This window comes from Miniopterus natalensis, chromosome 11 (genome assembly GCF_054644295.1).
Source record: "Miniopterus natalensis isolate mMinNat1 chromosome 11, mMinNat1.hap1, whole genome shotgun sequence".
In the NCBI taxonomy this organism is placed as follows: Eukaryota; Metazoa; Chordata; class Mammalia; order Chiroptera; family Miniopteridae; genus Miniopterus; species Miniopterus natalensis.
This window is the reverse complement of record NC_142091.1, coordinates 65,452,982-65,524,679: the sequence shown is the minus strand read 5'-3', so window position 1 is coordinate 65,524,679 and position 71,698 is coordinate 65,452,982. Positions and strand designations below refer to the sequence as shown.

General features: G+C 46.9%; 2 protein-coding genes across 2 annotated transcripts; both read right to left on the bottom strand.

Annotated features, from left to right (window-relative positions):
• Positions 1-14,922: 14,922 nt before the first annotated feature.
• C11H11orf96 (chromosome 11 C11orf96 homolog) lies at positions 14,923-15,349 on the bottom strand. The gene has a single exon (XM_016197676.2). The coding sequence runs from the start codon at positions 15,347-15,349 to the stop codon at positions 14,978-14,980; it is 372 nt and encodes a 123-aa protein (XP_016053162.1). The 3' UTR covers positions 14,923-14,977.
• A 19,723-nt stretch (positions 15,350-35,072) lies between these two features.
• On the bottom strand, positions 35,073-66,966 carry ALKBH3 (alkB homolog 3, alpha-ketoglutarate dependent dioxygenase). Its single transcript, XM_016197656.2, has 10 exons — positions 66,884-66,966; positions 65,061-65,210; positions 64,604-64,707; positions 63,079-63,113; positions 60,403-60,450; positions 59,384-59,487; positions 57,772-57,860; positions 50,310-50,519; positions 36,375-36,473; positions 35,073-35,432 (listed from the first exon to the last, which is right to left on the bottom strand). Exons 2-10 carry the CDS (start codon positions 65,137-65,139, stop codon positions 35,340-35,342), a joined length of 861 nt encoding a protein of 286 aa, XP_016053142.1. The 5' UTR covers positions 65,140-65,210; positions 66,884-66,966; the 3' UTR covers positions 35,073-35,339.
• Between the last annotated feature and the right edge of the window lie 4,732 nt (positions 66,967-71,698).

The window sequence follows — 71,698 nt, the reverse complement described above, 5'->3', positions numbered from 1 at the left end:
TGGCAGTTCTCTATTCCTTGTCTGCATTCTACTAAGGATATGAAGGAAATTACTGTTTTAAATATTTGGAATAATTCCTTTCTGTATCATTATGACACCAATTTGATACACAGTTGGGCTCATTTCATTTGTTTTATTTTACTTTCAATTTTAGGGATTAGTTATTAAATTTAATTCTGTTTTATAATTATGTAAGAGATTTACATGATTCCAAAGTCAAATCTATAAAATAAGGTTATTCAAAGATGACTAACTTCTACTCATATCTCTGTTCCCTCCCTCCCACTGTGTCCCTATATGTAATCTCTTTTTTCCTCTCCATGTGGATGTGTCATGGTTCACTCAACCAGCTTCCCATTGATGGGTTTGGGTCGTCTCCAGTTTTTTCTATTATAAATAGTACTGCAATGAATAACCTAGTGCTTTTGTCTTTTTTGTCTTTTTTTTATTTTGCTTGAAGGATATTACTCCAATGTTCTTAAAGGATATTCTCACTGGGGATATAATTCTAGGTTGACGGTTACTTCCTTTCATCCCATTAAATATGTAATTAAAATATCTTCTGCTATTATTACTGTTACAAGTCAACTCAGTCTGACTGTGGCTCCTTTGAAAATAATCTGTCTTTTCTCCTTGGCTGTTTTTAATAAACTTTTCTCTTTTTCAATGGTTTTCTATAATTTCACTATGATATGTCTAGCAAGGATTTCTTTTTATTTATCTTGCTTGAGATTATTTGGACTTTTTGGATCTGTAGATTGGTATCTTCCATCATTTCTAAAAAAATCCCCAGCCATTCTCTCTTCAAATATTGTCTCTCTTTCTCTCTTTTCTATCCTTGTGGGTAGATCTTCTAACTCTACACTTTATATCTCTTATCAGTACTTCTATATTTCTCATCTTTCCTTGCTGATTTACTGATATTTTATTCTCACTTACTTGGGTTCACATGACCTTCTCCTTTTCATTGAGATCCATCATTTACTGGAACTATTGGTAAACCTGACACAGAAATTCCGTTCTTGTGCCCTAGCGTATATCCTCTAATCTGCTGGGTTTAGCCATGTCATCTGCTATTACCAGGTGGGTCCAGACTTCCTGGGAGACATGAGACTGCCTTCCCCAAAAGGTTTTTTCTGGTCACCAACAGGACTGAGCAGTGAGCCAAGCACAGCTGTCAGTTCGAGATGGGTTAGAAGACCACTCCTGGTATTGGTGTGAATCACCAGAAACACTTTATCCATATAAAACTCAAAATTGAGTATTAGGAATATCAACAACTTTATTTTCCTGAGAACTAGTTACTAACCAGAGTCCATCTGCATGGGTTTCCAGAAGCCCAGAGCTACTTCCATGGGGCTGGGAATCTGAACACCGACGTGAAGGGCAGGTGGGGACGCAAGTCACAAAGGTAGAAAGAGCCTGGGTTCTAGATCTGCTCTCTGCCTGGAATGGGATTTTGGAAATAGGTCCTTTCCTTCTCTGAACCATTAAGAGTACCCTTGTTCTTTATAGCTCAGGACACTCTTGTAAGACTAAGGGGACAAGTCAATGAAAGAGTGGATGAGAAAGTAAAGGGCTGTAGTCATTCATATAGTCAACAAGTATTTACTGAGTGCCTACTCTGTGTAGGTTGGCCCAGGAGATACAATGGCAACAAAAGCAGACATGATATCAGAGTCTATCAGGGTAGATAGAGATGAACTGAATGACAAAATGAAGAGATTGCAATTTCAGTGCTAAGAAGTAGAGGGCCAGTGATCAAAGTCCTGGACCAGCAGGCAGGAGCACTGGTGAGGCATACAACCCAGAGCCATTGGCAGAGCGAAGCGTTGCCTGGCTGAGGGAAGGCAGTGGTAGCGGGATTTGTAGGAGGCCGCTTAGAGGTTGGAAGGGTGAGGCTAGAAGAGAACAGTTCAGGTCAACAGCTGACACTCAGGAAGCTGGGTGTGGAGGACTATTCATGGGTCTGGACTTTCACATGTTGCACTTTGCCATCTGCATGACATCCCTCAGGCTGGTTCCCCTGGGTGTCTCTCCACCCTCAACCTACCGAAACCCTTTCCATTGTATACCCATCAGTTTATCTGTCTCACTCTCATGACATGCATAGGGTGACAACATGGCACAGTGGTCAGAATGCAGGCTCCGGATATTGCCTGGGTGACCTTGGGCAAGATGATTTATCTCTATCAGCCTCAGTTTCCTCTTCTGTGAAGTAAGAAAAAAATATTACTTATCTCACAGGATCAGTATAATGAATTAATCATGTCAAAATTTTAGAATAGAACCAGGCACATACTGAGTGGGGAATAAATATTAGCTATTAATATTACTAGTGTTCTAAACACTTTGAGCATAATGGCTCCTTCACTTTTTGCAAAACCCTACAACAGTTACTATTATTACTGACACTTTTATAGATAAGAGTTCTGTCGTTCATTTGAAAATATGTTAGGTCCTGTGCTGTGACCTGGGATTGACAATCAGCAAAACAAACACAGGCCCTGGTCTTAGATGCAGGAAGAATAGTTACAATGCTGCTGGGCTCCCGCTGACCAAGTCTGGGGCAGTTTGAGCCTCCATTTAAATAATGATAGTAACAATCATAAGGTGTTGACTAAAACAGGAATCCTTGACTCCATACTGATATAAATAAACAAATGCCCAAATTAAGTAAATGAGGGGATTCTTTGTTATGTTAGAGTGCCAGCTAATGAGCTCTGGCTGGGTGGCTCATTTGGGTGGAGTGTCGTCCTGAACATCAAAAGGTTGCGGGTTTGATTCCCGGTCAGGGCACATACTTCGTTTGCAGGTTCGATCCCTGGTCAGGGTGCGTACAGGAGGCAACTGATCGGTTTCTCTCTCACATCGATGTCAAGAAGTGATTCAGGCAAGAATTATCAATAGATGCTAAAACCAAGGGGTGAAAGGCAGACACCACCTTAACCAAAAGATTAAAGTCAACATCCCCAGTGATGGGACAAACCGAGTCACATGCCTCCTGATACGATGCACTGAGAGGGACACAAGGGTGCTTCTGTGGTATTCCTGCGAAAGAAGCAAACCCTGAATTTAATCACGAAGAAACAACAGACAAACTCTAACTGAGGCACATTCTACAGAGTAACTAGTGTGTACTTTTCATAGATGTTAAGATTCTGAAAGACGAAGGTAGACGGAGGGACTCTTCCAGATAAGAAACCTACGGACTAAGTGCAACATGGGATGCTGGTCAGGATCCTGGACCAGAAAAAAAAATTACATATGTGTGTGTATATGACATTACTCAGACAATTGGAAAAATAAGAATGTAGGTTACATCATAATATAATGTTTATATTAATTTCCGGAATTTGACAAGTGCACTGTGGAAATTAAAGACAATGTCCTTGTTTTTAGGAATACGCTCTAAGGGGTACTGAGGAGTAAAGGAGCTTCTTATTTGCAAGCATCTCTCAGATGGTCCAGACTATGATAATAATATGAATAAGGTGTGTGTAAGTGTGTATGTATATGGACAAATAGATAAATCAACAGTTAAAATAATAAAGCAAATGATGCAAAATGCAAACACTTGGGGAACCTGGGTTAAAGACATACAGAGGTTCTTTGTACTACTTTTGCACCTCTTCCCCCCTAAATCTGAAATTATTTAAAAATTAAAAGCTACCCCAAAAAATCAAGAGAAGCTCAGCCTGTGCCCGTGCCTGCTTGGGAGGGAGGCCGGGAGCGGGGCGGGGGCCGGCTGCTGGATCTGCGTGTGGAGCCAGCCTGCCCGGTGGCCGCGTCTCTGCAGTCATTCCAGGCTGCTGGGAAAGGGTGCTGACAGGGAGAAACACTCCTTCTGGCCCCTTCCCAGGGCAGGAGGAAACAGCGAAAGCTCTGTAAGGCTGAGGAGCTGGTCCCCGAGGACAGCGCCAGGAAGCGGAGGTGTGGGCAGGAGGTGGGATCCTGGCAGGATCTGTGGGTCAGCAGAGCTTGCTGGGGACCAGGGATCCACCGTCCCTGGGCTCTGTCCCACGGCAGGGAAAGGGGAAGGAGGGACTGGAAAGGACTGGAAAGAAGGGGAACCTAACATCCTCACAGAGCTTGGAGATAACCTGTTGTTATTCCCATTTTAGAGATGAAGATATAGAGGTTTAGAGAGGTAAGGACAGAGATTCTGTTTCGGGAATAGATATGCTAACTGATTTTTATGCTGAAAGCAACTTTAAAAGCTGGTTAAAATATGAATTTAAAATAAAATTAGTCAGTGATCTGGCAAGAAATTATGGAACACTCAGAAGCCCCAAAATAAGGGAAATCAGGAACCCAGAGAGGTGGGCAGGGAAGGAGGCTGCCTTCTACCTTGAGGCATTGCCAAATCATATGAACCTTGACCTTGGTTCTCATGGGCTGACAGAGATGAGAAACTCAGAGTCAACCCACAGAGCCCACCCCAGGTGGCAGGTTAATGGATCACCCAGCTCCGCAGGAAGCTGGATCTCCAGTGACACCCCCCACCCCACCCCCGCTGCCCCCGCCAGGTTAGAGAGAAACCAGGAGCAAAACCCCCTTCTCACCATCCCCACTGAAACCTACAAAGAAACCTTAGCACTGAATTCAGGGGGAAGCCTTTTCCCTGAGAACCCATAACCCCAAATGGGCTGTCAGTGGGTTTTGAAGCCTGAATTCACATTCTCTGGTTAAACTAAAACAGCTCAAGCTGAAGTGTTAGATTAAAATATCCCCTCAGAGATTTTGGTATGAATGTAGAAGCAGGAAGCAGCTAATTCCCCTTTTTTTCTTGGATGTTCAAAAAGAGAAAAGGAAAACAGGGGGAAAAATAATAATGCAGACTATTATATAAGCCACAGACTCAAAAATACATAAAGACTAGCAAAAGCAAAGATTTCACACAAAAGCCATGACAGGGAAGTACAGGAATGGTGTGATGGGGGCTGGGGAAGAGCTGGGGAGCCAGCCAGCCCAGGAGCGGCCAATTTCAGAACACTCCAGCAAAAACGCTTTACCTTTAGCTGAGGGCTCACACTAGGTAAAGGGTTTCTCTGCCTTGGCACTACTGACATTTTGGGTACAGAATTCTTTGTTGTAGAGGCTGATGTGTTGTAGGATGTTAGCAGTATCCCTGCCTTCTACCCACTGGATACCAGTAGCATCAAACCCCATTACAGATTGTAGCAACCAAAAATGTCTCCAGATGTTGCTAAATGTCCCCCGAGGGGTAAAATTGCCATGGAATAGATGAACAATCTGGCCAAACATTGTTCTAAGAATTAACAAATCTTAATAAAATAATTACCCCCTTGAGGAAAACCACAAAGCAGAAATATAACAACTCAGTGCAGAAACAACAGAACAATGGGAGGAGGTAAGGTGAGAAACGGGAGCACTGAGGGGCAGGAAGAAGCAAAATGATTTCAGAAATGAGAATGCAGTTGGAAGAAGGACTTAGATGTGGCCCAACAGGGATGGAGGGTGCAAATAATGACAGTAAAGAGAGTGAGACTAAGTGAAGGTTTTAAATTAGCGACAAAATGATAGATACAGAAAAAAGACAAAGACATATACAAAACTGGAGTCTCTAGACAAGAGGAACAAAACAATGAAATACAATACATATTTAAGAATAAAATTGAAGGAAACTTTCTTGAAACAAAAGATTAGAATCTAATGTAAAGGGTACTACGCATGCCGGAGAAAGATGACCTAGAATACTCAGTTCTAAGACTCTCCTAATAAAAATATCAAATTTTGAAGATAAAGGAAATAACCTTTGAGCAGCCAGGCCAAAAATAAAAAGTCAAGTCACTCATAAAGGAATAAAATCAAGCTAGCTCCAGCAATATTCAATGCCAAACAGTGGCATAACACTCCGAGGTATTTAAGGAAAAAAGTGTAAGCCAAGGATTTTATATGCTGTCAAGATGTTCCGCATGTATAAAAGCTACAAACACTTTTAGACATGCAAGAATTAGGGGAGTATTATTCCCATGAACCCTTCTTGAGAAAACTACCAGAGGACAAATTTCAGACTACCCAGAGGTGACCAGGGAAACCACAGCAAAAGGAGGGCCAGGAACAAGCATTGAATATAGTTAAACATAGAGCAAAGATTAAAGGAGCTGTTGGACATCTGAATGTAAATTTGCACAGGGGTCCAAAAAAATGTATATGCACACTTTGAGCAATTATAAAGGCAGCGTTTATGAAAATACATTTCATTTTCAAAATTGAGCTATCAGCTGTTAAAGTATGTCTACATTTTGGGGGGGCACCTTATACATGGATGTGCTAAAACCCTTCTCCACTGGGGACACACCGAAGTCCATCCACTTACAGCCCCGTGATCTCTGAGTGATGTCCAGGCTTCTCCCCCTGGGTCAGATGTGGGTCCTGGGGGCCAGATAACTTGTAAGCTAAAGGACAGTTTGTCCCCCACCCCAGATCAGCAGACAAAGGTGAAACAGAGAAAGCCACAGGAGAAAAACCATCCCCATTCAGAAGAGAGTATGTCCCAGGGCAGGAATGGAGAGGCCTGTGTTCTGGCTCTGGAGGTTATGGCTGCTCCAGTTTCGCCTCTGGAAGATTCTCCCTTGTCTACTGTCTTCATCTGAAGTGGACGTCAGAAAATTTGTCTTGCTTGAGGGCTGTTCGGGGGCTTTATGGTTTCTTTGGAAAAACAATTCCTTGGAAGACTCCTCAGGGACCAAACTCTATCTGCTTGAGGCTATCTCACGAAACAGTGATCACGCTGCTGTTTTCTCACATAACTCTAAGCCTGCTTCGCTCGCTTCCTTGAGCTGGCCACACCTCTCCCGACGGGACTGTAATGGCAGCCGTTTTGAGACCTGCTGAAATAACAGGCTTAAGAGAGAAGCAACACCCATCGCCTGATCCTTGCCTTGGGGCCGGATCCCTTGTATGAGTGTTTTGCTCAATGGACCGTCTTTGAGAAAGGCTCTGAGCCACAGCCACCTGATCTCCTGTGTTTGGGTGACAGAAGCAGATGGCTGCTCCCTCCGTCTCTGGATCCTCGCTGTTCCCTTTCACCTTTGCTGGAAATCTGGCCGATACCTGCAGCGGTCACCTCTTTTCTTTAAATATCACTACAATTTAACACGGAGCAGCCACTACTCACTAACCTTCTAGCTCTTACCAATTTCTCTTTGAGTTACAAAGCCTTGGAAGGCACAAGATCTGCCTTTCAGGCTATTGAAGGGGACAGTGTCACCTGTTACTTGGCCCAGAGTCCCCACCTGACTAGCTACAATATCAGTGTTCCTCCTGCCTGCCCACTAGGTTTACCCACTCTCAGTGCCCCTTCTGCTATTCATTAGGGTAGGAGTTGTTGGCTGTGTGCGTGTGTGTGTCCCACAGTGCATAGCGCAGGGCTCACCAGGTCCTGGGCCCTCACACAGGCCACTCATTGATGGTACAAAGCAGACTTAGTGTGCCCAGCTGCTTTTTATGGCGTTGCATTCTACTGCAGACCAAAGGACAGCTCATTAAAAACCTCAGAACACATACAGCAGCCATGAAATGGGTGTTATAAGGCATGATCTGAGGGTAGCAGGCTTATAGAGTCCGGCCTCTCCTGGAATATCTCACACATTCTGGGAAATGAGGGAAGGGGGAGCTCTGTCAGGTCCTCCCCAGAAGATCAGAGGGAAGGCCAGGGGCTACCTACAGTCCAGCCTGCTGGTCTAGAGGGGTCAGGAGGTGGGCCGTGGGCAGTGACACTTTGGCTAGTGTCCCAAGCCCACAGCAGGGTGGCCTGAGGTGGTTATTTTGGGTTTGGAAGGAATTGTTCTGCACAGAACAGCTCAGCCCAGAGTTTCTGGGATCCTCCCCAAGGCTGGGAAAGAGGGGTGGGGTGGAGGCACTGCGGTCTCAGAGAAGACTGCCTGCCTGTGTGCCTCCATCTCCCCATCTGCACAGGAAGGAGCTGGATGTCTGGTCTGTATGAACGCTGCCTCTCTGCACAGCCGCCAGGGCCAGGGCCCCAAGGCACTAAGGTGCTCTGAGATATCCCGGGTCTTCTACAAACTTCAGAGCATAAAGGTAAGAAAAGCCATCGAGGAAGAAGAGGGGGAGCGATTTGCTCGAAGCCACACGGCAAGGGAGGAACAGAGCGGGGACTGGGGTCTGGCACGTCCCAGTTCCAGAGCCTTACAGTACCACCCTAAGAGTAAGGACTCAGGGCTCCCACAGGACCTTAGTCAGTCCTCAGTAAGAGACTAAGGACTCTTACTGGTCCACTTCCCTCTTCCCCTCCCCACCGCTGGAGCACGTCTGGGCCGGGAGTCTCATGTCCCCACCCCAGTAGGGAGAAGGGGCTCTCTGTGTCGTGAGCGTGAGAAACCCGCTCTGGGTCAGACGGTAGAGAGCAGGCTCCACGCTGCAGCAGGCGAGACGGGACTCTACAGTGAGGCTGCTGCAGGCAGGCCCAGCAGGAATGCGGCGGCGACAGGGAGACAGGAGCCCGCATGCCACAGCCACCCACAGGCAGCGCGATGTCATCAGGCCCCGAGGCATTGCCGTCACGCCTGCTCAATGGCAGGCCACAGGTATGCCCCTGGCCTATCTTTGGGGAAGAACAAGCGTGACCCGCGTGGCATGCGTGCGTGAGCGCTCACTCCTACGCAGAGAGCTTCGCTGACTGGGAGGCGACTGACAGCGGCCTGACCCTGTGCCCGGGAAGGTGCGGAAAACTGACTCCAGGGGCCCACGTGCAGCCTCCACCGCGGGCTGCCCAGCTGGCTGTCAGCGACCGGTGTCATCCTCCTCCCCGCAGCAGATCACACCCGGCCCTCTCCGGGGAAGTCCATCCCGAGCTCCATCCAGCTACCCTTCCAGGTCCCAGGGCAGGATATCTGGGGAAAGAAGCCCTCTCCAGGGCCGCATATGGTTCTGCACAGTCCAGTGACATAGAAACCACAGGACAAGTCGTCTGTCCCCCACCACCACCCCAGCTGCACCCCCCACACCTCAACACGATGCTGGATGGGGTGGGAGAAACACACAATGCTCCCATGTGGCAAGGGGAGAGGGGACACGCTCAGAAGTCCCTGGCGCACAGCAATAGGCCAATCGGGCTGCCCTCAATGGAGCCTGCTTGCTCCGGCTGGCTAATCCGGCCAACCCGATTCTGAAGGACTCTCCTTTCCAAATCATCTCTGGGACCACACCTGACACAAATCTGAAAGGTCTGGCCTCCTTGGGGGCTGCCTTGGGGCTCAAACAACCTAACCACTGGCCAATTCCCGCTTTCTTTGGCAATTTCTGGTCTAGGGCCTTCTAGCTAGTTTCAGATGCCAAAATGTTTTCCCAGCAGAGCTCTGAAGCTATTTCATTACTCTGTTTCCTGTTCTGGTCCAGCCTTCTCTTTAATTTTGGCCATCATGGGAGGAATCTAAAGCAGTGAGTCTGAAGGGGAAGACTCCCTTCATCTAACCTTGCTCTGGGACTGGGTTGTGTGCTGGGCTTCCTGGGTAGCCTTCGAGAAAGGCTCTGACCCACAAGCTGATCTCCTACTGTGTGGGTGACAAAGGGGGGCAGCTTTCACCTCTGTGAGGCCCCACATTTCTGGATACTCTCTATTCATTTCCAACTTTTGTGACTTCTTGTAATAATTTGCTAAAAGCCACAAAGAGCAGCAGCCACATACACTAATATTCCGGCTCTTTGTGGCCACTCCCCCTAGAGCTATGGGCTCGGTCAATATGTGATCAGCCTCCCCAAGTGTGCTAACAATGGCTTTACCAAATGCTCTTCCAAGATGTAACAAGATCTCCACATTTCCAGCCTGCAATATCTGGACCCTCCCAAGGCGACACGGAGCAAAACCACTAAGCCAATGCCTCGCACTGTGGGGATATTAGCGCCCCACTGCCAGTACTAATTGTTGTGTATTTATGGTAACAAAAGACAGCTTTAATAAGGAGATCCAATAATGATTCAGTGTCTTGGAGAAGATAGAACGTGTTTCTTTCCTGTGAAAAAATAGTGATTCCAGATTGGCAGGCTGCTCGGTTCCACAGGGTCATTCAGGAGCCTGGGGTCCTTCCACCTTGTTTCTCTGCCACCCCCTAAGCCAGTGGCCTTGTCAGCTTGATCACCCCTGGGTTGCAGGCACATCCACGTTCCCACTGTGGGAAAGGGAACGAGAGGATGGGGGTGGCGGGGGGGGGTACACCTTAAGGCCGAGGCCTGGGAGAAACACGCTTTTCCTCCCAATATATGCCACTGTCAAAAATTTAATCACATCAAGAGACCTAAGTAGGACAGCATCTGGGACACAGAGTTTGGCTGGGTGTCCTGGAGGAAAGGGAAAGTCAATGTCGGTGAACCATGAGCACTCTCTACCATGGCCTGGAAACTGAATGGGTAGGCGGTTGTTATGAGTCACATGGCCTTGAGCATAGGCCTAGAGGACGACTGTCCACACAGGGGCCCCTCGCCTCACCCCACACACAGGCCATGACATGCTTATTTCCAGTCCAGAACACGGGACCAGCAGAGCAGCAGGACACATCTATTTGGTAGCTTTGCCATGTCCCCACAGTCTTCTCTAAAACGATGCCCACCATCCTCCCCTGCGCCAGTGGGGGCCTGAGGGAGCTGCACGGCAGCACCAGGAACCTGCTGGGAACAGAAGGGTGTGCCAGCCAGGGTTTTCCAAGAAGCAGATTCCATGAAGGGAGTAAACATGCAAGGATTTCGTAAGGAGACATGCCTGTATGAAATGAAATAGAGAGGGAGCCAGCAGGCTATGATGCAAGAGGCCCTGAGAGGAGAGTGGGCGAGGTGTCCGTGGGTGTCCTGTAGTCTAAGAAAGCTTCTGCAGAGTCATTAGGAAATCCTTGAGCCAAAGTCCACCAACAAAGAAATCTCATGTCTCCTGGGAATAGTTCTGCCTTAGTTTCCCAGCCATGCACATAGCCATTGGTGGGGAGCAGCCCCTGGGGGACCATGGGATGGATTTCAAAGCCAGAGCTGCTCTGCTCTAATCAATTACACCCCTGTGACAGGAAGTCTGCAAGGCCCATTCTCACAGCTACCGTAGGGGGTTACAGTAAGAAGTTGGGGTTTGTATCCTAGAAAGAACACAGGCTTCGGGGGAAAGAAATACTGGGTTGCAACCCAGCTCACCACTGACTAGCTGTGTGGCATCAGGCAAGAACCTTAACCCCTCTGATCTTCAGTTTTCTCACCAGTAAAACACCTGGGAAAGGTTATTAGGATGGAAGCAGAGTACCCATGGGAGGTGCTCCCTCGGTGGTGGCCTTTCTCCCCTCCACATTTTGCCAGAGCCCAGATGTGCTCCTTGGGGGAGGATGCCCATGTCCACAGCTGACTCCATTCCCTGGAATCACAGACAGCCCTTCCCTCTCAACCCCACACCAAGTGGGCCCAGAATTGGAACACAGTGGGCCGCAGAGGCCAAGCTGGCTTTCAAAACAGTCCAAGAAACACCCTGATAAATATCTCCTCCTGGGCCAAAGAGAAATATTTAGAAGAGGCTGCCAGCCAGAGCTGGGATGGCCACTTGCTACCTCCTCTGGGATCCAGCTTGTTTGAAAACTGGTCACCCAAGCTATGCCTATGGGCTGCAGCCTAGACAGGGAAGGAAAGGGAGGAGGCGTCTCCTGGGACAGGCCTGTAAATCCCGACAGCTGGGCCGGCTCCACCCACCCCGGCACACGCCAGCTCTGCGGCTCCTGGAGAGGCACGGGGACCGGAGTTTCTCTCCCCTCCAGTGCCCATTCTCCAGAGCACTTCTACCTCACCTTACCTCCTTCCTACTCTCTAGGGGCCCTTTTCTCTCTCTCCAAAGGTGGCCCTTATTTCTGCTTATCTCTTGACATTTTCTGGCTCCTGACTCTTTCTGTATCCCCCACCTCTCCATGTCTCCAAGCTTCCCTGTCTCCCCGAGGGCCTCAGTCCTCATCTTTCTGGTTCTCATGCTCTCTTGCTCCCTCAGCCCGTCTCCCCCTCTTTCCTCCTCTCCCCCCATTTGGCCTCCTTGGAGCTCTATCCTGCCTTGGAATGCCTTCAAGCCACAGGGAGGAGCTGAGCCCCAGCAGTTCCATGGCGCCTCGGGAGAGCCCCCTCCCACCTCCTCTCCTTCCTCCTCTGTGCAGGGCAGAGATGCCCAGAAGCAGAGAGCACCCCAGACCAGCCTGCTGCTCTGATACTGCGGCATCCCAACCCCTCCCTCGCCCAGCCCCCCTCTGACCAAATCACTGCCTCACCGCAGCTTCTTCCTATTTCCAGCCCTGAGAACTAATTGCCAGTTACAGGCAAAACAAAGACACTGGGACAAGTTGGACATCACTTTTACACCAAAAAGTAAGGAATTAGCTTATTAAACGCGGAACATCTATTAAATAGAATAATTTAAAGACAAACCAGGAAGTCGGCAAGATGAGCATCGATTCTCCTCCCTGCCCCCATACTCACTTTAACCCAACCGACATTTCCGGAGCACCGGCTGGGTGCTAGGCTCTGCGAGCAGCTGAGCAGGAGCCGGAGTGATGGGATGTGGTCCCCACAACCCCCAGATACTGGCAGGGTGACCCAAGGAGGCCTTCAGCAGGAGAAGGGGCCGAAGGTGGGTGGCAGAAGGAGGCTTTCTAACAGGAAGACGGTGACTGTGGTGCCCAGAGGGGAGACACCCAAGCGAGGATCTCGGGCCTACAGGGTGTGACACCCCCCAGGAGGGTTTGGGGCACTAGCCCCTGAAGAGTAGAAACAGGAGCTACTGCAAAAGATATGAGATGGGGGTGCGGGAAAGGTTGAGGGAAGATAGTGGGGGTGAGGGGATTCAGAGCCTCAGCCACCCTCCTCCCACCCCAAGGTGCTCAAATGAGCTGGGCCGAGGCAGCTGCAGACACTGGAATCAAAGCCTCGCCCACGGCTGCCTCGCAGGGCTGAGGCGTTTGTTTGCAAGTAAGGGCCATCTGTCACGAGCCCTCACCACAGCGGAACTGACGGTCACTGGGGACTGCAAGGGCCAGTGTGTTCCCTGGGGCTAGGACAGTGCCTCAGACCTCAGTCCCCGAGGCCTTGTGCCTGTCCTCTCTCTGAGCCAGTGAGGAGGACATTCAGGCCCCGTGGGTTCTATTTTTGTTTCTTTCTTTTTTAAAGATCTAACTGCTTTATTTGACAATTCATGAACTGGGCAGCATCCCATCTAGTAAATAGAAAGGTGCTTCTATTTCTGTTTCTTTCATTTCCTCTGCTCTCCAGTGTTCTGCAGAGCTGAGAGCTGCCAGAGGTGCCTGTGAAGAGTAAAGTCGGTTCAGACCCCCTGCGGGGCTGAGTCCAGCCCCACCAGCAGAGGGCACCCAAGCACAGACACAGGGCAACCCGGAGAGGGGAGCAGGGAAAGCTCTCAAGCTCTCAGCCTGGAAGGGTGGGTCAGCTCTGAAGTAACCCCGGAGGAGTGGGATGGTAGGGGCTCCAAGTGGGGACCCCGCCCTCCTCAGCCGGGTGCTGTTTATTACCCCACCACCACCCTTGGCCACTGGCGCTGCTACACTAACCCCGAGGGCTTAGGGCGGAGCCAGGGAGGCGGGCGGCTGCTGTAAAGTACTGGAAAGACAGGCCCTGTGATGCTGGGAGCACTGGACGTGGAGTCAGGAGAGCTGGCTGCCACTGGTAACACTCACCACGGTGCGTGACCTTTGCTTCCCTGCTTGCTTAGGTTTGGTTTCTCATCTGTAAACAAAAGGGGTGGGGAGACCGGTGGCACCCAAGCCCCCTTCAGGCTCTGACATAAGACATAACCCCACCCTCCCCGGGAACCCTGAAGAGGGCAAAGCGAGGGGCTGCACAGAGGAACCAAAGGACTGCAAACGACGGCTCTGCTCCCTGGCAGGGTCCCTGGCGCTCCTCTGAGTCACACCCACACTCTGCCCAGCTCCGGCGGGCTCCCAGCCCCCCTAGAGTCTTCCACTGGTGGCTCAGCCGGCTCCCCACCCGCCACCACCAGGGAAGGGCAGCAGGTCCTCGGCGATGGGCGGGGGGCTGTGACCCTGACCCCAGCCCTCCTGAAAAGTCAACTGCACCGGGAAGGGCTCTCCATCCTCACAGGCCGACCTCCGCCTCCCCAGCGGCTTCAGCTCCACCCCAGACGCGGCGATGGGGAGCAGACCAGGGAGGCAGGGGCTCTCTGGGCTGGGTGTCCATCCCCTGGGAGGCGCAGTGGACCCGGGCACCAGGAGCGCGAGCACGCTCCGGTGCCCGAGGCTTGTGGAGTTACCTCCACCCTGGGGTCCCCGGCCTCCCGCTCAGCCACATCCTTCCCTCACTTCCCCAGTCTTAGGAGCCTGGGCGCCGAAGGTTCAAGAAGTCAAGAGCCTGGAGAAATGCACTGTGCAAATATATCGACTTTATTTGTCTCCTATCAGGATCCTCACAGACATATCCAGGTAAAAAGACCGTTAAATAGACGCCGTCAGCCATCGCGATGCAAAAATAAATATCAATCCTCCGGCCGCAGCGGCAGCTGCGCTGCGCCCCAAGTCCCCCCAGCTGCGCCTGACCATTATAAAAGTGTTCAGCGACAGTGTGTTGGCGTGAGTGTGGACGGGTGTGCGCTGGGGCGCGGTGTGCGAGTCGGAGCTGCAAGCCCTCGCGCAGGGGCGGGGAGCCCTGGCGGCGCGGGCGCCTCGGTGCGGCGCGCCCCCCGCACGCTCACAGCAGAGTTCGTACTGGGCAGAGTTTAAAAATAAACATTTACAAGGGCAAAGAAAGCGGCCCCCTTCCTGGCGTCCCCGGGCGCGCTCGGGCCCGGGGCGAGCGCAACGCGGGGCGCGACGACCAGTTCTCAGCTCGGCAGGAGCCCAGGCGCGCGAGGGGCGGTCGCCCCGGGCCCTCGGGGTCCCCGGCGCGGGCCCCGCCCGGGTCCGCACGCTCGTCCCCGGCGGGCCCCGGAGGCGCGCGAGTCCCGCTGCCAGCGGCGCCCTCACAGGGCCGAGTCGGAGTCGCTGGAGTCCAGGCTGTTCCTGAGTTTGCAGCTGCTGAGCTGCTCCCTCTGCAGCGACAGGCTCTGCGTGCTGCGGCGCAGGCACTCCAGGCTCTGCAGGAACGACTTCCTGGCCTTCTCCTCCTCCAGGGGGGACACCCCCTCCTCCTCCACCTCCTGGATCTCGTCGAAGGTCACCGGCTGCGTCTTGAAGCGGGACTGGCGCGGCCGCCGCAGCCGGCCCTTGCCCTTGGTCAGCTTGGCGGGCCGCACGGGCTGCGGGAACTCGTCGGCCAGGCACACGAAGTGCGGCATCACCGCCTGGTAGCTGGAGCAGATGCCCATCAGCTCGCCGGGCTTGGCGGCTGCCATGGCGCTGCCCGCGTCTCCGGCGCCTGGCGGCGGGGCGGCGGGGCTGTCCGCGGGCGGCCGCTGCGCCGGGCCCCCCCGGGGGGCAGCAGCCTGGGGCTCGCCGGGCGGGGGATCCAAATCTGCTGTGGGGTGGCGGCGGCCCTCGCGGGCCCGTCGGCGCTCCTCGGGGGGCGGGCGGAGGGCCCGTCGGGGCTGCGCGGGCTCCGGGCGCTGCTCCCTGCGAGCCGGGCGCTCCCGCCGCTGCTGCCGCGTCTGCCCCGCGGCGCCCGGCCCCGCTTATATAGCCTGCGCGGCCCACGCGCCCGGGCTCGGCGACGGCGAATGCCATTTACAGCGTGCGCGCCCCGCGCCCTTCCGCCTGACGTCGCCCCGCCACTCTCGGAAAGTAACTGCCCTTTCCCCGCGCCCCCCGCCCCCGCCGGCCCGCCCGGAAGGGGCCCCCCGCGGGGGTTCCCCAGCATCCCAAGCCGCCGAGCACGCGGCGGGGCGGGGCGGCCGGGAAGCCGGGTCCTGGGGCGTTCCTGCCCCTTCTGGGATCGCTCCGGCCCCCGAGCTCCGGGGCGCCCGCTCGGGGCGCTGGTCATCCCGCCGCGGGCTCCGCCGGGCGGCGTGGCGGCGCAGCTCCCGCTGTCCTTGCGGCGGGGAGAGGCAGGGCGCCGCTCCCAGGACCGCGCTCGCAGGGGGGTCGAGCTTCTTCCCTGGACCCCCCCCCCCCCCTCACGCGCACACAGAGGCCCGCTGGAAAACAAGCGGCCGACTATTCCAGCCCGGGTCTTCTCTTCCCTGTATGTCTTCTCTCTGTCTCCTCACTACCCCACCCCTCCAGTCCCTCGGGCACCCCATTCACCCATCCAGGCTCAAAGAATAACACTTGGATATGCCACTAACGAAAAGAGCAAAAGCAACCACAGCTGCCCTCTGGAGCGCTGAGCTCCGCGCTTCCTGGCCCTGTGGTGCCCATTTCACCCCCCCAACGGTGGCGACTGGCCTCCTCCCCACGTTGCACGCGAGGAAGTGGAGGCACAGGGAGGGCACGTGGCTGACGGGCCCATGGGCCGACTCCAGAGCCCGTGCTACAGTCCCTTGCTAAGGGTTGATACCCACCAGTGCCCCCAGGGCTCCAAAAGCAGGGCCCCTGGCCGGTGTCCCCGCTCCCAGGAGGAAGCTGCGGGCACTGTCCTGAGGGGCTGAAGGCCCGAGGTGCCCAAGAGCAGTGCCCCTGCGGGCTCCCAGCCAGGGCCGCTGGAAACGCAAGGAATCCATGGCATTTGGCCTCTGTTCCTTCCCTGGCCCTTCCACAGACATTTATTGAGAACCTACTGTGTACCGGCTCAGGGTGTCCCTGCCCTCTGGGAGTTACATTCTGGTGGGGGGGAGGGGGAGACACAGACAATAAACAGGAAACAAGAACATGGGCTGGGGCCTGTGACCGGGGTGCAGATCCAGCCATGTGCAGAGGGGTTGGCCGGGAAAGGCCTCTCAGAGTGGGTGATGTTTAAGGTGACACCTGAAGGACCACAAAAACACTATAAAGTGCCATAGTCTGAAGTACTTTTTATTTTATTTATTTTATTCTATTATTATTATTTTTTTAGTCCGCACCCAAGGATACTTTTTCCATTGCTTTCTCAGAGGGAGTGGCGGGGGGGGGGGCACGGAGAGAAACATGGATGTGAGAGAGAGGATTGGCTGCCTCCCGGGCACAGGACCAAGGCCAAGGACAGCCTGCAAACAAGGTGCATGCCCTTGGAGAGAATCGAACCCGGGACCCTTCATTACAGGCTGACACTCTAACCACTGAGCCAAACCAGTGAGAGCCAAAGTACTTTTTATGCATTAACTCATTTAATGTGTTAATCACTTGATTTATTTAATCCTCTCAGCAATCCTGGGTAACAAGTACTTCTATTATCAGCATTTACAGATAGGAAAACCAAGGCACGGAGGAGCTAAGCAACTTGCACCAACGTCACACAGCTAGTAACCAGCAGGGCGGAGATTCAAACCCAGGCGATCTGGCCCTAAGCCTCTTCTTACCCACCGCACTGTACCCGTTTGCCCTGTGGAGGGTAAAGAAGGACCCAGTGTGCGCCCAAGCCGGAGGAGAGTGTTTTGGGCAGAGGGAACCAACCCTAGTGCAAAGGCCCCAAGGCAGGAACGAGCTTGGCTTATTCAGGGACGTCAGGAAACCTGTGTGCCTAAAGCAGAGGGGCGAGAGGGCTTGCTGGCCGTTAAGGAGACAGCATTTTATTCTGAGGGCACCGGTAAGGCACTGGAGTTTTGAGCAGGGGAGCTGCATGCTCCGATTTATGTTTTTAAAAGCTCACTGTGGCTGCCATGTGGAGAGCAGACTGGAAAGGAACCAGGGGAAAGCAGGGAGTCTGCTGAGAAGATTGTTCCATGACCCCAGATACAAGACACTGAAAACCTACATGAGGGTGAAGACAATGGAGATACAGGGAAAGGGTCAGATTTGGGATGCGTCTGAGGATAGAGTTGAGAGGATTTGCCGATGGACTAGATTGGGGGTGGGGGTGGAATCAGGCTGACTTTTATGTTATTCTGCCTCAGTGAATGTTAGATGGTGGTGCCACTGATGGAAGAAAAGGTTGTGGGGAAGGAAAGGTTGGGAAGGGGAGAGCCACTGTGGAGTCTGCCAGCTATCCATCAAAACCCACTACCCAGCAGGGGGAGGCCTGAGGTACTCAGATCAGAACTGGATTACGTGAGAGAAAGAGCAATTCCTATAACCTTAAGGCCACTGTGTTTGGGGTTCCTTTTAGCGGCTGCTTAACAATACAGTCATGCACAATTTTTCATCGTTGTGCAAACATCTCAGAGCGCGAGTACACAAGCCCAGGTAGAACAGCCTGCTACACGCCTAGGCTGCGTGGCACAGCCTCCTGCTCCTAGGCTGCCGGCCTGGACAGCGCACAGAACAGCACGAGATTAAATCAAGCACCAGAGAAATGACGCAATCAAGAGACGTGGTAAACACGGGATGCATGAGGCTGCTGCTGGCATAACATGGAAACTGTTTTACAGCAAACGTTCTTTGTAAGTGAAAGAGTACACTAAAATAATAAAAAGTATGCTATAGTAAATATATAAACCAGTAACATAGTTGTTTATGACCATTATCAAATATTATGCACTGTACGTAAGTGCATGTGCTGTACTTTCACGTGACTCGCAGCGAGCGCAGCAGGCTTGTTTACACCAGCATCGCCACAGACACTTGCGGAATGGGCTGTCCTACGCTGTCACTGTGCCTACTGCATCACTAGGCGATAGGAGTTTTTCAGCTCCATTATAATCTTACGGGACCACTGCTGCACATGTGCTTCTTTGTTGACCAAAATGTCATGGTGTGGCACACGACTGTCCTCTAATTCAGAAACTGGTACCAGGAATGGGAAGCTGCCATGTATGAAAATGCTAGATGTGTGGTATTGGCTTAGCCATCAGGGGTTGAGCAATATGGAAGCAAACATTGGAGGGTGGAAAGCTGGTGACAAAACACTTATAAACACATTACCTGTGATCATTTGGAAGACAGACCACATGCTTACTGAGCCTATAATTCTAGAAAAGTGGTTGGAAGAGCCAAAACATTTGCATGTGTTGGCTGCTTAGTGATGCTTTTAGTAAGGCATTACAAAGAAAGAGATTGGCTAGTTTGCAAGAAGAGATGGGCAGAAAGTCCAGAAAACTGATGTCCTCAAGGTTAGAAATACCAGCTGGTTTTGTCCAAAGAGCAGGAGATCAGACTGTTATGGCTCATAGCCTTTCTCAAAGCCTGCTTATTAGGCCAGACATTAAGCCAAACAAAGGGATGACCCTTGTGTCAACACATATGAAATGTGTTGTCTCGTCATTCCATTCTATCGTTTCATATATCCTTAGGGAAACTTTCATTTAAAATGAGAAAAACATGGATTGGGCAAGGCAGAGACTTATAACTCTGTCTTTGTTACTGGTATATGGAACTAACTAGAAGTGGACATACCTGAAGCCTACTAAGTTTTTGAAGGAATTGTTATTAGCAACACATTTGAAAGGCAGGACATCAAAAGCCCATGACTGTTCAGCACAAATAAGGACCCAAGGAGACAGACTCGACACCCTGTTGGGCGGTTGTGGGGAATGACAGGCAAGGAGGAATTTCTCAAAGGGCAAAGCCAAGAAGCCAGGGAGACACAGGTTGAGCGATCACCCCTAGAGAACCCCCTCCACAACCAGGACAGGGAAGTCCTCACCGTTCTAGAGGATGGACTGGGGTGGAGACTGGAGCTGTCTGTCCAGAATCACATTTCCCAGCTCCCCTTGGAGCTAGACGGGGCCATATGTATAAATTCACCTCTGAGGGATGTGAGCAGAAGTGATATATTCAACTTCTGCCTCTGGTGCTTAAGAGGACATTCCTACAGTCAACTTCCATGTTTCCCCCTCACATTGGCTGGAAGAGTGATAACCTGAGAGAGCCTGGAAGTGTCGTGTTACAGAGAGCTGTATACTGTCATCTGTCTAGGTCCCTAAATGACCCTGTGGAGCTGAGCGATCTACCAGCCTGAAACACTTCTCTTGGAGCTATCAAATGAGAGAGCAATCAACTGAATATTTTTAAAACTACTCTAATTTCAGGTCTTGATTATATTGACTTAGCATTGTCCTAACCAAGAGAAGCAGGTACATCCAAGCAGAGTGGCCGAGCAGGACACTAGAACTCAGGGGACAGGTAAGGGATGGAGGTGGCAGTTTGGGAGTCATCAGGGTACAGCCCAACTTCCAGACAGAGAAGGGCTGGGACCAACCAACACTGGGAGGCAGGCAAGCCAGCCAAGGACTCAGAGAATCAATATCCAACAGGAGAGCATGTATAATCCAAGAGAAGGAGGTTTCTAGAAGGAGAAAGATGATTAGAATGGGAGTCCAGAGATAGGAACTAGCCTGGCTCTCCCTGAATTTACTGTGTGGCCTGGAGAGGTCTCAGCTTAAATCTTCCTCAGAGCAGCCTTCCCTGGCCACCCTAGTTAAGGTTGCCTCAGCCGCCCTATCTCCCTTTCCTTCCTATCATACTTAACCACGGTCTAAAAGGCCTTCTCATTAGTTTGTTCCCATCGGTGTTGTCTGCCTTCCCCGCTGCCGTTCCCCAGCAGGAGCTCCTGGTTCCTGCGCCGTGTTCCATTACCACCCTGCTCCCCGAGCCTGCTCCCCCAGCTCCTGCAGCCAGGGAGGGGGCCACAGCATCCCCACCACAGCTTCCTTCCCGACACATACATCTTACCCTAGACTCCCAGGCTGGGGACTGGGCTACCCTAGGTCACTCCTATGAGCTTCCCTGCCTTGATTCCTGGTCCCATTGCTGACCCTTCCCAGCCCCGGCTTCCTCCCCTTCAGGATGTCTCATGGGCCAGCCCCAACACTTGGTAGCCTCTTCACGCTGTTCTGTGCCCTCTGGAAGGAGTCAGCCAAGGGCTACTATCAAGTCAGGAGAACACAGCTCTGGATTCTAACCCGCTCTGCCACAGGCTCATTCTGGGACTCTGAGCAGGTCATACTCTGATGCTGTTTCTGTACCTCAGACATAAGTAATACCCCAGGAGTAATACTTTCCATACAACTGTATGGAAAGCACCTAGCGCAGTGCCCAGCATGTAGTAGACCTTCCTTTTGTTTCCACTGTCTCATACCCAAACCTACCCAGCCCCCAAGGTGCTTGAGAAGATGTCAGGGAAAGGTGCCAAGAAGCATTTGGGGTTTTGGTGGCTTATCCTCTCTGCCCGAGTCACAGTGTAAGACAGGAAGCCAGGCAGCAATGTCTCCAGGCATGGAATTTCAGGGGAACCACTGCGGGTGTTACTGCCAGTGTCCAAAGGTAGTCAGGGGATGTCAGCCTCTTTCAATAGACCCTGCGCCCAACACACACCTACCTTGCCCCAAAGGATGAAGGACCAAGGCCTTCTCCTCCTTGGGGCTCATGGGGCGAGGGAGCCAGTGAGAACTGCCTGCGCAAGGAGAGCGGGCAGGTCTGGGGGACGGGCCCTGTGGCCTGCCAGGTGTGGGGGCCTGGCTCCTGTTACCTCTGGCCTTGCTGAGTCCGCAGAGTCAATGTTGGGTTTTCCAGGACAGGCTAAGTTGGCCACCCTGGGGCAGGGGGTGGCTATTAGAGGGGATGCAGGACAGTCCCTCTTCTCAGCAGGCCTGTATCCCTTGGACGACAGAGGGACACAGAAATGTCACCTGTTGAACACCTACTATGTGCCTGGCTCAGTGCCAGTGATGCTGGACAGATCTCATCATCTTCACTGCATTCTTTGAGGGGGACCCTAGTAACACCCTTATTTTAGAAATGAGGACTCAGGGTGCTTTGTAGCCTACCAGGGTCACCCTCAGTGCTGGGTGCTAAAGCTGGCACTCACAGCCAGGTCTGCCTGACTCAGCGCCTGCAGTACCCCGTCTCGCTGTCCTTCTGAGGTGACAGGAACAGCACTGGACTGGACAGAAGCCAGACACCCAGGCTCCATCGCCCACATACTCTGTGGCCTCGAGCCAGTTGCTTCCCATCTCTGAGCCTCAGTTTCCCCATCTGTGAAGTAAGGAGATTAGGCTCTGATTTACTGGGGGCCCCTCCAGCTGACATTCTAGAACCCTCAGGAGGATGCGGGGAAGAGGGGACCCATTTACAGGAAGTAGACACTTCCTCTTGGGCTAGAGAGTGGCAAGCAGCCCAGCTGAGGCTGCGGGGGAGGCTCCCCTCCGTGGAGGGGCTGCTGGGGGAGCAGATGGGGCGGGAAGGTGGCAGCCCGCCAGGGAGGGGCTTGTGCCTCCACCTCCTCCACCATCCCCACCCACACTTTGGCTTTTGGGCAGAGCCAGGGTTTAAAAAAAGCAACACCAGTTCTTCAGCTATTAGCAGGGCTTTGTTTCCAAGGGAGCCTGCAGTATGCAGGCAGGGTCAGGCGGGAGCAGGGATGCCCAGTTTGTCCTGGGATGCTGACGGGCAGGGAGCCACAGAGGCCATAGAGCCAGGCGGGAAGAACCAGCTGGGCAGTTCTGTTCACAGGCACTTCTCTGCTTCCCGGGGATGGTGGTGTGTGTGTCGGGGGCAGAGCAAGGGGGTCAGGCGCCTTCCTGTGGCTGCTCTGCCACCCTGGCACAGACCTACTGCTAGTTCCACGTGTGGCCAGCTGGCTGTCCTCTCACACTCACCCAGAAGTCTCCCCAGAGGGCACGTCAGGCCTCCCAGTGCCGAATGGGTGGTTATTCTAGATGCTGCTGTCCGGGTCGGTATGCACTTGGGGTGTACTTGGCCCAGCCACCACGTGTGCGCATTCAGGTGTGTGTAGGGTGCAATGAGAATGTGTGGCATCAGGGGTGGGGAATGGTCAGCAACAAACAATGCCCATGGCAGGCAAGTGGAAGGGCCTGTCCTGGTGGTCCTGCCTGCTGGCCCCACTCTCACCTCCCGCTGTGGCCCACTCCGCCCTTCAGCGGGCCCTCCACACAAAGCCAGTGATTTCAGCATCCTACCAACTGCTCTGCCTCACTCTGAATTAGCACCTCGTCTGGTATGATTGTGAGCAAAAGTGTTTTGATAATTTTGCTGGAGGGTTGCCATGACAATCTCCAGCAAGCTCCAAGAGGGGGTGTCGGTGTGTGCATGGGAGGAAGAGAGACAGAGGAAGAGTCCAAGAGACTCAGAGAGGGAGAGAGAAGGGAGAGGATCCAGGGAGAACCCTGGTGATAGTCCCATGTCAGACCATCAGCCTTCAGTGCCCCCACCCCGGGGGCCCCATTCATGCCGTGATGAGCTCACTGTCTAATTTGGGCCTCACTGTCAGCCAGGCCATGTAATGGGATACCAGCCTTGGACCGGCAGGCTGCCATAGCTGGTCCCACTGGGGAGGCACCCTGGCACCTCTGCTCCCAGGATGAGCCTGGGAACAGCAGGCTGGAGTGGGGGCAAGGAGGCTCTTGGGGACTCAGAGGGAGCCAGATCCTGGGGAAACCTAAGAAGCACCCCAGCCTTGTGGGCCTGGCTGTGCGGACAGGAGTAGCGGGAGGCCATTTCCCAGCCATGGTCTGCTTCCTGGCACGGCGTCTGCAGCCGGGGTCTGCGGCTCAGTCCTTCCTACAGGCTTTCTTGCAGACTGGAGGGCCCTCCCCTGGGACTACTGGCCTGAGAATCACTGAGGATGGGGGTAAAGTCCTGAGCAGCTGTGGCCTAGAGCTTTGCAAGTAGTTTCCCCTCCGTGACTTCAGCAAACCAGGAATATCTCTGCTGTTTTTGAGATGAGGTCAGAAAGGCCCAGAGAGGGGAGGGAACTAGATCGAGGTCACATAGCAAGCAGTAAAGCGGGGCAGAGCAAGGATGAGCCCAGTCTTGGACTCTACCCCAGCCTTGCCGCCCTCAGGTTCTGTGGAATGGGTCCATCTAGCACGACCCCCTCATACGTGGACAGGCGAACTGAAGTGCAGAGACATGCCCCAGCTGATCCACGTAACTGCCTCTACCGAACCACAGCAGCATGTGTTCCACAAACAAGCCCAGGGCCTTATCTCATTTATGCCCCAACGTAAAGTGTCTGCCTCTGCCTTGGAAGAAGAGTCTTCTGGCTGTTGGCAAAACAGAGCAGAGGGCAGCTGGAGCTGGCCAGGAACGCGGGGGCGAGGTCAGAGGCCTGCCAAGCTCCAGCTGCAGCAGGCAGCCTGGCGAAGGGCCTTCCAGCCTGTGCTACTGGAGCTGCGTGGCCTTGGGCAAGTCATTTTGGCCGTCAGAGCCCCAGTTTCTACAGCTACTGGCTGTGCACAGGAGCTCTCGGAGAAACCGCTTTCCAAGTTCTGGGAAGCAGCGGCCCGGAACAGCAGTCCCCGGTGACCGGAGCCTGTCTCCAGCCTGGCTCAGATCTACCTTTCAATGATTTACCATCGGGGTGGGGGGAGGGAGAACCACAAACAAAGTGCTGGGGGCTCGGAAGATGCCCACAAAGGCGACTCACGGCCTTGGGGACGGGCAGCAGCACCCAAGGCTGCCTGCTGAACCCCGTTCTGGGGTTTGCTGGGAAGCGCTCGCTACGCTGTGACCGCGGATGCCCTGTGCCTGCCCCATCCTTCTCCCAGGGTGCTGGTCACAGAGATCAAACCAGATGATTTATAAGAACATTCCGAGGTAAAACCCTGCAGGAGGGTGGATTTTAAATGGATTCCAAGAAATCAGGATTAAAAGATGCCACGTCCTGTAACAAATCTGAGCCTCGCCTCCAGATACACATCAGCCTTGTGAATGTGGCTGCTGGCCCACTGTGGGGGTCCTGAGAGTCTGCTCTCCCCGAGACCTGCCTGTCTTCCCTCCCAGGCACTGCCTCAGGCTGCCCAGTAGACAGGGGGTGCCTGCTGCGCCCCCATCTCTGTGCACATCTGGGGCATGCTGGGGTGGGCTGGTTACTCCCAGGGCTCCCAACGTAAGGCAGCATCTCTCTGATGTTGCTCTCCCTGGCCCACAGGAGGCGTCGCCTCCATCTTTCTTCAAGGCAGCAGTAGCTGCCATTTCTCCAGCTGTTCCCTCACAGGGACAATGACGAGATGGGATTTAAGGGGAATGAGTTTATCCTGAGCACCTACATCACTCCAGTCACCAACACACAGCACTTTGTGCTGTGTTGTGTTCATCATACCTTAAGTTTATCCTCTGAGACAGGTGTTATCATTAAGCTTTAGTTGAGGCAATGGGCTCAGAGATGTTGGGGAACTTTCCCAAGACCACACAGCCAGGTGGAGACACAGCCAGGATTTGATCCCAGGCCCATCAGTTGCCAAGGCTCTTCTCATCCCTCAGCAGCTCCCACAATGGTGCCTCCTGAAGCTGCCCAGGGAGGCTTCAGTGGGAAGATGGACAGGGTGAAGAGCCTGGAATTCTAACTGGGAGCCAGGTCCACTTCCCAACTTCTCCAGAGAGAAAACTGCTGTCCTCTGGCCCACGCAGTAGTCAGCGTGTGGTGGGGAGGGGAGTGTGGATGACATCCAAACCCATCCTTTGCCAAAGCAGTGGCAGGAGAAGGCGTGGGGGCTCCTCCCCACTCACAGGCCCCAGCTCCTAGACACACAGGGCAGCACCCAGACAGCGGCTGAGCCAGGACCTCACACCCTGAGCTGAACTGGGGTGGGAAGGCATCGGAGCAGCACGTGCCAGCAGCCCAGCTTCATGACCACACCTTCAGTCTAGAGTCTCCAGCATCTGAGATTGGAAACCACTGTCTGCAGATACAAAGAACTAAACCACAAAGTCTCGGCTGATGGGAGTCCTGAGGAAAAGGAACAGAACTACAGGCTGCCAGAGCAGGAAAAAACCTCCCAGATGAGCTGGTCAGTGTTTTCAGACCAAGCGGTGTGACTCATTCATGGGCCATTCAATCTGTTAGGACAGCGATTTTCAACCATGTGCCACAATAATTTCTAAAGAGGTCAGGGGCACTGACCTCTTTTCCTTCGATTGTCAAATAAAAAAATGACAATAGTCAACACAATAGCCGTCCAGTCTGAATGAATCAAAAGTATACCTTTTTTGTGTGTGATGTCAGCAAAAAATATATTTTTTGGTGTGCCACAGAATTTTAGTAATTAGTTAAATATGCATGAGATAAAAAAGGTTGAAAAGTGCTGGGTTAGGGGGCCATGACTGGCATTTTTAAATGATGTACAATAAAACAGAAAACATCAGAGTAAATACATGTAATAAAAAGTAGTATGCCACGAAGTTTTAGTTAAATGTGTGTTTGTAAACATTATTTTTTTTTACTGTGGGTTGTGGTCAATAAAGCTACAAAAAACATTAAGTTGGTTTGACCCCTGTATTTTGCAGATGGAAAAACTGGGGCCAATGTCAGGAAAAGGCTTTGCTCAGGGCCACAGGCAGTCAACCAGAACGCAGACAGTCCCCTGATGCTGGGACACTACTTGCCCCCGCACCCCAAGCTGCCTTCCAGAGGCCCGACTTCTCACTCGCTTTTTAACCTTAAACACCACCAGCCTGGCATCTAATCTGTTGTTCCCAGGCCAGAGTGGGAAGAACCCAGTGCATGCTGGGCCCTCTCTCCCCCAAGGCCTTGTCCTAGACCCGGCCACTCACAAGTCACTCCCCCATCTCCACTGCAGTGAGCCCTGCCTGCCCAGCCCCCCAGGTAGGAGGCCTTTCCTTCACATCTACACACTATTTGGTAAGAACAGCTACCAGTACTAAGACAGACAGATGAGGTCACACTCAATCCTTACAACAACTCTGTTTCAGAGTGAAACTCAGGCTAAGAAATTTGCCAAAGGCCACACAGCAGTAAGTGGAGGAGCTGGCTCTAGAATCAGGTCTATGTGGCACCACCCTGCCTGGCTGATTCCCGGCAGCCTCTCCTCCAAAGCTGCCTGATCAGGGAAGGATGACTGCGTGGGGAGGGGGCAAGCATCCCGTTTTAAGGTGTAATGAGAAAAGGAATGCTCCAACCCCAGGAGGAAAGACTATAGGGAAGTCAACACCACCCTCCTCCCAACCCTCCCTACTCTCTCTCCCGGGAGAGGACTGACTTCTCTAATAAGGGAGTTTGGGAGAAGGAAGTGGGTTGCGGGATGGGGATTCCCTCTCCTGCCCACTGTCAGATCTGCCTGCTGCAGAGAGTGTGCATGAGGCTCAGCTCCGGAGTTCCCCACCGGGGAGAAGGGACACCTGGGAAGGGCCAGCATCCACCTGCTGGAAGCAGGCCTAGAGGCCCACTTGCTCCGCTCCCCACTCTCAGGCTTGGTGAGCTAGCAGTGACGCACCCAGCCGCTGGCAGGGACAGGGCCTGCTGTGCTGTTTGCTTAACAGGGTGCCCCACAGCCTAAACATAGTGCGGAGAGTCAGGAGGTCTGACTGGTCATGGGTGTACGCCAAGGTCTCCAACCCAGCTGTGTCGGTAATAACACTGATGTTCTGACCTCAGGGCTGAGTCGGGTTTGTTTTTCTTTTTCAGCACTTGTGGGAAGAGGGGTGTTACCAGCACCAGGAAACCCAACATCTTTTCTCTTTACCACTCCCAGGCCTCATACACGAATATCTCTGCTTGGGGTCCTGTCATGGTCTCACCTCCAGTCCCATCCCCTCACTCCAAATAAATACATTTTCCTAAAAGTTACCCTCTCAGCTCTCAGTGGCTCCCTACGTCCAGATGCCTCCCAGTCCTGATCTGGGCCCGACTTCCTCTCACTGCCTCTCCTCCAGCTCGACACCCCTTATACAGCCCTGGACACATGCCACCCAGGGCCCCCACTGCACATGAGCCTTTGGGATGTCACTTTGCAAGGTCTCCTCTCCAGTCTCCAAGTGCCTCCTCCACCACATGGCCTTCCCTGACCACCACCCTAAGTTACACCTCATGTTCCTCCAACTCCTGTAGCATTCATTGTCGGAAACCTTCATTTCACATTCACTTTGTTATTGAGGTTCTTCAAGCGTGTGTCTAGTTTCCTCAACAAATGACACAAAACTTAACAACAGTGCTGATGCTGGTTAAGATGGGCTTACTCTGCAGGGCACAGGACAGCTTCTCCTCCAAGGAGAGAAGCTGGCACATTACTGGTGCTCAAAGCACAGCGTGAGCTTTGCAGGCATGCTCAGACACTGTTGGTAGGAGAATAAGCTGGCCCAGCCATTCCGGAAAGCCATCTACATTACGTATTCAAGGCCTTAAATAACACACGTAGCCTTGGGAATCTGGACCAGGACCCACTTTTAGAAATGCGCTCTAAGAAATAACTGTAGATGTGCACAAGGCTCAGGTACAGGTGGCTGCAGAAGTAGAGGGGTTGTGCTTCTGATTCCGCAATTGTAAAATGGGGATAAACAGAGTACCCAGTCCACGGACTGTCGTGAGGATTAATAAACCAGAAATCAATGCATGTAAGGCACTTAACACAATGCCTGGCACCATAGTCACTCTATAAAAATGTTACCTCTTCTTTTCACTATTAAAACTGAGGTCTGAATGAAGCCAAATCCTGGGCTCTTAGCTATCACACCACCCTGCCTCCCACCATCTACTCTCATGACTTCCGAAATCAACAGAACAGTTACTGGTAACAAAACAACACCAACATCAACACTGGCCCAGAGATTCAACACGAGGGGGTGGCTTACATAACGACACCCAATTCCATGCAGCCTCTCAAAAGCACGTTGGGGCACAATAATTGATGCCACGCACCAATGTGCAAAGGAAGCAGAGAAAGGCTACAAGCGGGTGAGTGCAGTATTAAGTTACTTTTTTTCAAGTCTACAAGTGTTTAGAAAAGAGTACACTGCAAAAGGTAAAGAGCTGTCATCTCTGGGTTGTAAGTTACAGATGAACTTCCGTTTCCTTTTGATCTTTCTTTTTAACTTCTTGCGTAGGACACATAACTCCCTTTGTAGCTGGGAATAAAAACTAATTTTGAGAAAGAAAATAAAAGCCACACTGGTTTACTTCTGTCTTTGAAAGCAGGGATTGTGTCTTCTTTTCAAATATCCCCACAGCGTCTAGCATGCAATCTCTGGGCACAAAAGCCCTGGGCTTGAACAGAACTCCAGTCTGGCAGCCTTGCTTACTCTTCCAGGCCAAGGTGCTCTGTACAGTCTTAGAAATGGCCTGCAAGGACGCAAAAGCGATGTGACTGGCGGGGGTGCATCTCAGCCGGGTTGGGAGACTTCAAGAACTGACCTGAGGGGGAAGGAGGTGGCATCAGGCCAGGAACGGTGCATTAGGAGACCAATTGCCTGGGGAGCATGTGGTGGGGCTGCCAGGAGAGCACTGAGCCTTGATGCGAGGCCACTTTGGCATCTGGGAGCTCTCTCCAGCTTGTTTTAAAGGCCTCCCAGGAGACACTTAAGTGCAGCAGCTAGATCTTTAATATGATCAGGCTCACTCGTGAACAATTTTCATTTTGCACAAAGCCTCGGGCCTACCTTTGCTAAGTGCAACACAGGCACAGGCACCATGGGAGCCTGCCAAGGAGAAGGGCAGGGTCATAGGGCCATCGGTCAGCCTTAGAGGGATCACCACTCAGCATGAGCATTAGTGTTGGGGGTAGCAGAGCATGTGGAATGTTCTACTTATCACAATTACATTACTAAGCACATTACCATCAGGCACATTACATTCATGCTCTCGCTCCTCACAAGACCTGAGAGGTAGCTGCTTCTATGTCCATTTCACAGCTGAGGAAACTGATGCTTGAGGCTGGCTGACTGGTCCCAGGTGGTTCACCGAGGAAGGGCAGAGTGGGACTGAAGCCCAGGTCTGCCTGACTCAAGCTGAGGCTCTTCCCACCAGGGCTCTGAGAGTAATTCTGACAGATGTGGAGGCTGGGGCAGGGGCGGGGCACCCCTTGCAGGCACCACTGTGACTGTAAGACACCCTCCACCTCAGCAAAGGTGAATCTAGGCCAGGCTTGCCTGGAGTTGTCTAGCTAACTCCCCTCATCAGCTGGCGCAGCGCTGGGCTTGCACTATTTTCAGCAGGAGATGCTACCTCAAGCTGCAGCAGGGATCTCCGCCATCTATCGAGCCACCGGCTGGTGCGGCAGGAAGACCATCAATATCACTCCTTGGAGGGCTGCACCAATAGGCACTGTGACCTTCTGGGGCTGTCCATGCCCATGTTCCCTCTTGTTACCAGGTTCTACTTTTAGCTGGGGATCTCAGAGGAGGTCACAGAACCTCAGAGGGGTGGGAAGAACACTGGCCTAAGCACCTGATATGGGCCTTCCTGCTGGCTCTGCCTCATACCCTGGGTGGCCCTCAGATCAGCCCTTAACTCCTCCAGGCCTGTTTTTTCATCTGTCCAATGGGGAGGGTAGTCCCTAACCAACACCCTGACAGGACTTTGGGGAGACAAAGGGTGAGTGTGCACAAGAGTTCACTGGCTCTCCTCTCTGGCACGCACCCCCTGCCCCCCAGCAGGGAAGACTCGGGGAGGAGGAGGGCCCTGGAAGGGAGGCCACACACTGAGTCTTCCCCCTGGACTTTTGCCTCTAAGGTAGCTGTCTTCCTTTCCTTCACTCTGGGTGAAGGCGCTAAAGGCTAAAGTCAGGTTCGGGCAGGGGCAATGCAGGGAAGAAATGGGTGGCTAACCCCTTGATACATTTTCAGAGGAAACATTCCAGGAAAGTTTTCTCTAACCAACGAGGGCATGAAGGAGACTTCCTTGGGGCTCCCCTCCTCTCCCTGACTCTCCTGCCTGGGTAATCCCTGCAGCCTGAATACCTCTGGGCTAGAGTCTGGGAAGCCTCCCAAGGCATCCTTCATCCGCCCATCCCACCTAGATTCTTCAGGCAGGAAGGACACAGCCCTCCTCCAGTCCCGTTGGAGGGTGCGGATTCCCTCCTTAGGTGGTCTCACCCATGCCCATTCTCCAAGCACCGATGAGGAGGACAGGGAGGGAGCCCGTGGCAGAGGCTCAGGCTCAGTAATCAGAAGGCCCATGGAGAGGCCTGGGAGGTGCCTTCCTCTGAAGCCTCTTGGAAGGACCAGCCAGCCCTTCTGTCTCCACCACTAACTGCAGCAGGAAAGGTTTTGGCCAGATCCCCTGGTGAGGCATCTGGATTCTCACAGGCTCTGCATGGCAGGTGCTTGTCACCACGTGCTCACCCATGCCCTTGCTGCAGTGGTGGGTAACTGCAACCTGATCTCGTCGCCCAGGAGAGCCCAAGAGCCCTGCTGGCCCACCACTTCCTCCAGCTTCCCTCCCCATGGGGAGACGCTTCCAGGCAGGGACTAGAGTCTCTACCTTTGCTTCCCCAGTGAAGCAGCCAAGAAAACACAGTCCCTCCAGCCCCAGGAGACTCCTCTGCTGCTACACCACTGCCCAGAGACCACAGAACACCTGCGGACAAGTAACTGTGCAGGACTCCCAGCCCACCAGACACCAATCTCAGAATCTGGTTAACCCTCTAGGAACATCACTGTCATCATCTGCTAAAAACAAATAAACAAACAAACAAATACAACCAGCCACCTAATAGGGTTCCTTTTAGGAATAAATCAGGCTGTGGATGTAACAGGCCCAACAGAGTAAACCCTCTGCCTCCCTCCTGGCTTTCACCTTTCCTTTCCCCTCAGAAACTTAGAATTTGTGTCAAGAGTTGACAGCTAGTTGGGCCAGAGGCACAGATTCTGCCTGAGCACGTGCACACGCTTGGAGGCCACATGAGAACAGGGACTTTCCCTGGAGTCCAGAGAGTATGACATCACTATTACTGAGGGGGGTGACAGCATAGAAATAACTATAATGACAGCACCATCACACACACCTCAGTCAGCTCCACGTTTGCTCACTTGAGAAAATAATCTTTTAGGTAATGCTGGCTACTGCCTAATTTACCATTTTCCTACCCTGCTCGTTGACACTGGTCCCCAGGCCCAGCCCACCCTAGGGCTCTGTGCATGCCCGGGGAAGGCTTCTGTAACTCAGCGCAGCAGTAAAGGCACCAGCTGGAAAAGGCACCGTTAGTCTGGGTTCCACTCCAATAAATAAACAACCAAGTTATTTCCCCATTGACCCCCCGACACAGAACTCATCACATCTAAGAATGGATTCCAGCAACACAAAACTGACAGGGGCTCCTAAGGGGCTTCCTTCCACAGAGAAAACGGGGAGGGGGAAGGGGTCAGTTGTAGACTAGGACCCTCTGAAGGGAGTGTTTGGTCGCACCATGTATATATAAAGATTTAAACAAACAGAAGGCATCACTCTGGAAACATTTGGCTTTTTTAAAGGCATTAAGAACAATAACCAAGAATTCAGATTCAGCAGTACAAGTGTTTATGACCAGAAAAGGCAAAGTAGGTCTCAGATAGTCTGCAGCCAAGTAGAAGCTGCCAGAACGCAAGGAAGAGATATTCCCAGCAGCAGAGGCCCATCACGTCAGGGCTTTCTCTTATGCCCTCCAACTGGAGCTTTCTGCTCATCACAGCACCCACTCAACTCTTTTGGGGTTGCTATGACAGAATGGAAGAGAAGGTGCCACTACTACCGACCAGGTCCAGACAGATCTGCCACACCCCAGGGCAGGGTCGCATCGGCCATGGAGGCAGCAGGGAATGGCAGTGTATGAGCTGTGACCCGAACTTATTAGGAATCTCCAAGGCTGCCTGAGCTAGAAGTCCAGCTGACAACGTGGACCCCTGATGTCCATACTGGGGATATAATCTGATGCCAGGCACATGTTGTTCCAACCCGCGCTTTGAGGCAAGTTACCTGTGTGCAACCCAAGCCATTTCTTTGGGCTGCCTGCTGATTGGTGTTAAGCACTGTAAAGAAGCCTGATGCTGAGCTTGGGCATCAGTCAGTCTCCAAATGTACTCACAGGTAAGAATGAAGGGAGGAAGGACCATTCATCAACCTCTGGAAGTTTCTTAGATATGGTCAGGAAACGCTGTCCTGAGTCATTTGCCAGGAAGGTTGGATGAAAACTTGTCTAACTCACCAGAAACTGGATTCTGTGCCCGCAAAATGAGCTTCCCTGGTAAATGGCCAATCACTAGTTCATTTGGCAGCACGGTTTCTGATTAGGAGATGCCACGTTAAATGGGAGAGATGAGGCAGATGCTGCCCTGATGCACAGGAATGCCAGGGAACACAGTGGCCCGGTAGTCAGCTCTGCCAGCAGGTATGAGGTGGCTGGGTCTCCAGCTCTGCAGGAGCATGCCCTGCAGCTCAGGGTCCCAGGAATGCTGAGTAGACCACTTTGCCTAAATTCAGTGCAGCAGAGGCAAAAACACAGTTTAGGGATTAGCGTGTGGTCTGAATTCTGGTTCTGCCATTTATAAGTCCTGTTAAATTTCTTAAACTCTTGTAGACTCCCTTTCCTGTCTCTACATTGGAAACAGTACCTTCCTTACAGGGCTGTGAGATTAGGAAACAATGTATAAAAAGCTCCTAGGATAGTGTGTGGCAGGTTATTAAAGCTAAAAACAGGGCAGCTAAACAACTAAACCTGTTTGGTATTTTCTCTCATGCTACAGCCACCATATTTGCTTCCTCTGCTTTACAAGTAATGCTGGCAAAAACAGCTTCCCTCCTAATTCCCAGTTAAGATCTACCACCAATGAAGCCCACAGCGGGTTGGTGCAGTCACTGGGCATGGCTGCCCTGTCTAGTCCTAAATCCTGTACTATTACACTGTGGCAAGTCCCTATTGCACATTTCAGAAGGGACATTTCTTTAGTGGTAGGAAATGGCAGTTCTGGCACTGGGCAGCAAGAAACAAAACCTCAGATGGCTCTCGGCTGGAGAAACCCAGGAACTTGTTTCCCTGACAGATGTGGCCGTGATGAGTGATGAGGTCAAATCTGCAGCTGACACAGGGGAGGTCATGCCCCTACATTAGGGGCGATGCTGTAAGACTTGGAACCATCTGCCAGTTCTTTCATGTCTGGGAATGGAAGAGGAATTTCCCAGTGTCAGGTACTCATAACCAAAGCTGGCTCCAGTACCCTGGCCAGGTTCTGTTTGTTTTAATAGGAGAAAAGCTGGGACCTAAATAGAGGTTTTATTTTCATGGTGATTTGTACCTCCCTCATAGGAAGGCTTAGTATGATGGTCAGATTTTATGAAGCATTTAGAATTCTTAAAGAAAGGACCTATACACATGTAATAACATTGAAAAAAAAGGTGGAGGGACTTCAGTACAAGAAGCCAGAGCCCGGCCAGGGGTGGCGCTACACCTGAACTCTGGGGAACAGCCCGCCTAGCCTTGGGCACTTGCCATTATCATGGGACCGTCAGACTTACAGCATGGAATGGAAACAAGGTCAAAAGCAAGAAGGCTCTGTAAATCTTCCCCACAGGCGGGGTGGCAGGGGAAACTAACTCTCTTGCCTTATTTTCATCCATTTTCTTTCCCTCAGATCTTCCTTATCTTGGTTTGGAATTAATCTGGCACACTGCCCCTAAGTCAAGAGGTCAAGACGACATGTGCTTTTATGATGCAATGGGGCAGCCACTTAGTTCTGTTTTGGGAACCTCAGTGCCATCATGGACTGACCCTTGCGTCTTGGGAACTGGTGCCTAAGAGAACTGAGTCAGAAGGAAGCCTTAGTCATGGGGCTACTGAAATCTAAAGAGAACTATTAGGCAACTGAGCCTATTCCCGGCAGGACTGCTCCAGCTTCTGTCTGGTTTGCGCTTAAATGACTCAAGTAATTCTCTAGAGGAAACTAATTTATGTGGAGCAGCTGTCACTAGCAGAGCATTTGCTGCTCTTGAGCCTAAATTTCTCATGATATCAGTCAAGTATTCCTCCCTCTGAGGGGATAGTTTTCTCCTGTATTACAGGTAGTCCAGGTGGCAGCTTAAAGATGGTGGCCCAGAGGACAGTGCCTTCACCCTTTATTCCCAGGCCTATAGCCTGTCTGGTGTGTTCTGGGAGGACTGAGTTAAATATAGGGATCCCAGAACATGTAGGTTTCCATTACAATAGCACCTGAATTGAAATGTTAGGGAGTCAAGGTCAACTTCGACCAGGCTTTGTGCACCACCTCTCTTTGGGTTTCAGCAGTTGTCTGCCTCCGGAAGGCTCGAGTCACTGACACACATTTACATCTCCACTAAAGTCATGAGGAACAGGCACGTGTGGATTTACACCCAGAGGCAAATGCCATTCACATTTTTTCAAACAAAGCAGGGGAGGGCAGGAGAAAAACTGCTCATGGACAGAATCATCCGCAAGCACAGCCGTAGGGGTTTTTATTTACCTAAACAAAATATGTGATTTCAAGATGTGATTAGGGATTACCACTCCCACAGTAAGCATAGTATGAACATGAACTGCTGGCTAGTACTTAATAGGACTCTGAGCTGGGAAGTTAGTCCCAGCCTCATCCTCCAAACAGCCACACGGCGAGATCAGATGGGCCAGCCTCTCGAAATTTCTTCTTGGTGAAAGATTTGCCCAGTCTCAGCACAGCTTCTCCCTCAAAGATTTCACATCACCGGTGCGCCCCTCCAGGGTCTGGATAGACTGTCCGAAAGGTCAGGTTTATTCTCAGCTCTCTAGAGTGGTACTCTTTGGGCACCCGATGCTAAATGGAAACAGAAATAACTTTGACATAAAAACACGTACGTTTTTATTTCAAAGCCATCTGAAATTTATTTACAAGTACATACACATGTTTCGATTTTATCCCCTTAAATGAGCAGCAATAAGGTCTTTAGAGTCTTGTGGAGAAAGGTCTGTTCTTTGAAACAAACCCAACTCCCATCCTTACTACAAGATGCCAGCACCCTCACAGTTAGATGGTTTCATCTTTTCTAATGCTTGCTCTTCCCCTCAGCCTCCTGCCATTTTTCTGAATCTCATAAGAAAAGACAAATGGCTGAGACAAAGAAAGACACAGGATTCTGCTCTTATGCTGTGTTCTTAATCTGCACATTATAAAAATGACCTGCCCTGCTGGTGTAACTCCCACGTACCAGGAGGTTTCTGGTTCAATTCCCGGTCAGGGTACATGCCTGGGTTGCAGGCTCAATCCCCAGATCAGCTGCAGGAGGCAGCCGATCGATGTTTCTCTCACTAATGTTCCTATCTCTCTCCCTCTCCCTTCCTCTCTCTGAAATAAAAAAAAACATTAAAAAAAATGACCTGCCTTTAAAATGGAGCTAGGCAGCTCAATATGCCAGTCACTAGCTATCTGAAGCTACTTAAATTCATTTAAATCAAAGTTCAGTTCTTCAGCATACTAGCCACATTTTAGAGACCGTAGTCATGTGTCCAGTACACCGGGCTGCACAGATATAGAACATTCCCATCATGGCAGAGAGTTCTATGGGACACGCTGCTGTAGAGGTCCAGTTTGATTGTCAGCAGCATCAAAATTCCTGGCAATAATGTCACTGTATTGCCTACTGCTCATTACAAAAACAACTTGCTCCGCACCATGTTTACTACAGAAATGAATTATCATAAGCCAGTGAGGAAGCTGCCTCCACAGGAGAGTGAATCCACATTACTCATGTGTTCTCACCTGCCAGTCAGCTTGCGTAGCTCCTTCCATGATTAGCAAGGTCCCGTGATCCAAGGGTATCTTCACTCTTTCCACATATGTGTAGTCTCCACCCTCCTCCTAGAAAACAGCGTTCATCTACTGAAGTTTTTGCTTGTGTGGTCAAGATGCAACAGAACACAACTCTGGCCAAAGAAATGGATGCCTCTCCTCAGCCACACGGCAGGGGTCACTGACTGCCTCTGTCACTCAGCAGCTATCTGGCCTTGGCCAGTTACTTCACTTCTCTGTATCTTAATTTACTCCTCTGCAAAACGGGGATGATGACAGCACCTGCCACATAGGGCTGTTGTGAGCCTCAACTAATACAGTACGTGGCAATCAGTTGGAGACTGGCACAAAGTGAGTCGCTGTGAGTATGAGCTATTATTATTATCAGCATCCAAACTGCAGGAAAGCCCATTCTGGCCCATAAAGGAAATAAAATTCACTTACACAGGAAGCTTTCACATCTGCTTACACAGTGCTCTGTGGTCTGACACAGTGCCGGAGAACGGGTTTTTAAACAAGACATGGTATGATGGGTTCTGACCATCTTCCACAGTTTATGCTAACTCCCTAATCAATACCTCTGCTAAAACTAGTCACAACTCTTCCTATAGTCCTTTGGTGTTTTGGAGATATATTCCTATTTCTTTCTCAGAGAAGTGAGCTCTGACTTGACCAGAACAGCGTTGCAAACTGAAGACGTGCTGTTTAAGCCTTGGAAAATGGACCACGATTCCTGAGCACTGGGAATACAAATGCCTGGTATTTTATATTGCCCTTTCTTCCAGAGAGCTCAGCCATGTCCAGCATGGTAATGAAGCTCCACTGCACAGCCTGCGAAGTAGCCAACAGGTGGTATCACTCCTCTCGCACAGCTGACAGGGGTGCATTACACAACTTCCTCGCACACAGCAACAATGAACATGTCGAGAGCTGAGACTGGGACAGACCTGAGCTTCCTGATTTCTTCACCTCTCCTGGGCAGGTCCATCCACTCATCTGCTTCACTTCTGATGCACGGGACTACATCTGGGTTAGTGCAGGATTGATTTCACTGCAACACTGTGTTTATGTTTATTATTGTAGGGGTGCTTCTGAGAACATAATTATTTACAATGACTTCCTCCAGGAAAATGAAAATCAAAACAATAATGAACTAGCATAAACAGTCTAAGTTCCAGGCCCCAGCTCTTGGCAGTGACTATGCAAGCAAACTCATAATTTTTACAGGCAGAACAGAAGAAACTGTGTCTGAAATAACTGTTACGGTGACTGATTTTCATGGCCTCTGCCACTTTTCTCTTTCAGTAGCATGTATGCACCACAGCATTTACCTCTGACCCCACAACCAAGTAGGCACCAGTGGGAAGGTGACCCCGTTCTCAGAAAAGCGCCATCTTAGGAAAGCAGAAGGTTGCTCTCCGAAATAAGCATTCCTGATGAAGGAAATGTATGTTTTCCTGGAGAGAAGATATCAGAAGGGAGTGCACTGTCCATGAGATTAGAGGGCCCAAGGCCCTGTGACTTAGGCTGAAAAGTCAGTTACCAGATCAAGGTTCACACAGCTAGATGCAGAACTGCTGCCCTCTACATAATCAGGAAGTGCAACCATCTTAATCTACCAAGTCCAGACACTAGAACAGGAGAGGGAAGTAGAGAGGAAAGACGCTCAATCAACCACAACATGAAGATAATCCTGAGATGAACGTCTCCTAGTATATTAAAAACAGTATTGGGGAGGAGAGGGTGCCAAAGCCAGTGGAAGAGAACAGGTGAGCACTGCAATTCTACCTGGAAACATGAAGCAGGAACAGATCCAGCAAGTGAAAGAGAATTCCAGATGCAAGAGGGAAATACCAGAACTGATGGAAATCGACGTTCAATAGATCTACATTCCACTCAATGCTCCTAAGACCTGAACTTTTCAAATGAGAGATGGCCTCAGGTTGGTTTAAACAAATTACATCCAATATAATCATTAGTTGGACGAAAAAGAGGGTATGCCTGAACTTGGGAGGGAGCTACTCTAATCAGTCCCCAAAGGAAACAGCAACACACAATGCACCCACTGTGAAAGGCGACACCATTGCTTAGAGGCTTACTTGTTCCTTCCAATACCCCTGGCTTAGAAAATGGTTCCTAATTTGCAGGAGATAGAAAAGAGGACAAGGGATCCTACCAAGGCAACACAGAGCTCACAAATGCTTCCTTCTCTCCAGGCTAGAGAGACAACAGACCACAGTACCACAGTTGAACTTAACCAAGACACAGAGACTTTTTCCACTTAGGAAGCAGATAAAAGGCCAGAGGAGCTCATGTGGCTGTGCGTAAAGGCTTGAGCTGATAAATGGATAAAAGCGACAGTTGAAGCACAAGTCAGACTGTTTAGAGGAGCGCATTCACAGTCATTAAGCACGGTTAAGTTACCAGACCACGTCTTTGTAACCCTTTTGATTTACTCAGGTCTTTTTTAAAAACAAAACAAAACAAAACAAACCCCTAAAAAAACATGGCTTAGGATAAAAATTTCCATCCCTGATCCCAGTTAGAAGCTTCCAGGGACACAATCAGCCTACAAGGGAGGCTTTATTGTTGCTGTTCTTGGTTTTTCACATACATGAAACCTCATAAGTAGATGGAAAAAGGAAAAATATGTATTTTTATATTACTGCTGACTAACATTCTCACTCCCTCCCAGCCACAGCCAGTTCATTTGAATGTTTAACCATAATTTCCAAGGAACAATAGGGCTTCCCAAAGTTCTACAACTCTCATGTCCACCTCACCAAGATAAGAGCATTTTCCTTTAGGAAAATGCTATTTAGGAAAAAAATATCTGGGTGTATTTATTATGTCATTACTAACCACCCAAAGGACAGGAAACCTGAACATTCCTCTTTGCACTGGAAAGGTAACATCACACTGTATGAGAACTGTGCAGATTTTTCAGGTAATTACCCCTTCCTTGACCTAAAAAAGTGTCTTAGAAATCACAACCAACCATCAATGCCTGAAAATCATCAATGGCATCACTTTTCTTTCTACTATAAAATTAACATGTTTACTGTAGTAAATGACACACTTGTAATTACCTGTTCAATGTCTGCCTTCCTACCCTGATAAGCTCGAGGGGAGTCCTGTGTTGTTCTGTCCTTTCAAAATATGCTCAGTGCCAATCATCACACACATCAAGGAAAATACAAAAATCACCCTTAATCCTAATATCCAGAATTCATAAAACACACATATAGGAACAGTCTATAGATATAACCGTGTACTCTACATTTTAACAGTATATTGGGAGTATTTCCCTATGTCTTAAATATACAATATTTCAAAAATATAGCTACAGTATATGATAGTCCTCTGTTTCACAACTATCCTCTTTTAATCTCACAACTATCCTTTGAACACCTGTTAACGTTAGGCACTGTGCTCGTGGTCAGGATACAGCAGCAAGGTACATATGTTTGGAAATTGAGATTTCATAAACAAGTAGTACTAAAAAAAAAAAGAAAAGAGAAAGAAAGAAAAAGTTATTGCAGGTAGATCTTGGGCAAAAAATTTCTGAGTTTATTTCTAGGATGCATTATTAAAAATGGAATTGCTGCATCCAAGGGCATGAGTTATGTCACCATTCTGCCTTCTTAAGAAGGTTGTAGCAATTGGTGATTTCATCTGGAAAGTATAATAGTATCTATCTTCTGGCCACGTCACCAATACTGAACATATCAACTGACAATGGTGAAAAAAATTTAGGAAGAAATGGCAACTTATTCTTCAGAGTTCTTTAATAACCCAGTTCAACAATTTTTCACATGCCTATTTACTATTTGCATTTCTTCCACAGTGAACTCTCATGTTTTTGTCCATTGTTCTACGAGATGTTAATCTTTTCTTACTGATCTGTAACTACAGACAGTAAGATATTTTGCCTTTGTCTGAGATACTTTCTCATTTGTTACTTGCCTTTTGTTTTATTATATTTAACACGGAGTAGCCCCAAAACTTTTAGAGTCAACTCTACTGACCGTTCTTTGGCTCTCCTCTATGGTTTTTATGCTTAGAAAGTCTTTTCCCATCCTGAGGAAAGTTAAATATACAACTGCATTTCCCTTTAGTTTAAAAAATAAGAGAGTTTGTATTTTTTTAGATTTAACTTTTTAATCCACCTGGAGTTGAGGTGTTTTGTGTGTTTTTTCAGGCTTCTTTTTATAACAATTTCCAGGTACTTAAACCCCAGGACCTGCTGGACTTTTGGGGCAGGATCAACCATGGTATGTGCTGCTCGGGTGCCAGGCAAGTTGGGTACTATTAATACATTATTGCTAATCCTCACTACAGTCTCATTAGGGAGGTAATGTTATCCATTTTTCTTAAGCCAAGGGAGCTGGAGGGAAAGTACGTCTCTAAGGCAAAAGGCTGGCAGGAGGCAGGCAGGGCCAGAACTTGAGCTTACATTTGACTGGTTCTAAAGCCTGTGTACTTTCCACTATACTGTGCTCTCCAAAGTGATCTCTCTTCCTTCTGGTATCCTGTAATATTTCCTGTCCTAATTATATGGCACCCTGACTGCACTGTAAGGGTCACAAATGCCTGCAAGTAGCATAAATGAGGGGTGTGGGCCAACTGCAACACAGTGGGCAGTGGGGACCATGGAGAACCAGAGAGTACAGCGCCTGCATACAGGAGAAGCTGCTCTGGGGCGCTCCAGCTCACTGTTCCCCCAGTGTTGCCCAATCTGGGTTTTCCAGGGAAGCTGATAAGTGGAATTTTTATGTAAAAACTCCTGAATTATAAATTTTGGCAACTAATTCAGTATCTTTAAAAATACGGGGTAGTATAAACAAAATAAGTCTGAGGACCAGATTCAGCTCAAGAGCTGCCCAGCTGTGCTGCTGATGGACCCATCACATGACTCCTCCCCTTTTATGCCCATGTTTGTCATCCTGTCTGGCTGGTGAGCTCCTAAGCAAGGCCTGTCATATGCTGGGCTTTTTGATGCCCCTTTGCCATTCTACATGGTACTGCCTGATAGAAAGCTCGGGGCAGACAAATTACTTCTTCTTCAAGAATCATATTCTTAATCTCAGTGACCCAAGCTCAATCAGAAAAGGCCGTTGAAAGCAAAATATACTTCCAAATGAAAAATCTCAGTCAACAAGGAGACATTTGGTTTTCCACACCGTTTCTGATCCCACAGGTGAGCTATATATCTAAAAAATTTTCCACCTTTTTACTACAAAGATGTCTATAAAAACAAAACACAAATGAGCAAAATAGAAGTCTGCTACTCATTTCCCAGCTCACAGGAAGCTCTTGACATGTGGTTACTATTATTAGTTTCTGCACTGGAGGCATCAGGAAGGCTTAAAGGCTACAGTGGGCCCTTGAAGCCTGGAGAGGACTTAAGTTAATGAGAAGGTAGAGAGCAGGCCTAAGAAGCAAAGAGATAATTTAGCAGAATGGTGCAATCATCTAGGCAACAATGAGAGAACAAAGTAAACTGAGCAAAGATTATGTGGCGATTTGACAGTCTGGCTAAGGAGTTTACATTTTCTCCTTTGGTCCAGGAGGAGCAAATAAAGATTTCTGAGTTGGAAAACAAAGCAATGAAAGCAGTGAGCTCAGTCTTGGCTCTCTGCCCCTCTTTCTCTATCCCCTTGCCCCGAATGACAATGTTTTACATATTCCCTACATTATCAGTTTCAATTCAATTCAACAAACAGTGATCTGAGCCATGTTGGGCAGACAAGTGATGTCACACTGCCTCAGCCTCCTCATCTGTACAATGGGGGTAAATGATAGCAGTATCAACTTCATACGGTTATTGGAGGACTACATGTAAAGAATTTGGAACAGAGCCAGCACTATAGGCCTGTTATGTACCACTATCACTTTACTACTGTTATTCTGACAATTCCCAAATGAAATCTGTAGCACAGGCCTGTCATCTGATCCCTAGACTTAGCCAATGGCCTATTTTACATTCGCAAGTCTCAAAAATCTAAAACCTAGCATGTAGAAGAAGGAACTCTTGATTCTCTTTACAAATCCTCCTCAAACAAGGCCAAAATCAAATGCAAAAATCCCTGCAGATATAGACAACTTATTCCAGAATTTGTGCTTCCAAAGCAAGAAAAAAAGCAAGATGTTACTCAGAATGTCTGCAGGGTCAAGCAAAGGGTTTCCTCAAGATGGTAGCAGATATAACAGAGACTCCCTTAGCTCTGTGGTCCAAGAGTCAGACATATGTGGAGTTGCTTGAGAAATATGGTCAAGGCTTTTCTTGAAGACTGAAATACTTCGAAATCTAAATGTTAGCCTGTGCTACAAGCTACTTAACTGGCAGGTAGAGAGCAGGCCTCTTTACTTGCACTAGCTCCCAACTTATGACTATGCCAAAATCATTTTTCCATTCCTTACTCCCCAAACCCCAAATTGTGGTGTTGCCTTGCCCTTGAGAACCTGGCTGGCTTCTAGACTGCTTTCATGGACCATCTGAGCTTGCAACTATGTTGGACTGCAAAATTGTTTCCATAGTGCCAATATAAGAACACAGCCGGCCTTCTTTGTCCACAGTGGTAATATATTTTTTAAATCTGACATAAACAAATATATTAGCTATGAAAATTATGAAAAGATAATAGAGATAGGATCCTACGAAGCCATCTCTATAGTTGTTCTGCTGACTCAAACCACACTTTAAATGATACCTCTCAGCATCGATCTGAAATACATTACTTTCAAAACAGAAGCGGCTGTTTCTGAAATGAGATCTGCTAAAGCACAGCTAGCTGAAAAAGCATAGATTTGAAACCACTGAGGTTATCTGTTCAAAGCAGTTTTAAACTCGCTTGCCAAAACAAATCTTTGGGTTTTTATCAAACTCTTTCCTGATTTTTGGCACTGATTTGGCATGGAAGGTTCTGGTGAGGTGAGTGAGAATACTAAGCACATGGGACTGGTGCATGCAATCAATCATCCTATGCCGGCACACCCTGTGATCTATGTCTTACCACTGCCGCATTCACTTATAGAAAAGGGCTTGCGAGGTCGGGCAATAGTTCACTGCAGCAGAGGCTCTCTCCGTGGGCATCAAAACTTAGCACTGCAGACAAGACTAGTATGGGGACTCCCATCTCTACTTCTGGACTGGACAGGTTAAAGGCCAATGCAGTTTAGTGAGACATACCTGCTAATAGTGTTTGCTGTTCAGATTTGTTGTTGATATAGTACAGGGGGTAGGACAGGGACTGAGAAGTTACTAGATTTAAGCAAAAACAAACTTCTTTATACTTACTGTCACAGTCATTTCAGCTACACAAATGTGCATTTGAAATTAGAAGAGTTCGTGAGACTAAGATTCCATTTCTGGTAATAGGATATTTCCCAGAAATGCAACTTAAAGGAACTGTTATCTCAAAAGAGCTTTCACCTAAAACTACAGCACGAAAAACAAATGCTCTCCTTCCTCTAAGATTTTATGAGAACAAATTCCACCATTTCTGACATCCAGCTGATCCCAGTCACCAGCAAAAGGGCAAACTTCTCCAGTCATGTGTTAATAGCAGAATAATCATCTGCAAACCATTCCTGGACATGGCCTGATCAGACATAATCCTTCCCTACTCTCTCCTTCCTGCACCCTTCCACTGTGCCTTTTGAAATTCCCATTCAGTGACAAGCAAATACCCCTAAATCCTCTCAACCTCATGTGCTCTGCAGATTCCCTCTACACTTCCCTGTCCTAACTGAAACCTAGCTATCCCCAGAAGATTCCAAATGTCCTAAAACTTTCTCACATGGAAGATGATTACGTCTCTCACATTCAATAGAGCTCAGAAACAAGTGATAGAACTCCATAAAACTCTTTCAGACCATTATTCCCACGTCTCTCTCAAAATACGCGGCTTCTCTGAGCTTCATCCACCTCTCCTTCTCTGCCTTGATCCCAGGGATATACAAGACATAACAACCTCCTATCTGGTCTACTGGCTTCTACTCTTGCTCCTTTCTAGTCCAGGATCCACACAGTAGCAACGGATTCTATAAAATTAACAATTAGAGCATGTCACTCTTCTGCTTAACACACTTCAATGGCTTCTTGATATGCTTAAAATAAAATTTGCTCCTTCCTGAGGCTCATGAGTCTCCACATGACCTGGCCCTGCCCACTCTCCCCATCTCATCACCAGCTCCTCTCCTCATTTGCTCACTTCCTCCAGCATGGGGCATCCTTCTTCAAACTCACTAAGCTCTTTCCTGCCTCAGCTAAGCAGTCATCCACCATGAAAATGTGGCTTGTGAAAGATATGAAAATCATAGAAGGCTTAGGATTAGTTCTTATGAGTATAGCAAAGGGGAGGAAAAAACCCTACCATTGAGACAAGGTCTAAAAAAGTAAAGTTTGTAAGCAGACCCCCATCACCACAAACACAACAAATCCCCTTGGAAAAGGTTGTTCTCCTAAGACTAAAAGTACTGTTACCAACAGTACAAAACTGGAGGGCTCTTTGCAAAAATTAATTCTACCCAGTGGCAGTCAGAGCATGGATTCTAGCCTGAGATAAGGCCCCAAGGAAGCAAATGCTGATTCCAATTCCCAAAGGATGTCAAGTCTGAAAATAATTCAAGTCCTACCAGAACTATCTGCTTAAACATGCACACATTCCTCTGCCCACTCATTCACTCACACTATCCAAACCATTTATAAATGACCCTAGAGCTGGGAGCTCAAAAACTCCATCACCACACCTGACCCATAGGCCACTTGACTCTTCCCAGGTCTCCCTCTACTCCCTCAATGAATGCCATTTCATGGGCCAAGGGGATCTTGGAGTTTAGCTTTATTGCCATTCATTTCCTTTTCCAATTTCCACATAAGGAAAGTCACCACGGAATCACCATTTATAACAGCTTAAAAACTCACTGAACACTGCAACCATGTTCATAGTGCCTTTCCTGGGAAAACTTTCTATTACTCCCATCAAGTGGCTACCAATTACCATCCCTACTTACAAAGAAGGAAAAGTATAAATGAGTCAGATAAGTGCTTTTCACCAACATCATTTCAGAAACAGGAAACAAAACTGAATTTTCTAAAATCATCAAGGTATGTATTAAAAAGACGATGGTTATCAATTATTTCTCTCAAGTATTTCTTGTAATTTCTCGGGACAGATGCTGTAAGCAGGAGATCGACAAATAAGTATGGATGACAAACAGCAGCAGGGGGAAGGGGTGCCAGCTGAGGGGGAGGTTGTCACTACTCCATGAAATACTATACACGGTTTATCCAGTTTTCAAATTTAAGCTAGTCAGTATAATATTTTGGATTCCAATATCGTCATTTCTTCTGAATTCCTGGAAAAATGTCAGTATTGATGATCAAACTGACCTTTTTACACTTCACTCTTCCCAGTAGTGTGTATAAAACAATTAGCAAGGGAGGCACTAGGAACTCCCATTCACTGGGTGCTCTCAGAGCCTCCACTATTACAAGTGGTTTTACAACCATTTCTCCTGGTAACATGAAAAGGGAATAACATCCTTCATAAGGTGCAAGAGGGAGGAGTGGTTACAGAAATGTCTAACCTGCCTCAACTCCATCACCCTAAGGTAGACAGAAGCCCCTTGACTTTTCAGGACCCAGCTAATGAAGGACAGAACTTATCCATGACTAATTTGCTAGAAAAACAAGGCTTTTGGCATCTAAATCTTCAGTGCATCACAAACTTCCTGCTATCATCTAATAACCCCCCAACTCAGTCATCACTGTTTCTATGGTAACCGACAGAGAAATAGCAGCCTGCCAAATGGCTTTTGTAGTTCCTCTTCCAGCTTGTTTTTCAGTATAGAATTAAAGCTAGCTGGGCAAAGAACCAGGCTAATCTTTATAACAGGACACGATGCCGTTTGAAAAGTACAATTGCACTTGGGATGAGACGTGTAGAAAAGCTTTAACAAATTCAGCTTGGTAGAATAAAAAAGGTTCTTGGTTTCTAAAAAATGTCTACTGAGGTATATTTGGTAAGCTTTACTTTTGTCTTAAGGCAGTATATCCTGACATTGGCCAGAAGATAGATAGGGTGCTATTCTCTCAGTCTTTAACTGAATTAACAAAAGAAGGGATGAGGTGAATGGAAGAGCAAGGTCCGGCAAGGCAAGCTTACTATGCCCCCAAGTACCTTATTATCATTAAAGGAAACAATAGCTCACTCTAAAATCAAAATGAATGGGCTGCCGTTGACAGACTTGGACCACAGGACAGTGAAAAAGGATGGGAATCTTGGAGGACCAAAACGTTTAATCCTAGGATGAGCATGAATGAAGCTGACTGAGCCAACTGCATGAATCAGAGGGCCACTGATGCTTAGGAAACAAAGACCTCCTTACCATCTCAGCACAGGGAGAGATTGTAAGGAATACAATGTGTAGAATTGGGGCAGCTTTCAGCAGATCAGCAGCTATAGAGATCTGCTGAAGGTGCCAGACCAAAACAAACAGCTGCTGCAGGGGTGGAGGAGAGTGAATATAAAAAAGAAAGAAAAAAAGACTATTTCTTTTTGTAAGTGCCCTAAACAGATGCTTCTCTGTCTCAAAAACTGCATATGTGAATAAAGTGCAGGAAATCTCATGATTCTTCTATGTCAGTTTCAGATGAGAAACTGACTCAAGTCAGAGCTATGAGCTTTGTTTCTGATAGGTTAATAGACACTGGATTTTGAAAGAGATTCTCTCTGACAACCTCTAGCACACTCTGAACGTCTTGGTGACAGACAGGAAAACGACAATCTATAGAGGCATACTAAGATAGGTGCCCAAGTGTTACAGAAAGTCAGACTCCTACAAATTCCACACAAAAGACTCACCCAATTTATGCTTTTAAATTTATGTTTTACCTTGGATTGTAGGAATGATGAGTCATGTTCTCATGTTCTCAGAGCTATTCCCAGAGTAGGCAAAGACCTGCAATAACCATTTCCCTTCCATCCTTCAGAAAGGGATCATTACAATAAGATGAAGATGGTGTACTCTAGGTACATTTCCAAGGCTGTCAACTCAAAAAAAGGCTCTGCACTTCTAGTTTAGCTAGATTTGCAGAGTCCCAGACTTTTATGTTAAAGAAACTTGAAGGAGTCTTTCAAAAAGTTTAAACTTGGGTCCTCTTTACTCAAAAATGGGACTTACAGGTTCTGGGGGAAAATTCATTTTTAAACTGCATTCACTTATGCATAATTATAATTCAAATATATTAACGTTAATTCAATTTCCTCATCTTACACAAAAGCCAGAATTGAAGGAATACACAGCTGCAACAAATTCAACCATAGCTAAGACTATGTAGGAAGCCAAAACTTATTACAGTCAATAACCTGAGGTACTGACACATTTATATTTCTTCCCCAATCTGTTTCCTTAGCCAACATTGTTTCAAGATCTCAGATAATTTTTTTTACTTATTAGATCTGTATTTTTATCAAATCAGCTACCATAGTTATAGTGCACATTCCCTTATGACTGGCAGAAAATTAAAGGGGCTTTACCACATTGTTAGTGTTTCATGGCCTGTACTTTCCCTGATGATCATCAAAATAGACTCCAAAGAGCCTTGAGGAGATAAGGCTTCAGTATGAGCTGTCTGTCTCTTAAACAGAGACTTTGTTCCAAGTGGTTGCCCTGAGAAACAGTGCTATGTGATAGTTATATTCTCCACCCATCCATTAACTTATAACTCAAACAGCTTTTGATCACCATGAATGTTTTACATCAGTAAATGAAGACCCGGAGGCAAGAGAAATGGAGGTATTCTGGGCACCAGAACATTATTTATGTTTAACAGTAGTTGGAAACTGCTTATACAGTAAAACTAATTATCCAGAAAGCATGCTTTGGGAATTCTGGAACTTCAATCTATAAAAAGGCCAAAAACGTTTTTTTAAGAGGATGGTGGTAAATGTATGTGTAAAGAAACAGTAACTGAATATGTAAAAACTTGGCAACAGAGAAAATAACTGTGAAGAACTAGAGACTAGGATTGCAGTCAAGATTATACTGGACATACTACAGCTTTTTGCCACTCAGAAGGATGGAAGGATGGCTCCGGGAGGAAGGCATAGCTCTACTATGCGCTAGATCATGAGTCCAGGAGGGGAAGAATGACTTCATCTTATTCATGGCTACAGCCCCAGCTCCCAGGACCACACCTAGCAAACATGTGGTGTTCCATATGTCTGGCTCAAGAAGTGTGTCTGAATTTAAAAATGAGATGTGGTGTTTCTCTGTTATTCATATAAAAGAAATCTTACTAAGGACAGGGTGAATTCTTTACATGTGTGAACGTGGGATTTAACTGAGTGGAAGCCTATGTAGAAAAGTGTAGCCAGTCCTAAAAGGAATGTGGCAAAGGCCAGGCAGTATGCTTCTCGAGTGGTATTCCCTGGTATGTGAGAAGGCCGACTGCCAATGAAACTGTGAGAGCTGGCTACTCAAACTGCTCAGAAAGCAGGTTTTCTCAATAACTCACTGGCAACTGACAATCCCCTGCTAACACAGATCAAATTTTCTGTGTAAACAAAGTAAAGAAAACCTAAATCAATGGAAATTATACATACAAAAGGTACTTAATGGCATAAATGCAAAATAACATATTATGCTTCAAAATACTGTGCTTGGAAACCCAAACACATGTCAGGAAATGGTTCAGTCCGTTAACTGCATTCTCAGGGAAGTATATTTGATGAAGGACAGACGTGAGCATTGCCTGACAAATAACAATTATGAGGTCTGGATTAAGTCATATTCAAGACACAGCTTCGCAGGCCTTCCACACTGACTGGGTCTGGTTTAATGTTATAAAATGAATGACTGGGAACCCTGGTTAGAAAAAGACAGACTCTGAAAACAAGATAATTTGGTAGAGATTTGCTCTTTTCTTAGAGTTCCTATTATCTTTCTATCTACCTTAGTTTTAAGGTTCTACACTTTTTTATTTAAAAAAAAACAGCCTTGCCCAGCTGGTGTAGCTAAGTGGTTGAGCATCAACCCATACACCAAGACGTCACCAGTTCAATTCCCAGTCAGGGCACATGCCCGGGTTGTGGGCTTGATCCCCAGTAGGGGGCATGTAGGAAGAAGCCAATCGATGTTGATGCAGCAATGTTTCTCTCTCTCCCTCTCCCTTCCTCTATCTCTAAAAAATAAATAAATAAAACATATATTTTTAAAAATTAACAGCCTTGTATCGCTCAATGTCATGTACTGTAAGAGCTGGGATGGAAAAGTGAAGTTACAATACAGTTCAGTCACTACCTGAACTTGGATAGATGACCACCTCCGCTTTCTGGCTTGAACTTGCTGATGCGTCAGGCTTCCGGGAGAAGGCTAAGGAGGCAATGATGCACGTGATGCTTCCTGACAGGAAAGTGGCAACAGTGCCACGGATAATGCTGACTCCAAATACGGCTTCTACTAAGGCTTCTTTAGGGGCATCTTCCTTGAGCCTCCTTCCTCTCCCTTCTTGCCTCCATTTGCTTGGGCTATCCCTTTGCAAGTCCTCCTTTATAGCACTTACCATAATTGTAATTATTTGGGTAATTAGTAATACCTGTCTATCCCATGCCTGCATGAGGACAGAGACTGTGTCTGTCCTTTCCACCAATGACAAAGAGCCCCCAGCACCTACTACATGGTAGGTAGTATCTGATAGATAAGTAAATGAATGAATGGGCACTGTGGAAGTCAAAAGTTAACCATGGGGTAAGCAATCAGTTCAAAATGTTTCACTGACGAATTACATACTTCTATCCTCTAAATCTGAAAATAGGAGCTCTACTTTTTTCACAGAATAACAGAAGGCAAGAAGAACATAAAAATTTAAAACACAAAACAAAAAAGAATACTCACTGGTGGGGGCTTCTTTCTCATCTCAAAAGTGCGTGTGGCACCAAAACTGAGCGAAGCGATGACCGGGCACCTCCCCAGTGAGGGTTCGTCATCACTGTGCCAGTCCACACTGTCCTTCTCATTTCGGTAGAGATTGCAGAGCAAGGAGTTGAAGGTGTGACCCGTGTTCTCTTCAATTTGGTTCTTCAGTGTGCGCAGCACAGGGTGCCACTGTAATCAACAGGCCAAGGAAAGGAACAGAGACCCAGGTGGCAGCCACATGGAAAAACAGAAAGTGCAAAATCAGTCACATTATAAATAGGAGCATGGACTAAGCAAACCACTTGGAATGCAATAAACAGAAGACAAGAAGAGTAGTTTAGTTCCCACCCATTATTTCTATTTTGAAGCAAGTTAACTTCTACAATAAGGTACTAAATTTAGTATAACACGACACTGAGGACCAGGCCTATCTACCCATCTTATCCTTTCCATGTTAAACAAACAACCCTCCGGAAGAAGAACTGTCCATATATTCAGGGCAGTTGCCTTGGTAGTCAGTAAGATGGTAAGTGGAGCAGTGAGTCTGGTTTGCCACCATGGCTGATGGGTTGCCAGGTAGTTAGCAAATACAGACTAAAGTCTGAGGAGCGCAACAACTTTTTTGCTGGGTGGTCCTCTGTTCATTTTATTCCTATTTTATTGTAAACAGCAGAATTGCTGTTTTAAAAAAAGATACTTAATGTTTCCAGAGGGGCTAGCTTCCTAAAAACATAATCTAACAGGAAAAAATGTTCCTTTCTACAGGATGAAATCATGATATGGTCTTGATAAGTGTACTAGGGTCTGCGAACTAGAGATTTTTATTATTATTATTATTATTTTTAAATATATCTTTATTGATTTCAGAGAGAGGAAGGGAGAGGGAGAGAGAGAGACAGAAACATCAATGATGAGAGAGTCATTGATTGGCTGCAGCCCACAACCCGGGCATGTGCCCTGACCAGGAATCGAACCCTGATCGCCTGGATCCTAGGTCGACGCTCAACCGCTGAGCCATGCCTGGCTGGGCACGAACTAGAGATTTAAACAGATCCACAGCCCTGCCTCCCGAGCACCAAGTTCATTTATGTAGTTTCTAATTTAGAAACCACTGTCTATACTACAGGGAGCTATGACCCCTGACCTTAGGTTATACTTTGGAGCTACAAGCAGCATAACTTGTACTGATTCTTGTTAAAATTCTATGTCTTTATTCCAAGAAATCTCAAGTGCTTTACAGAGCTTCCTTTATGACGGTGGTTACTATCAAAACCTATTGAAGACCCCATAGAACTTCTGTTTATATGGGTTACAGCTATGAGATTTGCCATATTAAAAATTAAAGCTGAAAAAAATTTAAGCTATTGGTTAATTCATTTAAAAAAATAACAAGCCTGGCTGGGTGTGGCTCAGCGGTTGAGCATCGACCTAGGATCCAGGCGATCAGGGTTCGATTCTTGGTCAGGGCACGTGCCTGGGTTGTGGGCTCGATCAATGACTCTCTCATCATTGATGTTTCTATCTCTCTCTCCCCCTCTCCTTTCCTCTCTCTGAAATCAATAAAGATATATTTTAAATAAATAAATAAATATAAAAAAATAACAATGTTTTCTAATACAAACAATTGGTGAGAAGAGCAGACTGATCTGCTTCTACATTCAATGTGCTACAGCAGTTTTTGTTGATGTGAAGAAAACTGCCTTCACACGGATATGTAGTTAGAAAAGAGAGCCTTTTATAGCCTTTTCAAATAATTACAGATATTATTTGATAGTACACCAAAACTCAACAAGTACTGATTTCTTCAAGGTTAGTTGCAATGTGGAATCTAAAACTGTATGAACAAACTTTTCATATTCTGTTATATTTAAATCCACTGGTCCATCTTGCATTTTGAATGGATCTTTTAATCCTGTATAGTCCTATAACATCAAGCATTGGTTATCTGGAAAATATTAGTTTACTGAGTTATGCAGATCTTTTAACTATTAACACATTTCATTGTTCAGCATCAAAAAAATCACATCCATTATCACAGATCCCATCAGAAAAGGCAAAGTAATGGGAAGAGGTCAGTTTCAAGGTAGCAGTTATAAGTTTTTCCAAAATTCTAATTTTTGCTTGAACACTCAACCTTTATCATTAGTTATAAATCCTTGAAGTAACACTTCATTCATTTTTGAGAATATGTCTGCCAAATACTCAAGTGTGAATAACTATAGTTTGTCTGCCAGTTGTTCTTCCAAGGAAAAAATGGTCCATGACAAAGTAGCCAGTTCAGCGTACAGCTTACACAATCACACGTGTTTTTCTCGACAACCAACATACTCAGCCTGTATCAGGATGCTTTACACATACCTTCCATTTCCTCAAACTATTAAAAAGATATGTACTAAAAGACTGAGATTTAATAAAACTAATGTTTACTGCTTCATCAAGAAATGTTTTTAAAGGAAACCAGCATTTTTTTAAAAACTGAAAGTGCACAAATATGAAGAATACAATGGTTACCAGTACAGTTTAATGACAATGCCTGAATCGAACTAAGTTTTATCCACCATTACTTTTTTATCCACCATCACTGCAAACTCAACACAGTAAAAATGTCATCCAGTCTTAGTATTATAATAAAAATAGTTTGAGCTTGTGGATTTCCAAAAAGGACTTCATGGCCCCCGCTCCACGGTCCACAGACTATGCTTTAAGAACTGATACATTAGAGAACCCCTTCAAAGTCCATGCTCTAGGTTTGGTAGTGAAGGAATGAATGTTCAGCAAAGGAAAGCACAGTATTATTATTAAGTATATCTCATGGCTACTGGCAGGTAGAACTGCCAGGGAAGCATGTGCGGGAATCATTCAGCTTTCCTGTGATAGGGAAACCATGATAAAAGCTGGCATTCCTTGTTATGAATATTAGCATTACATTCTAACCAGCGGATTTAAAAAAAACAAAAACAGCAATAAAAACAAAACTTAGATCAATAAAATAGAAATATTATTAAACTACCCTATGTTCAAGAGAATACCTTTCAAAGTAAAATTCCATAATAATGCTAGCAAGCTGTACTTCCTATTTATTTTATAGCTTTTAAGCTTAACTTCATAGAGATAAAGATCAGATGCTAGAATTATATTCGGCAAAAAACAAACAAAAAACCCCACCAGAACATAAAGGAGGAAGAAAGCTTTTCTGCAATGTGACTGAGAAGCAAATTAGCACTTCCCTGCTTGCTTAAGGACTGAGCACTGTGATAACACCAGGTTTGCATTATGTTTCTAAGTGGCTATGTATTTTTTCTTGGTTATTTTTGGTGGTGAAGTAAGGAGAAAAGGAAAAAAAAGGGGATAATGAACTAAAAGATTAATTTAGACTCTCCAACCAATACTCTATATACAGATCCCTCAAAACTGAATGTCTAATTTAAAATTCAGCGTCATCTCACTGTTCAGTGAAGACATTCTATCCTTAAAAGACATTTGAGGAAAAGAGTCTGAGAAAATATGAATCACAGAAGTAAAAGGGCCCATTCAGTGGGTTTCACACAGTGTTTTTTAGCATCCTAGGTACTGCAGAGGTGCCTCTGGGATTGCCATAGGGGAAAGGAGAGGTCAAGTGAATGGGACTCCCAGCCAGTCAACACACTCTTCTATTTTCATATACTGGGTTCATATAAGATTTAGCTTGAACAAAGACTAAAAGAAGTTTAATAACCTGATTGAATCTCCTCCTGTGCTGTGCGATATTAAGCCTGAGATAATAATTTTTTAAAATTTATTTTTACTGTTGAAATAAAACAAGTGTTTCCAATACACACATATATGCACCTTAGTGAGTCCCCTTTAAAAAATCTGAGAAGTGTCCTGGCCAGGTGGCTTAGTTAATTGGAGCACTGTCCCACACACCGAGAGGCCGTGGGTTCGATTCACAGGGACGTACCTAAGTTGCGGGTTTGTTCCCCGGTCGGAATGCATACGGCAGGCAACCGACCGGTGTCTGGCTTGAACATCGATGCTTCTCCCCCTTCTCCTTTCTCTAAAACCAATGAAAACATGCCCCTGGGGAGGACAGGACAAAACCTGAGAAAGGGGTGTGTCCTTTGTTCCAGATGCTAAGTAAACAAATCTAACAGCAACAGAGACAAGATTATGAGCTAGACAGATTCAAATGAAAGAATTCTCAATGACAACCTTAGCATCCAACAAAAGAGGCTTCCTTCATTGAAGCATGGTATACATCAAATATGGAATACTAGGCAGCTACGAAATATGACGCTGTAAGAGAATAATTAACGATACTAAAACATGTTACTGATATCGTCAAGTGAAATGTAGTATACATTGGGGGAAAGACAGTCTATTCAATAATGGTGTTGGGGAAATTGGGAAATTACATGCAAAAAATAAAACTGGACCACCTTCTTACACCATATACAAGAATAAACTCAAAATGGAATAAAGACTTAAATATAAGACATGAAATCATAACACTGGAAGAAAACATAGGCAGTAAAGTCTCAGATACCTCTCGTAGCAATATTTTTTCTAATATCTCCTCAGGCAAGCGAAAAAAAGAAAAAAATAAACAAATGGGAAAAGTCTTACACAGCGAAGGAAATCATCAACAAAATGAAAAGACAACATACTGAATGGAAGAAGATATTCATCAATGATACATCTGATAAGGGGTTAATACCCACAACTGAAAAAGAACTCATATAACTCAACACCTAAAAATAAAATAAACAATCCAATTAAAACATGGGGAGACGACCTGAATAGACACTTCTCCAAAGAGGACATACAGATGGCCAACAGACATAAGAAAAGATGCTCTACATTACTAATCATCAGAGAAATGCAAATTAAAACTACCATGAGCTATCACCTCACCCGTCAGAATGGCTGCCATGAATACATCAACAAACAACAAGTGCTGGTGAGGATGTGGAGAAAGGAAGCCCTTATGTGCTGCTGGTGCCGTCACTGTGGAAAACTGTGGAGGTGCCTCAAAAACTGAACAATGGAGCTGCCTTATGACCCAGTGATTCCACTTCTGGGAATATATGCAAACAAACCCGAAACGCTCATCTGAAAGAATATCTGCACCCCTATGTTCATTGAAGCATTATTTACAACAGCCAAGATATGGAAGCAACCCAAGTGCCCATCAACAGACAGGTGGATAAAAAAGTTGTGGTATATATACACAACGAAATTTTACTTGGCTATAAAAAATGAAATTGCACTGGCCGGGTTGTTCAGTTGGTTGGAGCGTCATCCTGATATGCCAAGGTTGTGAATTTGATCCCCAGCCAGGGCACATACAAGAAACAACCAATGAATGTATAAATAAGTGGAACAAAAAATTGATGTTTCTCTCTCTCTCTCCCTTCCTCTCTCTTTCTCCTTTCCTTTTCTAAAATCAATTTTTTTAAAAAGAATGAAATCTTACCATTTGCAATAGCACTGATGGACCTAGAGGGTATTATGCTCAGTGAAATAAGTCAGTCAGAGAAGGACAAATACCATATGATTTCACTTACATGTGGAATCTAGAGAACAAACTAAACAACAAACAAAAGAAAAGCAGACACACAGATACAAAATAGAGAAAAGACTAATGGTTGCCAGAGGGGAGGGGGGTTGGGGGACTGAGTGAAAAAGGTGAAAGGATTAAGAACTACAAATTGGTAGTCACAAAACAGTCCCAGGGATGCAAGGTACAGCAAAGGATATATAGCCAATAATATTGTAATGACAATGTATGGTGCCAGGTGGATAGTTGAAATATTGGGGTATATCTTTGTAAAGTATATGATAGTCTAACCACAACGCTGTACACCTGAAACTAATACAAAATAAGTAATAAGTAATACTGAATGTAAACTGTAACTTAAAAATGAAATTTAAATTTAAAAAGAGAAATATAGTATACATAATATATTTTTATTCTCTACATATATTTGCCTAAAATAAAAGAACTGGAACCAAAACATCAGCTGGTAGAATTATTGTATTCTTCAGGCTTATCTGCAGTTTCTAAATTTTCAATAGTAAACACATATTACTTACATTATAATAAAAGGACTGTCATTAAAAGAAATTCTCTTTAATAGTTGTCAAAATGTCCTCCAAGCATAAAAGTCCACTCTACACAGCAGACCTTTGTGCCTTATGTTTATTATAAAGCAGTGGTTCTCAATCAGGGGCAGTTTTGGCCTTCAGCAGATGTTTGACGATGTCTGGAGTCATTTTTGGTTGTCACGACTCGGTGAGGGGTGCTTCTGGCATCTAATGAGCAGAAGTCAGATTAACTGCTACACATTCTACAATACACAGGACAGCCCCAACAACAAAGAATTATCCAGCCTCAAATGAGCACCGCTGTGGCGGAGAAATCCTGCTCTGAGGGTTAACGAGGATGGAGAACTTCTTTCCACAGCCTGCTTAATCCTCAGCTTCTCTGCTATGGCTGGTGACAAAACGTAAGTTAACTCTGACAGAAACATGCCAGCAGTCTATGTGGGATTGGCCTAATTCAATTATCTTCATGTTTCCAAACCAACCTTAGATATCAAGGTCTCAATACCTCTTTGGAACACCTTTTAAATGCAGCCTAGAAACAAAGCCCAGAGCTCTCTCCTTACGTAAAAAAGCCGTGTATTTCAAGTCAATGTTTTATCCACAAACATTTTAGCACAGTGGAAGTTTATAATTATAAATTATTAGAAGCTCTGAAGTGTGTCATGTCACATTTCTGTTTATCCCAATGCTGTAAGCAAAACTCCATTTTCTTCAAAGTCTCTTTCCATAAAGCACAACATTATCTGCCAAAGGCAACATTCCAGGGACTAAACAGGGAGCTATTTCTTGGACCTTAACTCCATCCTCTGGACTAGCTTAATTTATACACTAGCATCTCTTTGTCTACTGTCATGGAAATTTTTAGAAACCAGCCAAAGCAATGATAAGTTGAAGTCTAAGGAGTGCAGCCATAGAAGAAACACAAAGTCAACAAGAAAAATACCAGTGTTCTCCACAAATGGCAAAAGATCCTGAAAAATGAAGAGATGTTCTGAGCTGCTGGCCAGTCACATGGACTCTGGCCCCACAGCAAATGTGTACCAGGGTATGCACAGAGGGCTACAGCCAGAAGTGTTTGCGGAAGGGGGAGATGAGAAGAAATGGTTCATTTTCCTGAAATTGGGGAGTCTGATTCCAGTGTACTTTAGTTCCAGTTTTTCTCATCTATGGATCAAAAGCCCATCAATGATGGTGGGCACAAAGACTCAGTGTTTGAACCCAGAGGGTTTTCTGAACTGGGAACCATCATGCAGCTCTGTAAGGTGTTTTACTGTTATTTTATAGCACTCTACATTTATGTTTTATGTACTTAGTCTATAAAACCACATAATACAACAGCAATGTTCCAACATACGTGAGGATTTGGTTCCATAGTGATTCTGGAGTAAGTGTAAGGAAGTTCTCCATACCATGCTGTGAGTCTTGGCTGCTGGTAAGTTACATCTGAGAAAGAAAATACAGGGCCTTTGAAATGGTTTAATGCTATTTAAGGTGTACCTACTGAGTGCCAATCACTATGCCGTGCAGTGTGCAAAAAGCTGTGGGAAATACAAAGGAAGCGCAAGGATGGGCTCTGACTCAGGCTCCACCTTCACAGAGGACATGCAATTTCAAGAGGAGAATGGGTAAGAGCTAGAAGGAAGGAGATGAGAAGGGACACTGGCAGAAACAGTATGAGCAAAGGCTCAAGGTGAGAATGTGGCTTATTTGTGTCAGTTATGACATAAATAAGAGTGAAGGAGTCAACAAGAGGAAAGGAGGGTCTAAAAAGCAGGACACCGAGTCTGAACCTTTGTAGGTAGGAATCTGTGGCACCAAAATCCATACAAGAAACCCAACAGACCCTTTACCCATGAGCCCCCACTGCATAAGCCCCTTTGATTCTGAATGAAGAAAGTGCTCTGACCAACTACAGCATGTAGCTGGTTTTAGTCAGAATTTTTTTATGTCCAATTTATTTAGAGAGGGAGTTATCCATAAATCTGCTTTCCCCCATAACTGATATCAACCACCTCAATAAGAACAATAATAATAAAAGCAACTAACGTTCATTGAAGGCTTACTATGTGCCAGGCATTCTGTTAAGTACTTATGATGCATTATCTCATTTAATGATCACAACCTTATAAGTATTATTATTAGCTCCATTTTACAGATCAGAAAACCAAGGATTAGAAAATCACTTTACTGTAATTTGCTTAAAATTAACAATTACTTTGAATAACAGAGTGAGTAATAAAAGCCAAGTCTGTCACCAAAAGCCCTGCTATAGAAACTGCTGGGAGTCAGGAGAAAAAACTGACTCTTATTCTGCTGTCTGAGTCACAAATGAAGCCAGTAGACTTCACCTCTTTCTTAAGAGAAGATTTCAAGTTCACTTGATTTGCCAGAAAGGCATCGTATGCTAGAGCATAGACGCCCCTCAGTGGCCACCTCTGGTACAACAGGTACTACTACTTGTGGACAACCACAGAGCAGGTTCCGGGTCAGGTAATTTTTGTAAACTCAGGAGAATACAGATGCTGAAGCTACAGGAGACTGAATTCTTCTAGCGAAACAAAAAAGAGACTAAAAAGCTGGTAAGAAGGATTGCAAAAAAAATATGCCAAGTAGAATCAGAAAAACAAAGAAAGCCCTGGAAGTTTCTATGAAGAAAGAGGGAAACTGGAACCACTTGATATAATAAAGGTAGGGGACAAAGGGGGTAAGTATGTCAACCGGAGTTCAATCCAAACTCCTCTGGTTCCCTGACCTCCCACCCCATTCTCCTGCCATGTTCTCTCTGAGTACCACCTGTTATTTCTTCTGACCCCTTTCTTTGACTGGCTAACTTCTACTCATCTTTGGGGTCTGAGTTAGGTTTTGAGTCTCTAGGACTGGTTGTGGTAAAAAGACGCAACAGTGTTAGAAAACACTCCAGAAAGGGAGGCAGGTGGTGACGACTGCAACCTCAGAGATCCACTTACCCTCTCTGATGCCGGTCCTCTGTTTCCAGGGAACACCCTGACAGAGCTGTTCCAATACCCAGTCGGCTTCTTTTAAGTCAACAAAGCCAGGATACAAACGCACCCTTGAAGCAGAAAGAACCATTAGTAACTAAACAACACAGAAAAGATGGGTTACAGACTCTGTTAGCAGAGTACATTAATCCGGACAATGCCTCCTTCTCATGGGGAGATGAAATCATCTTACCACACCTCCCATAGTAAGCAGAGCCTAACATCACCCAGGTCATGATGCCCAGGTCAGGAAGTACAATAAACTCCTTTCTTGTTAAGACAAATAAAAGAAGCATGAAGGAGAAAGGAATTCATGAGGGTTCTTATAGTCATCATTCAAATATTGCTCAGCACTGCTTAGCTCTGAAACCTTCGTTAAGTTATTTAACCTCTGAACCTCAGTTGTCATCTGTAACGTGAAGTTCATATCCACCTCAGAGGGTCACTGTGAAAAGTAAAATAAGCCTGGCCCTATGTTATCTGAACAATTGGTAGTCTTCTGAGACTATGCCGATTGTAGGGGAAACAATCATTTATGATTGTATTAAAATTAAAATATCCAAAAGAGGGTTCTTTCTCTCATTGAATATACCTGTACACTTATTTCAGCAATGCTCAGTTAGTTCAAAATCACGTTGGAAATCCTTCTTAAGAAATGTTCTGAAAGCCCTTGGAACATTCTCATGAACTTTATTCTTTGAAGATGCACTTGATATTTTGAAAGAGCCAAAACTCACGTTAAGCCATACCTGGTTAACAATGAGATGTGACCAAAGTAATGCAACTGGTTTCCTTGTGCGACTCTTAAACTTGCTTTAAAAGGGAGGTTCCAAAAAGGGTTTAACAATGGCAGTGCCACTGAGGAGTTACAGAGACTTCTTCTAAGCAATTCATTTAGATATGTAAGTTCTGATATACTTGTTTTAAATGCCTTGTTATTTTAGAGTAACAATTAGTACACTTGTGCATTGATGAATGTCACTTACCTAGATATGCCTGTTGGTGATAGGCTGATTTCATATACACCCTCTTTACTAAAGAAACAAAGAACACAGACTTGTTAGTATCATACAAAACAATACACTCCACCCAGTGGAAGGGCTGTCCTTTAGATTCCCTAAGTTCTGGCTCACCAAAGTCATTTAACAATGAGGGCAAGTGAGGGCAAGTGAGATAAGGGGCAAGATGGCAGTACCTTGTTAATGGCATTGGGCATAGAATTCTGAGAGGATCAGACCACAGAGATAAAGACTGTTGATAAAATAGTAAACTATGATCCTACCCCTTTCTATTTCACCCATAATTTAGGCTAGTATACTCCAGGAATCTATCATACAAAGGGGTGCCAAACAGAGCACACCTTCGGAGACTCTGGAATAGGGATGAGCATTTAACAGGTAGCAAGGGCTCTGAGCATCTGCTGCTTTGAGATACACGTCTAATGAGGTTCCTCTGATCGAAGTCCTTCAAAGGCTCCTCACCAACTTTTCAGCATTGCATTTAAGGTCCCCTTGACCTAGCTCCACCTCCTGACAGCTCGACCGCCGCATCCACCTCCAGCAACAATTACTGCTTGGACTCTCCTGACTACACGACGTTTCTAATCCTGTGCTTTGCTCCATGCTGGGATACCTCCCCACCATCCAACACCCCAAACCAACCCATCCCAGCTTTGGTCTAGTAGAAACTTCTAATTCATCCTTCAAAATCTCAGCTCATGCCTGGCTGGCTTGGCTCAGCAGTTGAGCATCGACCTATGATCCAGGAGACTGTGGTTTGATTCCCGGTCAGGGCACATGCCTGAGTTGCAGGCTCGATCCCCGGGGGGGGGGGGGGGGGGGGGGGGTGCAGGAGGCAGCCAGTCAATGACTCACTTATCACTGATGTTTCTATCTCTCTCCCTCTCCCTTCCTGTCTCTGAGAAGAAAAAAAAAGAAGAGTTGTCATTTAACGCAAACTTAAAAAAAAAAATCTCAGCTCAGTATCACCTTCCTGACCTTTAATCCACCCAAATGTTTACATCTCATCCTGTTACCACAAGACCTTATATACAAATCTATTGTTTCACGATAAACAGAATTACAACTTACCTGATCATGTCTGTTTCATTTACTACACTGTGGGTGACTGAGGGGCAAGAAATGGGTTATTACTCTGTTTCCCAGTACTGAGGACATAGTAGTTGAGCAATAAAAGCTAAATGAATTTAATCAACTGTGCAAAAGTACAAACTGTTGCAGATGTGCAGGGTGGAGAGATCCATGTAAGAGAAGTGACATGGTTGGATAGAAGCCTCTATCAAAGATGACTGCGGCAGATCCTTCTCAAAGTTACAGAGGATAATATAGGGGAGAGTTTTCACACTGCCCTCTTCCACGTGAGTTAGTATAGTATATAGTAGCTCAAGATCTCTGAGCTGGCTCTTAGGTAGATGTGTATGCACCTCTGAGCCAAAATGTAGGCAGAACTACTGTCATACATACAATATTTATCACTATTCTATAAAGCTTCCCAGAGTGTGAATATAATCTTTCAACGTGGTATATTTTGGGCCACATTTGGAAGCTGGCTCACTTCAAATGTGAGCCACATTTCTATTAAAAAATCCAACATAGCTGACTACAGATAACGAAAATTAACAAGACCTAGGGTCAAGTGGGAATTAGTTCTGTCATTTTGCCTCTGACTTACAAACTCACAATTGCCCATTTTTCAGCCTGAATGTCCCATCTGTACCTTGTAACAGGTTTCATGGTTTTGTTTATTCTCTTTATCACCAATGGAGGCTACATCACACTGGTTTTTGTAAAACAATCAATGTCTGTTATATCTACTAGACTGGGACTTAAGTGACTAAGTAGTCGAAATACTTAATACTACAGACAAAAAAAACTAAAGCCCAGGGAGATAGCAATAACTTATCTAAGGACTAGTTACATAGCTAATTGGTGGCATGGCCACAACAATATACCCTTTCTGAAAGTATGATGACATTTGTGTTAGTTTTAAATATTTCTGATATACAAGTCAACCTTTAACAGCCAAACAGCTTACCAGACTGCTCATGAGCAGTAACAAAGCATAATGTTAAACTGCTCAAATAAAAGGATGCTTTCTACTGACAATTTATGTGCATCAGATAGAAACTGAAGAGCAGGTAAAGAGGAGTCAAAGCATCTTTCAACGATTTTTGAAAAGAACATTTTAGACATAGATTAATGGAATGTTAGTTACTATCATTTACTTGCTCTGAAACAATTATGTGGTTTTAAGAAATGGACTGTAAGGTCGTCTACTAAAATGGTACCTAAAGGCTTCTCAAAGAGCCATGTTTCAATGACTCAGAAAAATCCCCCCCGCGCCCCCGTCTTAACCTAGGATATATTTTAGCTTCCGATTTGCAGATATATTAGTGAAGCAGGGTCAGAAAATCTACACTAGAGCCAGAGGTTAACATACAGATATCTTGTTGCATTTTCCACACCATCAGTAAATTCAGAAAGGCTTCTCAAAAGACATCTGAGACAGGAATATCCCAGCCTAAAATTAAGACATTAACTGAGCTGTCTCTCTTCCAGACGGAAAAAAAGGGATGAGGGAAAGACCCCAGGCTCTCCATGTCAGTGTGGGCAACAGTTACAGCAAGGTGGCAAATTACTTACTCGATCACTTGTGGGTTCGGGACGCTGCGTACCACCTGCAAGGAAACAGGCAGATCTTACTCTGGAATCGCTCCTCACCCTCAGGGAGGTTGACTTGCAGGAGTATAATATCTTCTCATTCTGGTCAAAGTAAATCAGGTTTAAAACTATCCTTTTTTTATTCCAAGCTCTTACTATCCTACCAGAAAACCTTGTTTCTGCTTTTCTTTGAGCTACTTTATAGTTACTAGCGAGCAATAAAAGATGATGCAATTGGAATCAATCCATTTTCTTAACAGCCAGCAGTTCTGGAAAAACCTTTGCACATTTTTAAAAACAGATGCTATTCTATGAAGTAAAGGGTTTTAATCATTATTTATAAGATCATTACTATAGCCCCACCGGGTGTGGTTCAGCGGTTGAGCATTGACCTAGGATCCAGGAGACTCCCAGTCAGACCACATGTCTGGGTTGCGGGCTCGATCCCCAGTCAGGGACGTGCAAGAGGCAGATGATCAATGGCTCTCTCTCATCATTGATGTTTTCTCTCTCTCTCTCTCTCCTCCCCCTTCCTCTCTCTGATATCAATAAAGATATATTTTTTTAAAAAATCATTACTATAGCACAGCAATTTTCAACCGGTGTGCCATAAGGATTTTTAAAACATGCAATACTTGACTATTTAGTCAGGGGCACTGGCCTCTTTTCCCTTAAATTGTCAAATAAAACAATGACAAGAGCCAACACAACAACAGCCATCCGGTGTGAATGTCCTGTCTTGAACCATAAATATATAGGTCATATAATAGAGTTGCATCTTATTGGTCACGTCACATAATAAGGTTGTGTCTGATTGGTTAATTCTTGGTACCAGAAATCCTTATATACAAGTATAGGCACCTGATTCTTTAAAAAATCACATTGGAGCAAAAAGGGTAATTACTTTTTTTGGTAAATCAATCAAAATTATACCTCTTTTTTTTTTTTTTTGGTAAGATGGACAAAAATATATACTTTTAGGTGTGCTAAAGAATTTTAGTAATTAGCTTACATGTGCCGTGAGATGAAAAAGGTGAAAACTGCTGCTACAGCATGTGACTGATATTTAGCTCTTTTCCCCATATTATTAAAAACAGTGAATCTTCACTACTTCTTGCATTTCTCCCCATTGAAAAAAAGCTAAAATATCAAGCACTGTAGTTGCTGAAATTTCCATCCAATTTCAGAGATATTTGCTATACTAGCACTGAAGACAGCATGGTGTTAGGAATGTCAGAACTTAGATAACCAATGAAAGCTCTAGAATGGAATAACCTCTGTGCCAAAAAGAATGGGAATTATATATGCCCACAATTTAGGGGCAGACTACAAAGGATCCTCAGACATTTGATACTCTACAAAGGATATTCTACATTTCATTATTTTTATAGTCCTTTAACTCTCCTTTCATTAGTGAAATTATTCTGTCACTACTTATCTGAGTGTCTACTATGAGACTATAACTTTTATAAACTTTTATACTATTGAAGGAGAAGCAAGAATTTACCTGCTGGGGTTCTTTGAAGACAAACTGTTTGTCTGACACATGATACGCCTTGTTTGTCCAGGTCTGACCAGGGCTCTGGTGGAGATGGCTCTTGGCAGTGTTGGCTGAAATAAGAGAGAAAACGGGCTCAAGCCAGGAGAAAGTCTGCTCTCATCACCTTCTACAGAGCAAGGACCAATGAAATCCACTTAGAGATGACCTCTACGACATCTACAAATTAATTAGTAAAGTCTATTGAAGACCTCAACACACACACTGAAAGGTCTGAGTGGAGTGACTAAACAGGAGGAACACTAAAGATCAACCCTTAGATCATCATCAACAAATTCCGAGAAAATACTAGCCACATTTTAAATAATTCTTCAACATCGAAATGGGAGTCCGCTATAAACCAAAGGGATATAAGGAAAAGAGGCTGGTAGTTGTCCACATCCACAGGATCCCCACAAATTCTTGCCTGGCTGAGCAACCGCCTGGCTCTTGGCAGAGCCAGCCCAGGCTCCCTGCACTCGGGCTCGTCGTCTTTTGTCCTCCATGTTGACCAAAAAGGCTTCTGCTCTTAGCTTGCAGAAGATTCCATTCCTGATAGGAACCACACAATGGTTATCTGTTTAAAAAACAAACCAACATGTTTTTAGTTGGGGTTGTGAGAACTTGTACTTCTACAGCAGTAATTATAACTCTTTCAGGCAGAAGAGACTGCTCAACAGCAACCAGAGCTTCTATATAAAATCAGCTTCTGCCATCACAACATCTAATCAAGGAGCCTACTACGTCACTTAGGGCTGCTGGCGTTAAGGTTTACCTTTTGTAATCTTATTATAGTACTTTCACTTAATTCACAAAAAAGTGCATGTTAAGAAACTCTAAAACTAGGATTATTACTCTTATTAGTCCCCAACAGCAGAACTTAAGGAAACTATAATAGTCTACCTACATGGAAACTGAGAAACAGGCTAAGACTTGCTTTCCAAGAACATTTTCATATCCTGTTATCATGGGCTGCATCAAACTTCCCTGCAAGTTTATTAAAGACATCCATGGCCTTGCCCTGGCTAGGTGGCTCAGTTGGCTGGAGTGTCATCCCATACACCAAAAGGATTTGGGTTTGATTCTCGGTCAGGGCACATACCTAGGTTGCAGGCCTGATCCCCGGTGAGGGCACATATGGGAGGCAACAGAGGAGTGTTTCTCTCTCACATTGATGTTTCCCTTTCTCTCTCTAAAAATCAATAAACATTAAAAAAAAAAATCCACGGCCTCAGAAGATCTACTTTGGGATGGATACAGGTGTAATAAGCTTGTAGGAGATATGTATGACGACCATAAGGTTAAGTGCTTCACACAAAGTCACTCAAGAAGTCAACAGCAGATATATTAACATTCAGATTTTATTAAGTTACAGTCTTCAGCTAACTGAAGAATTCACCTCATAATGGTCAGTAATGTAATACTAATTTGACATTTTTATCAATAAATTTTTAGTTCACAGCAAATACAGGAGTATGCAGAGCTACCCAAAACAGGGAGGTTTCGGGCCTTGTGTTTTGAAACTATGATCCTTTTCTTTATGCGTCTATCTAAAAAAGTTTCTCATCTCAGGTTCTCAAAGGTTAACAAAGTTATTTTCATAGATTGTTTAGCCTACCAATTACCAGCCTCCACCCCCCCCCCCCCCGCAGCCCACCACCACTTTCTGATTCAGTGGACCCAGAAATCTGTATGTTTAACAAATTCCCCACGTAATAAGTAGGTAATTCTCCTCATTTAATAAGTGGGGAGATGATGGTGGCTGCCATCTTCCCCAAAAGAGTTAACGGCAGAATCAACACCGGCTCTCTGGTCCCACACGGCGCGCAGAGGAAGCCCTCGCTTGACGTGCTCTCTCAACTGAGGCCTTACAAGTCTAACACAATTCGCCATAGTTCAGGCTCTCCTGCTCCCGGGGCGGCGATACGTTATTACGTGTCAGGGGACAGCTGTTGAAAATACAGATTCCAGAGCTTCAACCCAGACCTACTGAATCTGTGACGTTCCCGAAACTATTAACTCCACCGTCCACCCCCGGATTCTCTACCCGGACAGAGCTCGAGCGCGCCGCGGCTGGGCGACGAGCAGGTGCCCCGCGGTCCCCCACCGGCGAGAGCGCCTGGTGCCCAACAAGGGTTAACAATTGCCCTGCTTTGGGTCCTTCTCTTCCAGGACGCTCGGGATGGTCCCGGAGGTCGCCTGGGAAGGACCCTCAGGGGCGGTCCCCACACCACCAGCCAGAGCACCCACCGGTACACCTGCCGGCCGCCCCGCCGGGGGCGCGCGGGTTCACACCCGCTCGGCGCAGGAAAGCAACCCTCTGCCCGGACCCGCCGCGCCGCCCGCGCTCAGGGGGAACCTTAAGACTATAGCACCGACTCCAGCAACACCCAATCACAGGCCGTGGCGTTGGGCACTTCCTCTTACGTCACGTGCCGCCGCCGCCGCTTCCGGCGCCAGCTCCTGCAGTCCGGGCTGCTCCGCGTTCCCGGCTTCCCGAGGGCCGCTATCTGAAGGTGCGGAAGGGAGGGCCGGGTTTGGGGGGGAGCGCAGGGTCTGCGGGTTAGGGGGATCCCAGCGAGGAGCCGGGGTATGGCGAAGGTGGGACTGAAGACGTGTTTCCTCCCCGCCACCCCCTCCAGCTGGACATCTTTTTCCGCACAGCTAGGGAGTTGGGGAAGCAGGTGCTAGGCGAAAACATTTGAATTGTATCCCGAGAGCGCGGAGCGGGATGCACCCCCTCGGGCTCCGCCGCGGGCTGCGCGCACCCCAGTCAGTCACCCGACGGGGCGGGGCCGCGCCTTTCGCTCCCTGGTTCTCCAGTGCTAAGCAGCTTTGGATTGAGGGAACAGGCCTAAGTTTCAGCCCAGACGCCACCATTTACTGTGTGTGTAATCTAGGGCCAGGATTCCGTTTCTGTATCAAATGGGCATACCTCCCGTTTGAACGATTGAGAGAATGCATTTAAATAGTTTAGCACGATGACTGGTACACAGTAGGAACTCAAAGGTTAAGACTGTCAGCCTCATCTGAGCTCTTGAGAAATATCTTTAAAGTGGCCAGGTGAAACCCTGTATCTTATAGTGTGAAAATAGCAAAAGTAGCACAAAATTAACTACTTTGTGCAAGTTATTCTATAAGATCTACCAAAGCATAGTCACTATAAAAGTCAAGTAAGCCTCATATTATATACTACTTCCCTGTAGGAACCCAATCTATGTACGTATATTATTGCTACTATCAAACCTAATTTTCACAGCATCCATTATTCCTTGTACCTTGTGACATGGAAGGGAAAATGATTTATCCTGGAACTGAAAATAGAGAAAAGTGAACTGAAAGGTCAGACTACAATGTTTATACCCCACCCCCAACAACTAGTAATTTGTCAGTGTCTGTTTCTGGCTCAGGAACCTTGGCTGTATCTTCCATAGAACGTAATTTCTTTCTTTTTCAACCTTCATGGTTTTGGAACAGTAACAACGAAGTCTGTTGAGGAGTCCCTAGAAGTGGTGCTCTCCAAGGAGAACACTTCTCAAAAATCAAAACATAGCCAGCTTGCATCCAAAATAACTGCATCCTTAACAGAATCACCATAAAGACCCTATTTTTATCAAGTGCCCAAGGTGATTCTGATACACGAAACATTTGAAAACCGTTCGGGCACATGTAGGGTGGCAAATTGTCCTAGTTTGTCTGAGACAGAGGGGTTTTCCAGGACACAGGAGTTTGTAAGTGCTAAAGCTGGGACAATCCAGGGCAAACTGTTGATCATCCTAGATGCGTGTGAATATACAGTATTAAAATGATGATCTTGATGCAGCTGGGCATCCTGGGTTCCCTCATTTCTATCTGCAGGATTTGTTTTTCCATAAACAAGGGGCAGAGACCATGGAGAGGAAATGAAGGTGGGGGTGTGTTGCCAATTATCACTCACTGATTCTCAGCTCCAAACCCATCCTTCACTGCCCTGCTCCCAGTACTGGAACATTTCTCCTTTTCATGGCTGGTGTTAGCTGCATTAGTAGAGGGTGCTGGAGGGACATTAGAGGAGGAAAGGGCTCTTCCTGATTCCAGTGTGCAGCTCTTAGCTGGCTTCTCGATGCGTGGTGGCCAGCCATGCTTGGCAACTCTCTATGGGCTGAATTTCAATGTTAGTTGAATTTACAGCCATGTTAAGTTTCTCTTGTGCAGTTAAGGCATTGATTGGGAAGGAATGAGGTCCCAGAACTTGAAATAGGGACATCTGCTTGGACCCAGATGAAAGAAGCAATCTTGCACACCCAGGTCACCCTGAGCCTCCCTTGCTTTCCTGTGTCTCAGGAGACTAGTTGTCCTTTGCTTGAAAACCCTGTGAAACCCTCACCTGGAGCAGATGACTTGAAAAATACGGCTTCCTGACAGGTGAGAGTGCTTCCAGATTTGTGCCTGCCTTTGTGTTCTGCCTCGACCTACAGTAGACCAACCTAGAGGTACTTTTAAGTGGCTGCTCACTCTACCTGCTATTTCCATATTTTTAGAGTTTTCCTTTTCCCCTGTAGGTAATTCCATATTATAGTTAATAATTCTTCATTTTATTCCTGTTTGAATTACTATATAGTTTCTACTTGAGTCCTGTTACAGTATGATTATGGTATTAGGGATTGGGAGCAATGGCTAGCAAGTGACTGGCCCCAGGATTGGCCTTAAACTGTAAGTAATTGGTTTGCCTCTGCTTTGGGCCCTTTGCTTTCATTTCTTTAGCTGAGACAGCCCTCCTAAAGCCCCAGTGGGTTTTGCTGGTTCAGTTGCCTCACCTATCCCCTGAAGCCAGCGTTTCTCAGTGCATGGTTGGAAGACCATCTGCAGAGTCGCTTGGGGAATGCTTGTAAAAACCGAAGAGTCCAGGGCCCCCATCAAGATTCTGAGTTAGCAGGTCTGGGGCAGAGCCCAGCATTTTACATTTTTAACAGGGCCTGGTTTCATTTTGCAAGAACCTTTGAGTGCTCTCTGCCTTTCCAGCTGCCTGCTTTCTCCAGGTAATCACTTTCCCACTCAACAGTGATCTCATTCCTGGATGGCAAAACTGATCAATATTTTAAGCGTTGGTAGCTCTTAGAAATGATTCTGGGCCAGTCACACACTGCAGCCTATTTTCAGTTACCAGTTTTCACACCAGATTCTTGCCCAACACTCCCTGTTTCAATCATTTGCCACTCGTGGAGCACTTGCTGCTGAATTCCTGACAAAATCCAGTCCAAGGGAAATAATGGCACATCATGCTAATAGCTCTCAGTAAAGGTGTTGCAGAGAGGAATTCCCAGCCACGTCTCCCTGTCCAAGGCTTAGTGGTTCCCAGCTTGAGGAAGGAGGGTGGGACGGGAACCTGCCAACTCTGCAGCGTGTTTGTGTGGAGGCTTTCACGTCGTGGCCAACTTTAAACAACGCTGAGGGAGAGAGGATGCTTCTCCAGACTCCAGACAGGAACTCCTCCTGTTCCATGCCCAGCACGACTGCAGATGCTGCCAGAGAGAAAGTCTTCCAGAAACCACAGTGTAAACTATGTGAGGTACAATTAAAGCACAGCATACTTGGATGTGACATTGTGGAGAGCAGACAAAAATCTGGGCTGAGAGAGATCCCTAGAGGCTATAGTCATCAATGAAGTCTTTATGGCGAACAGAGAATTATGTCGAGGTTCTAAAACAGGTAGCATTCAGAAAGCCCAAGGGTATTCGGATAGTTACATTACCCCTAAAAAGAGCAGGCAACATTTACACATTCTTATTTCTAAATAGCAAATAAAAATACTGTTTAGCTTGGCCAGTGTGGTTCAGTTGGTTGGGCATCATCCATGCACCAGGAGGTCGCCAGTTCGATTCCCAGTCAGGGCACATGCCTGGGTTGTGAGTTCGATCCCCAGTCAGGGCCGTGCAGGAGGCAGCCGATCAATGACTCTCTCATCAATGTTTCTCTCTCTCTCTCCCTCTGCCTTCCTCTCTGAAATCAATAAAAACATTTTTTAAAAATACTGTTTAACATTTATTGAGTGTCTTGGATGCCAAGTGCTGTTCTAATTACATGCTGATCTAATTTTCAGAACCACCTTCTGATGTAAAGGTGATTTAATACTAGAAAGTCATAACTAAACTAAAGCAAGATCTCTGAAATCTTCAGGAAACGCATCACTAATATGTACTTCAGTAGGTGTGTTCCCCTAGCTGTTCCTGGGACGTGCCAGGTGCGTTCTCTCCATGGGCTCTGCGCACGGGCTGGGCCGCCTGGAGCGCCCGTCCCTCGGGGAACTGAGGGGCTTGCAGGGCTGTTCAGAGGCCGCCCCCCTGCATCTGCTCTGAGCACCTCGCTTATAACCACCAGCCTCCCCCGACACCGATTCCCCGTCCTCCTGACTGCTTCGTCCCCCCGAGCACAGGGCACTCACACTACACATTACTCCTTTCGCTTGCCAGTTCCCTCCTTGGCGCCCTCCCTGCTCCCAGCTCAATGTCAGCAGCACCGGGCGGGAAGTTCGTCTGCGTGTTCACTGCCGCTTCTCCGGCGCCCAGAAGGGTCGATGGCACGTGGTTGGCCCTCCACTGATACACACAGTGGTACATCCGGAACCTCTGCAACAAGGACGACGAGCTGGCCTATGGCCTTCCAGGAGCACCTTTCGTAGGACCCAGTTTGCTTATGTTTCAACGACACATACAGGGAGAGCGGGCAGGGCTGTCATATGCCCTTCACCCCAGTCAAATTTCTTCATCTGATGTGTCTGTGCTCATGCTAGACACATGTCCCTCTTCTGGGTATCCTCATACGAATCTCGGGAACATCTATATTTCCACGGGGAATGTAAAGTCTGTCCATATGCATGTGTTTTGCACCATGAGTGACACAAACATGCCAATCTAGACACATTAGAATGTCGCAAAGTAGTGAATCCTTAAAAATTATTTTTTAAATATATTTTTATTGATCTTTAGTGAACGAGGAAAGGAGGGGGGAGAGAGACACCGATGTGAGAGAGGAAACGTCGATCGGCTGCCCCCTGCGCACACACCAACCAGGGACTGAACCCGCAAC

What these genes read in the sequence shown, in the direction of transcription:
- C11H11orf96 (XM_016197676.2), bottom strand. Translation starts at nt 15,349, where the DNA reads ATGGCAGCCGCCAAGCCCGGCGAGCTGATGGGCATCTGCTCCAGCTAC.
- ALKBH3 (XM_016197656.2), bottom strand. Translation starts at nt 65,139, where the DNA reads ATGGAGGACAAAAGACGACGAGCCCGAGTGCAGGGAGCCTGGGCTGGC. An exon ending in CCAGGCGGTTGCTCAGCCAG is followed by an intron (nt 64,708 to 65,060) that starts GCAAGAATTTGT and finishes CTCTTATTTCAG; the next exon opens with CCAACACTGCCAAGAGCCAT. An exon ending in TCACCAACAGGCATATCTAG is followed by an intron (nt 59,488 to 60,402) that starts GTAAGTGACATT and finishes TTCTGCTTCAAG; the next exon opens with GGTGCGTTTGTATCCTGGCT.